The sequence below is a fragment of the Typha latifolia genome, chromosome 3 (assembly GCF_019914945.1).
Source record: "Typha latifolia isolate L0001 chromosome 3, TyphaL0001v2, whole genome shotgun sequence".
In the NCBI taxonomy this organism is placed as follows: domain Eukaryota; kingdom Viridiplantae; phylum Streptophyta; class Magnoliopsida; order Poales; family Typhaceae; genus Typha; species Typha latifolia.
The window spans coordinates 9325091-9397179 of NC_133088.1; the positions used below are offsets into that span (position 1 = coordinate 9325091).

Sequence of the window (72089 nt, forward strand, 5' to 3'; positions counted from 1 at the left end):
TATAATGTCATACTTAGAAACTATCTTTTTTATCTGAAAAGGAGCAACCTTTTATTCTTATTTCAAATGTGACCTTTTATAATAATAGTATATTCTTAACATTAAAAGTTGATTTAAAATGTAAATCTAACTAATTATAAAGATAAGTAGAAATTCTAAAACCTAATAAATCATCATATTTTACATAAACGAATTTTAACTTAATAAACGGCTAATTTTATTTTACCTAAAATTTTCAAATCCCGAACCCCTTATATGAGATCCCGTAGACCTTATTAGTGATGAGTGACGGTTGATTGGGTCTTCTAAACTGAGGTGAATAGTCTTATCCCTTATATGCCTTTCTCAAATTATGATATATAATATAATTATGTATATACATATTTTAGCCTCCAACATGATTATATAACTTTATCTAAAGATGATTCCAATTGAACATATTTTATCATTTATTTGACTAGACTGATCTGGGATATGAGTATGCTGGTGATATGTAGAGATGATTAGAGATGACTATACTGTTATGATTTTATATCTAGATGATCTCTAGCATGAGTATGCATGTGATAGACTAGTATGGGGATGCATGTGTTAGATATAGGGTTAGAGACTACATTGCATTATTTTTTTCTCTTAGCCTCTTTACTATCTAAATTTTTGAGTTATATGATCTGTTACAGTACTGGATAAAATGGATATGATTTGTCATTTAGAAGGAAAGTATGAAACCTAATTGATAGGATAGTTGATAGAAAGCGTGAGGATACCTGAGTGGGCGCGAGGGTTAGGACGCGCTTGGTGGATGATTGATCGTTTGATGTAGTCGCGATCCTGTAGCCTTACATTTGAGGCAGTTAGTCTATGTGCGCAACAAACATTTGAACACATGTCGTTCACTAAGGTATATGTGGCGAGTTATTCTCACATATTTCTATCAGCTAGAAAGCTACTCAGTCTATAAGGATGTTGATACCCTTAGCGGATGGCAGGGTATGGTTATATTTGAAATACTCTTTGTAGTATATTCTGAGCCTTCGGGCATGATGTTGAAATCAGGTATCGAGTGTTGACTATTCACAATAGTTTAGTATGATAATGATATTCAGAGATGACATTGATGATTGAGATGAATGCATATAATTTTATTATCATCTAATATACCTAATTATCGAGTGGTTAATATGCATCATATGTAGTTGCATTTGATAGTGTGGTCATAGTCGGCATGCCTCATGTGTCATATTTGAGAGGGAGTTATGATGAGGTATGACATGGAGATTATTTATACATTGCCAAGAATTCTATACTTTGATCAGTTATGACATGATATCTACATTTCATTTATATATTTTTGAGGATACATTTATATACTCATTCATGACATGATACTCCTAAGTGATTCATATTATCCAATACATGATTTACTCACTTTTTGACATTACTGATTCGAGTTTTTAGAACCCCTCCCCATATTACTATAGTACGTGATAACGACTTGAGATATCCTGAAAAGATATTTTAGAATAAAGATAAGGTGAGCTATAGACGTAAGATGGCATAGAAGATAGTTTATCTAGTTATTGAGTTATACCATTATTTAATATTTGTAATCCATCGTATAAACACTAAATTGTATAATACGGGTCGGATTGTAGTGTACTATTGTATTAGTGATTTTAAGTTGTATCTTAATGGTTTGTCATGGCCTATGTGAGCTTTCCAGATTATATAGCGGCATAGTATGATTATTGTGGATTTAGATATGGATATGTTACAGGTTTATCTTGATGATGTCATGATTTATTTTGTGATGGATTATGTGAGCAAAGGTGTAACTGTGCGTGACGGCCCCCGCCCGTTTTGTAGCATGCGTCGCGTGTGGGTGTGCATGTGTCCGTGCTAGGCGGGGGCATTACAATTCATGTGGTATCAGAGTTAGGTTTAAGGAGAATCTGACAAACTATCAAGTGCAGTAGTTGTTGATTTTGTTTAGGGTTACGCTAGTAGTCGATCTCTACGAGTTTGATATTAATTGATTGACATAGATGCCTAATTTATAATGTTGAGGTTATTAAATTTTGATGCTTGACGATATTGATAGAAATAATTTGAGATATTAGTATATTGAGAATTTATCTAAGCTACTAATGTATAGAAAGAAATATTACTCAATCATGCATTGATGTTATTGATGTTAAGGTGTTATAGTTTATGGAGCATAATATTAGAGACGTATACATCTCTAAACATGTGGATGTGGTAAAGTGTAGAAATTCGTAAACATGTGAAGATATTTATTTTATGCAGAAAGATTATTATTAATAATTTTTGAGATTATTCTGATCAAATATAACATATTTTTGGAATTTTGATCTTTTTATGAATACACTTGAGATTAGGAGATTGATGTAAAAATATATATGTGCAGATATTTTGTGTCTCTATGAGGGTTATAATTATTGATTGTGGATAGATAAGTAAGACATATTGTAACAGTCAAACCCTAAACACGTGCATAGCACCAGCCCACATGGCACTTACGTGGTACCTAACCATTTGGTTAGTTACTAATAATTAAATAAACCTGTATCAACATCATAATTTTATCAACAACATCTAAACTAAAAATAACTCAAGTCTAATTATCAACAACATATAGATAACCCTACTTGGGCCCCACATAGGCCACAAAACATCATCAAGAGCTTTTCACAACTACATATACATAGCGGTGGTATACATAATTATACAAGTACAAAATCACCTGCTAGAATATAAGACAAGGATAAAGACACACTTTGAAAGATGTCAACTGATACATTAGATAATATAACTCATCTAGCGTATAAAATTAACCACACTTTACTCTTCACCCACTAGCAAAACTTCTAAGTATCCTGCTCCACTTGCTGACCTGGATTTTTGGAAAGGTGAAAATAAAGAAAGTCATGAGCAACGAGGAGAAAGACCCTCTTTAACCTCAATTCTGATTGATTGGATATCTCTCATAAGAAAGCGAAGGAAGATGCGATGATTTATTCCAGGAAATCCCCAACGGAAAATGCACACTATTCCTTCTTTTTTATTGAATCGGTCATAACCACTATCTACATTCCACAAAATTGTGGACCACAAATAGGAGCTAATGAATAGAGACCCGCAATCCCGTAAAAAGACATCACGATCCCTTGTGGAAAAGAAAACAATTTTCTGAGATTGAAATACGGATATCAGATTCCTTTTAGGCTTAGTGAATAGATCTTACCCCAAATTATTAAAGTCAAATAAAAAGTAAATCAAATATTGGATAATATGAATTAGAAAGAAGTATCATGCTATTAATGAACATATAAATGATCGGTTACGGTACCAAAAGATCGGCTACGGAACGATTCCTTCAAAATCTGGATTTATTACAGGAATGAGTCCGCGCAACCGAACAAAAATATTCACCAAATATTCTCCGGTAGTCAAAAAATTATGAAGCCAAGTGGATTAGATTCGTAACTCTCTGGTCTACAATTTTTGTATTTACGCCCTTTGAAGATGCTAACTTCAATTAGGACGAAAACACGAAATAACGCGAGTGATGGTGGTGGTGATGAGTGGAGTGGATGCTAGGGTTATGGATGGGTATGGAGATGAAAGTGGATGGTGGATGTGCTTAAGAGATATAGATGAAGGAGACGAAGTGGTCGAGATCTCAAAGAAGTGGGAGGACTCGACAGACGAGGGAGATTAGAAGTTAGGAGAGACCTTGCCAACGGTAGAAGTGGAAGGATGGTGAAGAGGGAGGAGGGAGAGAGAATAGAGAGAAGATAGGAGGCATGAAATTTTGAGTGTACGGTAAGATGGATAATTTAATAGGGATATATTTGTCCAATAATATTCTAGAAGATTAATGTTTCTTTTAAATCTTTAAGTTGATGATTATCAAATAGAGTAATGAGCATACGAAATATGACATGGATACAATTATTAGATTATGAATGATTTCAGTAGCTGAGACTTATTGTATGTATTTTTGGATGACATGATAGTATGTTTAGTTTAGAAGTTGCTAATTATGTGAATATGATTAGAAAGAAAAAATGATAACGAAAGGAATTATATAGAGTGATGATAGTTTCTAAGTTGATAGCCTCATGACATATCTTGTATGACAGTGAAAATATATATTTGATTATTGATTTAGTTTTGAGTATTTTAGAGAATAAAAATATTATAGCATGACGACCGTGTATTTTGGGTGATGAATTTTAGTTACAAAATATACGGACTTAATTTTATTATGATATGATTCTTAGGTGATATTAATGATGTTATAGAAGGACTTTGATTAAATTGTTTGGTATATATGGTGGACTTTGTTCGGAGGATGTAATAGAATATTAAATTAAAACTTTTGAGGGGTTATCAAGTTTAGGTGATTTATTTATTAGAAATGAGATATGATGATTTTTTTTACATAGATATTAAATTGGATATTATGATATTGTCTTGATGATACAACAAGATAAGTATTTAGATAGAAGATGGAATTATATATGGAGTATATGACAGATATGACTGTGGATTATGGTCGATGGATGATTTGGAAGTTGAAATAATTGCTTCATAGAACGGTAATGAAAGGAATATGAAGGACTATGATCTTTCATTTACAATGTACCGATGGATGTTTACTATATTGCTAGATGATAAACAGATCATGATATATAGAAAATGATTATATTAGCATTTATATAACTGTTGGCTTGGATGTATTATATTTTTACTAAAATTTACTGAGCAAGCCTTTTGGAATGATGAGATTGATCTTAATAATTCTAATGACTTACAAGTTTGCATTTGAATCTTAAGGTAAAGATATCTGATTAGGTGATAATGATTATAGGATTGATAATTCCATTATAGTTTGTGAATTTTTTATTTTTAATGAATTACAAATTGAGGATATGAGTTAATTTAGAGTGGATATGTTACTAAGGTTGATAATTATTATTCTTGGGCGTCCGGTTATCAATATGAATATATTGGTTTCAACAATTTTATTGGTAGATCAGATCATAAAAGCATAAATAGCAAGAGATTGATTATTGTAACGCCCCTGCCCAACATGGGCACGTGCTCGCCCATGCGCCCACATGGCACGTGCAGCGGTGCATGGAACAAGAAGGGTGAGGCTGCCACACACGGATATATCCTATGCTCACATAATCCAACATCAAATAAATCATACTATTAACCAAATAAATCCGTTAACATATCCATATTTAAATCCACAACAACCATAGTAGACATTGCTAATCCATGTTAGGTCAACATCGAGACACATAATCTGGCAGGTCATAATCTGGCAAGGCGCCCATATAGGCCATAACAAACCATCAAGATATAACTAAAATAACTAATACATGTGTACACTATAATTCAACATGTATTATACAAATCATCTAATACAATAGAGTACAAATATCAAATAATGGTACAACTCAATATTTAGATAAACTATCTTCTATACCATCTCACATCTATAGCTCTCCTCATCATTCTAAAATATCTTCTTAGGATATCTCAAGTTGTTGTCACATACCATATATATAAGGGGGTTAGAAAAAAAATAAAGAGAGTCATGAGAAAAAGACTCAGTGAATGGATCTTACCTCGAATTAGTGATGCTAAACAAAAAGTAAATCATGTATTAGATAATAAGAATCACATATGAGCATTATGTTATAAATGAGTATATAAATGTATCATCAATAATATAGAAATAACATATAGATGACATGTAATAAAGTGATCAATTCTCGACAATGTATAAACAAATCTTTATATCATACCATTATCATAACTCTCTCTCAAATATAACACATATGATGCATGCCGACCATGACCATGCTATGATATCAAATGCAACCACATATGATGCATATTGACCTCTCGATAATAGGTATATCAGATGATAATGAAATCATATGCATTTCTCAACATCACTATCATCATACTAGACCACTGTGCACAGTCAACATCCAGTATACAGTCTTAACATCATGCTCGAAGGCCATACTCTACCATCTGCAAAGAGTATCTTAATCATAACCATACCTTATCATCCGCTAAGGGTATCGATATCTATCCAGACCATACACTGTTCTAGCTGATAGAAACACATGAGGATAACTCACCACATGCCTTAACGAACGGTATGTGTCTGAATGTCTGCTGTGCACACAGACTAACCACCTCGAACGTGAGGCCATAGGATCGTGACTATGTCGAGCGATCAATCATCCACCAAGCGCGTCCTAACTCTCGCACCTACTCGAGTATCCTCACGCTTTTTATCAACTATCATATCAATTAAATTTTATATTTTTTTTCTGTAAATGACATATTATATGCATTTTATCTAGTACTATAACAAGTCATACGCATTAGAATTTAGGTGGAAGAGGAGTCAAAATAAATAAATGATGCGATGGAATCTCTAATCATATATCTAACACATGCATACCCCTGCTAGTCTATTACATGCACACTCATATTAGAGATCATCTCGACATAAAGTCATAATAGTATAATCATCTCTATATGTCATTAGCATACTCATATCCCAGATTAGTCTAATCAAATGAATGATAAAATATGCTCGACTGAAATTATCTCTAGATAAGGTCATATAATTATGATGGAGGCCAAAACATACATATACATAATTATATAATATATCCTAATTTATGAAATGCGTCTAAGGGATGATGCGAATTAGATCAGACCGGATCACATCAAAGGGAGATTGGGCTTAACGGATCAAGTCTAGTTATTTTATATGCTTATTTGCATTAGTTAGAGTCTTTTTAGGTTAGAATTTGTTAGTTAACTTCAGCTCTTTGCAGTTTTGGAAATATTCAAATGATATTCCACAAATGACGAAATATTATGAAACTACTTGGAGAAGATTGAAGATGTCTTGATCTACAACTTTTGTTTTTAAGGTTTCTCTAGATTCGGACTCTATCTAGGCAAAACAAAGAATCATTCCGAGAAGGATAAGGAAGGCTGATTTAGATAAGTTATTTTTCTCTTATTTAAGCACTTAAGACAAGTCTACTTAAATCATGTAAATCACTAAGGCAAGTTAAATTAAGTCATGTAAGCCTCTAAGGCAAGTCCTAGTTCGAGTCATATAATCCTTTAGGGTTAGTCTAAGGCAAGTCCTAGTTTGAGTCATACAAGCCTTTAGGGCTAGTTCGAGTATGACTCATTGTACCCGACCTCTATATATAAAGGGGTTCGGCTTCTTTGTCTAGGCATGGAATTGAATGGAAAGAATATTGAGTTAAGTTAAGTTAAGTTTATTTACCTTGCATTACTTATCGTCTTTATCTTTTACTGTAGCCGTAAGATCGTTGTTAACTTTCGAGGAGTAGATCTAAGTTAGAAACCCTAATTCTACCTCCAACCCATAGCCACCATCACCTCCAATAGTATCCCTATCTTACGGCTGTCCACCACCACCCTTGGCTATCCACCACCCTCCGATGACCGCCGCAACGTCATATATTTAATATTCTACCCCGTTCTGACCTTGCTCCACTATTTTAGTTATATCTTTCCATCTCGACATCCGATTGACGTAAAACCAAAGCTATCCCTATCTCGTGAGGCTACTACCACCTAAATTTTCATAATCATTATACGGATGAATCATTCCAAATCTGGTTCGTAACAGATAAGACTACTCAATTCTAATCAGAAGACATGAACCATGTATCCCTTACATCCGACAACCAAATGTCAACTCATCGCTAGCAAGGTCCATAGAGTATCACATAAGGGATTCGAGATCTAAAAATGATTATGTAACATGAAATTAGATGTTTATCTAATTGAAATATGTTCATGTAAAATATGATGATTTATTAGGTTTTACAATTTCTACTTATCTTTATAACTAGTTAGATTTATAAATATAAATATAGATAAAAACCTAATTATAATTAAGTTGTGGTTCTCACTCTATCTTAAGTAATTAGGATTTTTATAGTCTTTACTTTATAAAATAATAAACAAATAAATAAGCCTAGTATTTCATATGTTACAAAATATGTAGTGGCCCAATTTCTAGAAAAGCAGATCTGGATTTGAATGAGTTGTAGATGCTTCTAAGTGTGGTGATATGACTCAGTCGGATTAGATCCACTCGCAACATTGTGTTCATTGGGATGAACCTATTTATCTAGTCTATGTTTGCTTGCGAGAATAAGGCCTTTTGCCAAGGGGGCATTCGAACGCTAGGGACCCGCGTTCGAATGTGATCGTTAAAATGCCTACATGCATTTGCAATGATAAAGAACGGTATTTACGCGTTCGAACGCGATCGGGTGCGTTCGAACGCACTGCGGCAAAAATTGTTAGTTTGTTAGGGTTGTTTAACTTAGTTGATGAGTCCCTAGGGTGAGCCTCTATAAATATATGGAGGAAACCCTAATTGGAGATGAATCTAATAATTGATATCGGCATTGTGCCTTTATCTTCTTCTCATCTGTCTCTAACCATTAGCGCCCTCTCCTACCCCTTTCCTTCCACCGCCCAAGTCATTGGTCTCTTAACCTCTTCTACAACAACTTCTCCCCGTTCACACTAAGGAGTTAACCTAGCACTTATGTAGCCATTGGAGGGCTAACAAGCTAGGGTTATTTAACCTTTGGCCACTGTTTGGTCGATATCTCAAGATCTAACCATCCAAATCCTACAATCTTCGATTCATTGGAAAGCTATTTCCAAGAGCGACAACATATCTAAAATTCAGAAAGATCCATTGGTTAAATTGTTCGCAGATTCCTTCGAAAGTCACTAGCTTAATCGAGTCCAGAACTATTTCGGATCAGACCAAGCTGGTTCGTAATAACTAGTATTAGAGCCAGGTTCCTTGGACTGTAATGGTCACCACTAAATAGAAGGCAGCAAAGCAAACAAGCGATCAAGGCTTGGAGACGGACCACATGGCTCTATCAAGATCTCCATCCCCGTAGAGCTCACGAGGACGGACAAAGGGCCCTCCCAATCTCGCACAAATCATCGCACTCATGGCGTAAACGTTGTTGGAGATCAGGGCAACCCTTACTAATAGGAACCATAATCCTCCAAGGTGTACCCCTGAGCATCATTCAAGACAAGAAGACCGTCCCTCACCAAGAGATGGGAACCGACGACAACCAATCCTAGAGGCACCATGGCAACAACGCGACGAATCGCATGGGCGCCGCACCGATTTACCACCTTGCACCCGAGAGCACCTATGGCTCCACATCCAAAGGAGGAACCTTGGGAGGAGTGGGAGGAGGCCTCATATTAACCAAGGGTCCAGCAACAAGAGCCACTTCATCGAGGATGCGAGTACGAACGCGACCAAATGCTTACCCGCACCATTCTAGTCGACTTTCCTAAATTCAGCTATGGTGACCTGTTGGATTGGATTTATAGGGTGGAACAATTCTTCACAAATCAAGGGACACCTGCCCACCAAAAGGTGCTTCTAGCCTCATTTCACCTTGAAGACGTAGCGGTGAGATGGTTTCAAGCAGCACATCGCGCGCGCCTTTACCACTCGAGCTGAGTTGTCTGATGTGCTTTGTGTGCGATTCGAACCTCTGACTATGAAGACTTCTAAGAAACCTTAATGAAGCTAACCCAAAAGAAATCTATAAGAGCCTACCAAGAGGAGTTCGAAAGAATTAGCAATCGAGTCCACGGGTGGTCAAACTCTGCTCTCAAAAGCAACTTCATCTTTGGGCTTCGTCGTGATATCCAAGCGGAAGTCAAATTTACTCGTCCTAACACCATGTGAGAGGCCCTCTCAACGGCACAAATGATAGAGGAAAAGATACGAGAGTTGAAGGCAATACACCAACGAAAGTGGACCACATTGGAGTCGACAACCACGGATCAAACGCCATTGAGCAACCTGAGACTGCTAGCCTCGGCTGTGCCATATTTGGGATAGGCTTGGCCAAATCCAAGCGGGCTAGCCCCACCTCGAACCGGGCTAGACCCTAAGGACCAGCTGAGGTTGATAGATCGACGCCTCCTACCAGCAGACATTGAAGATTGGGGCTCCAAGGGCTTATGTTTCTATTGCAATGAGCACTTCATATATGCTGTGTAAATTAAGTATTATTTATTTAGTATAGAATAGAAAAATATGATAAGAGAGGAGAAAGAGTAGAGAGAAGTGATAAATTATGGTAAAATGCTAATAAGATGTTTAAGAGAGAAGGGAGAAGTAATGAATTATGATAAGATATTTGACAGAGATAAAGAGATAAATGATAAATTATAATAAGATATTTAAGAGAGGTTGTAGTCAAATTAAGGATAAATTAGTAATTGGGTTAGCGTATGATATAAGATGTAATTTTCATAAATAGTTTTTATATTATGGAATATGGCTCTTATAATGTTTAGCTCCATCTGGAATAAGAATTCTTATTGTTCCAAAGTAAACGGGGGGCCAAGTGAACACAGGCTTAACAAGTTGGAATTATATAAAATTTGAGAGATATTATATTGTAATCAGATAAACTAAAGAGGTACCGTGTTGCAATGGAACAACATAGAGAGATTTGGACTGGGATGTTCCAATTGGATAAGGTAGAGAGATATTGGATTTGGTCTATTTAGATCTAGATCAGAGAAAATACAAATCAAGAATCTTCTCGTTCTCATCGCGTAAAGCACACGTGTATATTAGTTTGTTGTAAGAGAAGAATATTTGATTTTCATGCAAGAGAGAGTGTTGGTTGGATAAGATCGATTGATTTTTAATTTGGTCCATTAATAGAAAACGGAAGGTAGTGCGAAAAGGTGGAAATCTATGCGTAAAAGCAGAAGTTTATGGAAAGGCATTTGGAGGTTGTTTTGTTGGGTGATTTTCTAGGTGCTGCATTCAGTAGGTGCTGGATCTAATTAAAAAATTACTATTTGTGGAGAGGCATTTATGGTTAAAATTTGTTTGTGATCGCAAATTTGTTGAGAGTAGGGGTGAAAACTGATCCGATAGTGTTCAACCCATATCTGGATTCATATTTTTAGTCAGGATACGGATTCGGATACGGATATTGGATGGATAGCAATATTTAAAACCATATCCTAACTAAACGGATATGGATAATTTTCAGATAGAGAATCGGATATTGGACGGATAGTAATATTTAAAACCATATCCTAACTAAACGGATACGGATAATTTTCAGATAGAGGATCGGATATTGGACGGATAGCATTATTCAAAACCATATCCTAACTAAACGGATATGGATAATTTTCGAATAGAGGATCGAATCTTAAACAGATATTGATTGAATTTAAAAGAACTATAATATTTTATTTAGATATAATTAACACAAAAATATTAAGAGTTTTACAACAAATAAATTTTTTGTATGTCAAATATGTAAAACTAGAGACATTAATCTCTATAAATAATATATAACGTATTATTAGTAACAATATTAATAATTATTATTTAAATAAGCAAACTAAAAACCATAAATCATTCAAAAAAATATGTGCGTAAATGGATATATGATATCCGTATCTGAATCTGAAAAATATATTCGAGCCGTATCCGAACTCGTATTTGAATTTTTTTCAAAAATTCTATCAGTATCTGAATTTTTTTCAAAAATTCTATCCGTATCCGAATCGGATAGAAATTTTCTATCCGAATCCAATCTGAATCGGGTCGGATAGTGGGTCGGATCGGAGTTAATCCGACCCGTTTTCACCCCTATAGTTGAGAGGCATTTAAGGGTTGTTTGGTTGGGTGATTTATCTAGATGCTGCATTAATTGATGTAGTGTCTAACCCAAAAAAGTATTATTTAGTTTGGTACACTAAATCTAAAATATTAGTAGTAGTATTTTAATAGCCATTTTGATGGAGTGGATATCCACTTATAAGATCATCGCACACTTCAAGCGCCAAAGCCTCGATCGCCTCCAAATAATGCCCGATTTGTGATTATTGCCTTCCTTCTTACTAGATCTGATTGGAGTGGTAGGCTACCTCTTTAGTAGCTTGGGTTCAAGTAGACATGATAACCGGGCGGGCCGGGCCGGGTTCGGGCCGGGCTTTTCGGGCCAAGCGGGCTTAAGTCTTTGTTCACGACACGACCCATTAATCATTTGGGCCGGGCCGAGTTGGGGCCGGGTTGGGGCCGGGCTAGAATAGTTTAGCCCGTTACCGCCCGTTGGCCCGTGAGAGATCAGGCCGGGCCAGCCCAACCCACCAATCAGTCGGCCCAACCCATATTTCAGCTATTTTTAGAATTTTTTTAACTATTAGTTTTTTTTTAAAATATTTATATTCCTCTATTTAAAAAAAATTAAAAAAAATTAAAATTTTTTAAAAGTCTGCTTAAAATAATGCAAAATGGTATAATACTAAAATTTTTTTACTGTAGCAATGGTAAATTACTGTAGCAAAACGGGCAAAGCACTTAGCAGACGGGCGGGCTTAATTGCGGGCTAAACGGGTGGGCTTTCGGGTCGGGTCGGGCGGGCAAAGGGCTGGCCCATGCCGCCCATGGGTAGTTCGGGCTCGGGCCGGGCCGGGCCTAAACCGGGTCCGGGCCGGGCTTAGCCCGGTCCAAACCGGGCCGGGTCGGGCCGAGCATGGGCGGGCTGGGCCATTTGATCATGTCTAGGTTCAAGATTGTAGAGCTGAACCTAAATATTTCGTTACGATGTTGCTGTAAAATTTTGTGGATTCCCTGATTCAAAGCAAATAAAGTAAAGTTTCAAATTCTGTTCTCAGTGAATTTGAATGTGGTTTGCCATTATTTATCACTTGTTCTCTGGATGGAGAACACTGATATTAATCTCAGTCTTGGATGTTCTTTGTTAGAGTAGCAGTAAATAATTCGTCTGGCTTGTGCTTTTGGAGAAGTGTGGAAGAATTGTTAGTGTAACGCCCCTACCCGACACGGGCACGTGCTCGCTCACGTGCCCAAACGACACGCACAGCACACCAGACAGGACAGGTAGAGTCCATCACGCATGGATATACACCCCTATGCTCACATAATCCATCACAAAATAAATCATGATATCAACAAAATAAATCATGATATCAACAAGATAAACCTATTAATGTAACGCCCCGCCTGGCACGGGCACGCCCACGCGCCCATATGACATGCACGTTACAAGTGACAGGACGAACGGGGCCCGTCATGCATAGATACACCTATAGTCAATATAATCCATCTCAAAGGTCAATCATACTATCAACAAAATAAACCTGTTAACATATGAATATCCAAGCCCACAACAACTGTAACAACCCAAACCAAATTTTTTTTTTTAATTGGGCACGACCAGCTTGCGTGGTGGGGGCGCCACACGCCCGCTGCTGTTGTCGCAGTGGGCTCCGGCGCCGCTGCAACCCCCTTCACTGCCTCCTCTCTCTCTCTCTATCTATCTCTCTCTCTCACTCCACTCTCTCTCGACTTTCTTTCGCACTCCTCGTTGCCAACGTCGACCCGCCGCCACCTTCCCGAAGCCGCCGCTGCCGGTGAGAAACTCTTCCTCCTTCTCTTTGCCTCTCTCTCTCTCTTGCCTGAGCTCGGGCTTGTCGGAGCAGAGCTGCCGGCGAGAGGCCGGCCGCTGGCTGGCCAGTAGCGGCCGGTGCCCTCCCTGCCGGCCTGGGTCCACAAGCTCCTCCCTGACCTCCTCTCTTTCTTCTCTTCTTCTTCTTCTTCTTCTTCTTCTTCTTCTTCTTTTTCTTTCTTCTTTCTTCTTATTTCTTATTTCTTCTTCCATTCTCCTTTCTTTCACTAAGCTCCCCTTCTCTCTTCTTCTTCTTCTTCTTCTCCTCCCTTCTTCTTCTTCTTCTTCTTCTTCTTCTTCTTCTTCTTCTTCTTCTTCTTCTTCTTCTTCTCGTTCTTCTGCTTTCTTTCTTTTTCTTCTTCCTTTATTTCTACTCTTTTCTTTTCTGCATAGTGCTGGGCTCGGCCCAGCACCGTAGCAGGCAGTGCTGGGCTCAGCCCAGCAATAGTGACATTGTTTTATTATCTACTTTATTTTATATTTATTTATTTATTTAATTAGGTATTACTTCCTTAATTAATGTAGATAAATTATTTAGACATTAATTATTGTAATAATAATATATATTCTTCAACATGATGATTATTAATTATAAATAGTATAATTAATGATTAACTAGGTTATAAAATATTATGCATAAATATAGATAATACTTATTTTGATGTAACTATGTATTTATATTTCTATTAGATTAATAGATAGTGTTGTAAATTATAATTATTAGATTTATGTACTGATATTCATAATATATGCAATTTAAGTAATCTTAACAATTTATTATATACTATTGTGTGTAGAATAAGATACTAGTCTTATTAATTAATTATTTTGCATAATTAAGTAAATACTATATAACTTCTAATTAATCAAAATAGACTAAGAAATATAAATTTATTATAAATAGATCTTATCTATACTTATATCCCATTTATAATTGTTTAGCTTTTACTTTATAATTATATATTTAGAATATTAAATAAAAAGAAACGAACCTTTCTCCGTATATTATAACTAGCATTTTATAATAATAGTATGTCATAATATTTGAATTGTACCTATAATGTGAATCTAGTTATGTGCAAAGTAAAAGAAGTGTTTTTAAACCACATAAACCTTTATATTCTATTTGAACTAATTTTAATTGGATAAACGACTAATTAATATTACTTGAATATTTTCAAATCCCGAACCCCCTTATTTGAGACCCCGTGGACCTTGCTAGCGATGAGTGTCACTCGGTTATCTGACAGACGTGAGAGATGCGTGGTTTGTGTCTTCTGATCAGACTGTGAGTAGTCTTATCCCCTATACGCCTTTCTCAAATTAGAATATATTATATCGTATGTACATGCATGTTTTGCCCTCCAGCATTATTATATAATTTTATTTAGAGATGATTTCAGTCGAGCATATTTTATCATGCATTTGATTAGGCTGATCTGAGATATGAGTACATTGGTGATATATAGAAATAATTATACTGTTATGGTTTTATGTCGGGATGATCTCTATCATGAGTATGCATGTGATAGACTAGCAAAAGTATACATGTATTAGATATATGGTTAGAGTCGGCATTACATCATTTTTCTCTTAGCTTATTTACCACCAAAATTTCTGAGTTGCATGATCTGTTGTCGTACTGGATATATGCATATGATTTATCATGTATAGGAAATCATAAAAGTACATGTGTATGTGATATGATGTGATGGCTGGTCCGGACTGATACTGGACATACTCTTAGCGTATGGCAGAGTCTGGTGATGGCTGATGGTTGTACTCTTAGCGTATGACAGGGTACAACTATCATTGAAATACTCTAAGCGTATGGCAGGGTATGATTACTTTCTTCTGAGATACCCTTAGCGTATGACAGGGTATGATTTATCCACAGAGATACCCTTAGCGTATAGCAAGATATGATTTATCTTTAGAGATACTCTTAGCATATGGTAGGGTATGCTCTGAGCTTGTGACATGATGTGTATCGAGTTTGGGACTGGGTACCGTAGTCCAGCATGGTGGATGATATTCAGAGTTGAGATGGATAATTGTGATAGTGAGAGATATGTGGATTATATCTGGCTTTGACATATACGATTATCTAGTAGTTGGCATACATCATGCATCATCATTGATGTGACTAATATCATTGGATCATAATTGTTATAAATGATATGTCGTTATATTCGGTGATGTTATATGGTAATTTCATCATGTGATATATTTTTGGTTGAGGATATAATATGCTCATTCATGAGAATTGATTTCATTCATATATATGTCATTGAGGATACATATATACATGTTCATACATGGCATCATGCTACTTTCTAATTTATATTATCCAGTATATGATTTACTCTCTGTTTGGCATCACTGATTCGGGGTAAGATCTATTCACTGAGCCTTTTGTTCATAACTCTCTTTATTTTTTTTCTAACCTTCTCAGATATGTGGACGTGATAGCAACTTGAGATATCTTGAGAACATATTTTAGAACGATGATGAGGTGAGCTATAGATGATAGTTTAACCAGATATTAAGTTGTACTAGTATTTTTTGATATTTGTACTCTTTTGTATTAGACAATGATTTGGATATTACAGGTCGAATCATAGTGTACTATTGTATTAGTTATTTTATTGTATCTTGATGGTTTGTTGTTGCTTGTGTGGGTCCTGCTAGATTATGTAGTGGTCTAATGTATATTATTGTGGACTGGTATATTCATATGTTAACCAGTTTATTTGGTTAATAGTATGATTTATTTGCTGATGGATTATGTGATCATGGATAGGTTAGCAGGTTTTATTTGATGATGTCATGATTATATGTGTACAGGAGAGTATCTGTGGGTGATGGGTCCCGCCCGACCTGTCGCGTGCGCCATGCATGCCGTGTGGGCGCGTGGCCGAGCACGTGCCCGTGCCGGGCGGGGGTATTAGACAGCTATACAATCTAGTAGGGCCCACATAGGCAACGACAAACTATTAAGATACAACTAAAATCACAAATACATGAGTACACTATAATCCGACCTGTATTATACAAATCATCGTCTATACAATGGAGTACAAATATTAAATAATGGTATACGTCAATATTTAGATAAACTATCTTCTATACTATCTCACATTTATAGCTCACCTCATCTTTACTCTAAAATATCTCTTCAGAATATCTTAAGTCACTATCACGTACCATAATATCTAGGGGATTAAAAAAATAAAGAGAATCATAAGCAAAAGGCTCACTGAATAGACCTAGCCCCGAATTAGTAATGTCAAACAAAGAGTAAATCATGTACTAAATAATATGAATTAGAAAGAGCATCATGTCATGAATAAGTATATGCATGTGTCATCAATAATACATAAATGAAACGTAAATATCATGTCATAACTAATAAAAGTAAATAATTCTCGATAATAAATAAACATATCTTTATGTCATACCATCATAATAACTCTCCTAATATAACACATATAATACATGACGACCATGACCATGTTATGATACATAATGACCACTTAAAAATTAGGTATATTAAATGATAATGAAATCATATACATTTCTGACATCACTATGCATAATCAACACCCGGTACCTCACTAGTTTATAAAATCACATGAGGGTAACTCGCCACACGCATGCCCTAGCGAACGGCAGGTGTTTAATTGTCTATGCGCACAGACTCAACTAACCTCGGACATGAGGCCATGAGATATCGCATATCAGCGACCATAATCATCACTCCAAGCACCCTTAACATTGGCGCCTACTCGGGTACCCTCATTCTTTTTCTATTAACTATTTTATTAATGAGATTTATACATTTCCTTTTATATGGTAGATTATGTGCATATATCCAGTATAATATCAAGTCGTGCATATTAGGAACTTCGGTGGTAATATGGTCAAGAGGAAAATAATACAATATATTCTCTAATCATATATCTAACACATGCATATCCTTGCTAGTTTATTACATGCATACTCATGCTAGAGATCATATCGACATAAAATCATAACAGTATAATCATCTCCTATCATCTCTACATATCACTAGTATTCTCATAACTCAGATCAGTCTAATCAAATACATGATAAAATATACTCAACTGAAATCATCTCTAGATAAGGTCATATAATCATGTTGGAGGCAAAAACATACATATACATAATTATATAATAAATCCTAATTTGAGAAAGGCGTTTAGGGGATAAGACTACTCACATTCGATCAGAAGACTCAACACACATATCCCTCATGTCTATCGATCAACCGCTACTCGTCGTTGGTAAGGTTCATGAGGGGTCTCAAATAAGGGGTTCGGGATCTGAAAATATTTAAGTAGTATGATGTTAGCTGTTTATCCAATTAGAATCTGTTCGTGTAAAATATAATAATTTATTTTATTAAATAACTGGGTTTATAATATATATGTAATTATGATAACCTTATTCATATTATATATTAGGTATATAATAATTAATCTCTTTTGATATAAAATCATAAAAGAATCAGATATAAAATAATATAATTAAAAATATGTTTATATAAAAATAATTTTCATAGCTTAGTATTTCATTTCATATAGAACAATATATAATAATAAAATGCTAAAATAGTTATATACAATATAAACATGAATATTAGATTTTTATCAATATATCTATATATAGTAATCTAATAATAATGTATAGCTATAGCTATATTTATGTACAGATACTAATAATTATAATTAATCAGTAATTATACTAATTATACTAATTATACTTAGCTAAAATTATATTAGTGAGTGTAAATTATCAAAATAATTAATTGTCTAAATAAACTAATTTACCTAATATTAGAAAATAATTATATAATTAACAAAAAATAAAGAAAAAAAATAAACACCCACTCTGCTAACGCAAGAAAGGAAGAAGAAAAGAAGGGAGAAGAAGAAAGGAAGAAGAAAAGAAAGGAAGAAAAAAAAGAAGAAAGAAATGAGGAAGAAGAGAAGAGAAAGAGGATGGGAGTGCAGACCCGAGCCGACGGGGAGGGTACCGGCCGCTACTGGCTAGCCAGCCACCGGCCTCTTGCCGGCGGCTCAGCTTCGGCGAGCCCGAGCCCAAGGAAAAAGAAAAGAGAGAGAGAGAGAGAGAGAGGTGGTGGAGGGAGGGCTTGGCAATGGCGGCGGGGCCACCATGCCAATTGGCCCGGCCAGGTTGGTTGGGCTGATAACTGGGGGCCCACCATGCTAGTTAACCTAATCATATATAAATCAACAATAATCATACTAAACAGCTACATAATTTGGAAGGGCCAACACTGGCCATGACAAACCATTAAGATATAACTAAAATAATTAAAAATTGATTACACTATAATTTGACATGTATTATACAAATTATTGTCTAATACAGAGGAGTACAAATATCATATAATTGTAAAACTTAATATCTAAATAAACTATCTTTTATACCATCTCACGCCTATAGCTTACCTCATTTTTGCTGTAAAATATCTTTTGAGAATATCTCATGCTGCTATCACATACCATATATCTGAGGGGATTTAAAAAGAAAGAAAGAGAGCCATAAGCTAAAGACTTAGTAAATAGACCTTACCTCGAATCAGTGATGCCAAATAGAGAGTAAATTATGTACTGAATAATATGAATTAGAAAAAACCATGATGTCATTTATGAGTATGAAAATGTGTCCTCAATAATATATAAATGTATAGTGGATATCATGTCATAACTGATCACATATATAATTCTTGACATTGTATAAACAAATCTCCAAATCATACCATCATCATAACTCTCAATATGACACATATGATGTATGCTGACCATGATCATCTATATCAAATACAACCATATATGATGCATAATGACCACTCAATAATCATGTATATCAGATGATAATAAAATCATAAGTATTTTTCAATATCTCAATCATCAATATCGACCCTGAATAACATCATCATACTAGATCATTGTGCATAGTCAACACTCGGTACTCGATCTCATCATCCAGCCTGTATGCTCAAAACATACCCTACCATTCACTAAGGGTATCTTGGTTAAAGTCATACCCTGCCAAACACTAAAGGTATCTCAGTCATAATCATACTCTGCTATGCTAAAGGTATATCAAAATTCATCCAGATCAGGTACCCCACAAGTTAATAGAAATCACATGAGGGCAACTCGCCACACGCATGCCCTAATGAATGGCAAGTGTCCAATTGTCTGTGCACACAAGACTCATCGACCTAGGACATGAGCGACGAGATATCGCATATCAACGACCATAATCATTAAATCAGACACTCCTAACCCTAGCGCCTACTCGAGTACCCTCATGTTTTTTCTATCAACTTTTCAATCAATGAGATTTATGTATTTATTTCTATATGATAGATCACGTGCATATATCTAGTACTATAACAAGTCATGCATATCAAGAATTTAGGTGGTAAGGAAGTCAAGAGGAAAATAATGCAATGCAGTCTCTAACCATATATCTAATACATGCATATCCTCTATGTATCACCAGCATACTCATATCCTAAATCAATATAATCAAATGTATGATAAAATATGCTCAACTAAAATCATCTATAAATAAGGTCATATAATCATGTCGGAGGTCAAAACATAGATATACATAATTATATAATATATCCTAATTAAGAAAGGTATCTAAGGGAAAAGACTACTCACACATGATCAGGAAGATATGAAGAACATATCCCTCACATTCGTCAACCAAGGGTCAACTTATTGCTAACCGGATCCACGGGGTCTCACATAAGGGGTTTAGAATCTGAAAAATATTTTAGTATGAAGTTAGTCATTTATCCAATTAGAATCTGTTCGTATAAAATATAATAATTTATTAAAATTTATTAAATAACTGATGTGCCTCATGTTGGGACATTAGCTCCTAGTTTTGGGCCAATTACTCGTTCTAAGTCCAAGGCTTTCCTATCTACTCTTGAGCAACTATTTGTAGAGAAAATGGGCGGTATAGAAGATTCTGCAAAGAACGAAGAGGAGACCAAGCCTAAAGGGACCACTTTGCTCATTTGTGAGAGTAACTAACTTGGGGTTACATTAGTGCATGATCAGCCCATTTCAGGACCAGAAGAATATGGATTGTAACGCCCCCGCCCGGCATAGGCACGTGCACGCCCACGCACCCAAACGGCACGTGCGACGCACGCGACAGGACGGGCGGGGCTCGTCACGCACAGATACTCTCCTGTGCACATATAATCATGACATCATCAAATAAAACTTGCTAACCTATCCATGATCACATAATCTATCACTAAATAAATCATACTATTAACCAAATAAACCTGTTAACATATGAATATCCAAGTCCATAATAATATACACTAGACCACTACATAATCTGGAAGGACCTACACAGACCACAACAAACCATCAAGATACAACTAAAACAACTAATATAAGAGTACGCTATGATTCGACTTGTATTATACAAATCATCATCTAATACAAAAAGTACAATTATCAAATACTGGTACAACTCAATTTCTATATAAACTATCATCTATACTGTCTCACATCTATAGCTCATCTTATCATCGCTCTAAAATATTTTCTCAAGATATCTCAAGTCGCTATCACGTACCATATATCTGAGGGGGTTAGAAAAGACATAAAGACAGTCGTGAGCAAAAGGCTCAGTGAATAGACTTTACCCCGAATCAGTGATGCTAAACAGAGAGTAAATCATGCACAGGATAATATGAATTAGAAAGAGCATCATATTATGAATGAATATATATGAATGTATCCTTAATAATATATAAATAAAAAGTAGATAACATGTCATAACTGATAAAAGTATATTATCCTCGACAAGAAGTAAACAAATCTCCATGTCATACTATCATCATAAGTTTCTCTCAAATATGACACATGATACATGCCGACCATGATCATGCTATGATATCAAATATAACCATATATGATGTATATTGACCACTCGATAATTAGGTAATCATATGATAATGAAATCATATGCATTTTTCAACATCAATGTCATCTATATATGTCATCATCATACTAGACACTGCGCACAGTCAACCTAGTACCCAGTCTCAACATCATGTCCGAAGGCTCAGAGCATACTCCGCCACCCGCAAGAGTATCTCAAATATAACCATACCCCACCACCTGCAAGGGTATCAACATCTAGATCGGGCACCCTCCTAGCTGATAGAAATCTCATGAGGATAACTCGCCACATATGCCCTAGTGAAACGGTATGTGTCCGAATGTCTGCTGCGCACATATACTAACGACCTCGGATGTAAAGCCAACAAGATCGCGACTATGTCGAGCGATCAATCATCTCCAGTCACGTCCTAACTCTCGCGCCCACTCGGTTATCCTCACGCTTCCTATTAACTATCCTATCAATCTCATTTCAGGCTTTTTTTCTAAATGCTAGATCATATGCATATATCCAATATGATAGCAAATCAATACAAAATAGGAATTTAGGTGGAATAGAAATCAATAGAAAAATGATGCAATGTAGTCTTCAACCATGTATCTAACATATGCATACTCCCGCTAGTCTATAACATGCACACTCATGCTAGAGATCATCTCGGTATACAATCATAATAGTAGAATCATCTCCAATCATCTCTATATATTATCAATGTACTCATATCCCAGATCAGCCTAATCAAATGCATGATAAAATATGCTTGACTAAAATTATCTCTAGATAAAGTCATATAATTATGCTGGAGGCCAAAACATGCATGTACATAATATATAATATATCCTAATTCGAGAAAGACGTCTAGGGGATAAGACTATTCACATCTGGATCGAAGACACCACTCACGTATCCTCACATCCGGTAACCGAGCGACAACTCGTCTTAACAGGGTCCATGGGGCCTCACATAAGGGGTTTAGGATCTAGGCTGCGGTAGTGGCGGCGATGGCGACGATGATAGTGACAGGCTGGCGTCAGTAAGAGAAGGAAAAGAGAGCTCGAGAGAGAGAGAGGTGATTGAGAGAGAGAGAGAGAGTGGAGAGTAAGAGAGAGAGAATGAGAGAGTTAGAGTGAGAGCACAAAAGAGGGAGAAGGCGGTGAGGGGTGCGGCGGCGATGATGGCGATAGTGAGAAGCTGTCGGTGAGAAGGAGAGAAAGAGAGAGGTGCTAGAGAGAGAGAGAAAGAGAGGAGGGTAAGAGGGAGAGTGAGAGGGAACGAGTGAGTTAGAGAGAGAGCTATAGAGAGACGGTGAGAGGGGGTTACGGTGGCGACGGTAGCGACGGTGGCGACGGTAGCGACGGCGGCGGTAGGCCGACGTTGGCAAGGGAAGGAGAGAAAGAGAGAGCTCGAGAGAGAGAGGAGGGTAAGAGGGAGTGTGAGAGAGACCTATAAAGAGGGGGAGAGAGAGAGGCGGTGAGGGGGGGGGGGGGGTGCAGTGGTGGTGGCAGCAGGGTGGGGCCCATCGCAGCTAGTCGGCCCAGCCTAGCTAGCAGGGCAAGTGACGCATGTCGCATCAAGCTGCATGGGCACAAGGCCGGCTACACTATGGCCAACCACATCTTTTCAGTTCCTTGACTTAGTAAATGTGCTGGCCATTTATTGTTGTTTAGTGGCCATTTATTATCTTTTGGGAAGTAGAATCTGTTTGGCCTTGAAAAGGCTTGTTTTGGAAGTGGAATGGGCATGAGATGAGTTCAGAATTTCTCTTGCTTAAAGAGTTACAAAATTCTTATCTAAACTACGTTTTATGGCGAATCTATCAATTCTTATCACTCACCTTCTTCTCCTTCTTGAGTGTGGCGAATTACCCTAACAGAATTTATTTGTGGCGTTCCAAACCAATCAAACAAAGGCTGTTAGTTCTTCTCTTTTTATTTCATCCTTTTGGAGCTTGTGAATGCCCATCAATAACTGAGTTTATAATATATATATATAATTATGATAACCTTATTCTAATTATATATTAGGCATTAGGCATATAATAATTAATCTCTTTTGATATAAAACCATAAAAGAATCAGATATAAAATAATATAATTAAAAATATATGTACATAAAATAACTAAGTATAATTCAATTATTTGGCAATGACTACTTTTACTTAACTAGTCACTAGTTATACATAAAATAATTATTATCTGTTTATATAAAAATAATTATCATAGCTTAGCATTTTGTTTTATGGAAAATAATATATATAACAGTAAGTCTAGAAATGCATTATTTATATATATATATATAACATGAACATTAATGGAAACTTATATAATTTGATTATTTTTAATAAACTAAATACATTAATCTAAAAATGATAATTAAGCTATAAATACCAAAATACTTATAATTACATTAATTATATTTGGCCCACCACTGTAGATAGCAGCAGAGAGAGAGAGGAGAACAAAGAGGGGAGAAAGGAGAGAAGACGAAGAAGAAAGGAGAAAAGAATAAAAAAGAAAGGAGAAAAAGAAGAGAAGAGAAGAGAAGAAAGAGAAGGGGGGAGGAGGAGTTGGGCCGGCGAGGAGGGGATCAGCTGGCTGCTGGTCGTCAGCAGCCGGTCTCTCGCCGGTGGCTCGGTTCCGGCAAACCTGAGAGAGAGAGAGAGAGAGAGAAGGAGATGGAGGAGGGAGGATAGCAGCCCCACGGCTTGCCATAGCAGGTGAGAATTTCTGAGCTCGGCTTGGGCATGAGGACGGCCACAATGTGGCCAATTACGTCATGCCCAAATTAATTTTTAAATTTATTATTTTTTTAAGGGGCTAGATTGTTACAATTAGGGTTTTAGGGGAGAAAGTAGCTAGTAATTCAGGGAAAAGAGAAATCTATTAGGGATTGGGTTTCACACTTCTGCCCTCAAACTAGGATTTCAAACCCAAATTGATACGGTTCAAGTCTAAATTGTGTTTGAGTTTGAATTAGTCTTGTCCCTGAATTGCAGACATTAACAGTCTATGCAGTTTCGAGAAAATAAGCAGCAAATATTCATATGACATTTGAAAAATATGAAACTTGAAAGATTAGATTGGTGACATCATGATATATGTTTTTAATATTTAGACTTTCTTCATAGTGGAATTCTAAATGGGGCAGAATGATGATCTAATTTGAGGAAGATACAGACTGGTTTAGGTAAGCTTACTAATTGTTTCTTAGTCGGTTTTGGTTATCTTAAGATTCTTTATTGTATTTCCTATAAATAGGGTCTTATGACATCTATCCTAGAAATGCATTGAACTATGATTAGATTATTTATTTCTTCTACCTCTCTCTATCTCTATTTCTTTTCGTTCTAGTCTTTTCTTTTGACTCTAACTTCTCCCATTTTGTCTCTCTTTTCCTTAGTCATCTCTATCTCCCGTACGGGTCCTCGCTCTTATCATAGTCACAAACCAATCATAGTCCTCAATCATCTACCGCATCCGCAAGCTATCACCACTACTATCTCTTGCTGAGCCACCTCCATTAATTACTCGGCCTTCAATACATCACCACAATCCCCCAATAACTAGCCTCCATATCTGGTAGAATCACATCTTTAGCCTAGCCATCATCCACCATCATCTGCATTAGGTAGAGTTATCTGAGTCATACCAATTTGGTTGCAAAAGTTTAGTATCCCACCTCCACTGCCATACAAACATGAAGACATGACCATCACACCCTAGGAGCATCAGCTTCACCTACAGCCCAGCTCAAGTCACATGCATGCCCACCAGTCAACCAGGATATCCTCTCACGTTTAAGCATTGCTCAACTTGAGGTTAGAGTTGAGACTTGGTTTGATCCTTCCTAAAGTCTTTCCCATCCAATATAGCCACTTTTATCACCTCGGATGCTCAGCCCGCTTGCGGCATTCGTCCATCGGATCATTCCTTGTGTTCGGGTCCAATCCTTCCAAAGGCCTTTCCTATCCCATTCTCTTGCAAACCGGGGGTGAATAGGTGGGCAAGCAAGGAAACGAAAGGAAAGGGAGGAGATCTAATGGTGGTGGGGCTCTAGCCAGGGTTGACCTAATCAGTCAATGACCGATGGTGGCTATGATAGGCAACAATGAGTAGGGAAAGGAAGAAAGCCATACAAGTTGTAGAGACGATTAGGATTGTGAGGGATGAAGGGGGAGAAGCAACAAACGAGAAAATAAAATAAAGATTCCTAATTCCTAAGGTAAAAACAATTAATCCTATCCATCCAACTTTTGTATCTCCGGACATCATATGAGTATGAATATCTTGCAATCCTCATTCGCACGTATTGAGATGAAAATACTAAGACAGGCAGATAATATGCCTAGTGGGAGGGTGCACCAAAATCCTTACATGCTAATTTCTCCCCCCCCCCCCGGGCAAAAAAGTGTAAGAAATGAACGAGGCCCTCGTGTCAAACAAAACCTTGGCAGGCCGAGAAAATAAGTCATAGTACTTGTAGCCACCTCATTAGAAGCCAAAGCATCCATCTCTGTCATAGCAAAATACCCAACCGGTGCGAGGGCCTTTAACTCAGTGTGATGGGCCGACTCTAGCAGATCTACAACCCTAACCGCCAAGGGAAGAGGCACAAAAGGCTCCAAGCACCGAAACTGCAGCAGATGGGTAAGAGGGGGCAAATTGCGTTGGGTAGTGATCGCAAAGATGGCCTTGCTGCCACACAGGAAGCACTAAGCAGGATGACGAGGATGAAGCCAATTTCTGGACATGTGACCCTCCTGGCCACAATTGTAACACCCCTCATGCCAAAAGGTCTGGGTGCGAGCTTGGTCCTACTAGCTCGGCCGATGCCCAAGCTTGCACTAGGAAGAGCTTACTTAGAGATAGAACTACCTGCCTGGTATGGATGATAAGCAAGTCTCGACTAAGAGGAGCCACCCGACCCCGAGTTCAAACTATGACGGCGGCCATCCCATCCCCAGCCCTGACAATGACCTGATCATTCCCGGTCCTGGTTCAAGGCCTTCGCTCCAAAATATAGCTTCAGCAACTATGGCCTGCTCAATAGTCATGGCATATGAAAGAGGCCCCAAAACATATAATCGCTTCATAATGCCAAGACCCAAGCTCTCGCGAAAGCGCTAAGCCCTGACCCATCATCAGGAACCAGGTAAGTGGCAAAATGAGATAGGGCATTGAAGGTCGCCTCATATTCAACCACTATCATGGTTCCTTGCTCCAAGTGGTTGAAATCCCTTTACAGCTTGTTTCTCACTGCCATGAGGAAATATTTCTAGTTGAATTGCCTAAGAAAACATGGTCCAAGTGATAACCTCTGACCCTGGTGTCAACCGGATCAGACTCTGTATTGCCTGCCGCCACCATTCAGCATCACCACAAAGAAGGAAGGTACCGAAGGAGTCACACTGCTGATAGGGTATCCAGAATTTTCTTGACATCCATTAACCTTTTGTAAGCCTCCAATGGCTTGGTGGCACCACTAAAAATCGAGGGATTCAACTGGATGAAGCTGTTCAGGGATGTCCCTCCTTCGCTACTTTCGGGGTGGCTCGGAGCCTCATCAATTCGTGAGGAGGTTGTACGGACATGTAGAACCACCTCGATCAATCCCTCCTTGTAATAACCCAAGGTTAAAAAAAAAAAAAAAAAAAAAAAAAAAAAAAAAAAAAAAAATATATATTATTATTAAGATTTCTGCACTGCATGGCACGAGCTGTCGTGCCATGCAGTGGCAACGGAGATGGGCGCCACGCGCCCCAAGCGCTGGCCCGGCCAACCTGGCCGAGCCAGCTGGCGCGGTGGGCCCCCGCCGCCGCCGCCGCAGCCTTCCTCTCCACCGCCTCTCTCTCCCTTTTCTTCCTCTCTCTCTCTCTTTTTCTCTTTCGAGCTCTCTTTGACCTTTCTCTACTTCTCTCTCTCTCAAACACTCTCTCTCTCTACCCGCTGCCGCCGCCACCTCCCCTAGCTCCGGTGAGCCTCCCTCCCTCCCTCTCTCTTTCTCTCTCTCTCTCTCTCTCTCCACCTCTCTCTCTCTATTTCTCTTTTCCTCCTTGTCGGCTTCCTCTCGGAACCGCCGGAGGATTGAGCCGTCGGCGAGAGGCTGGCCGCTGAGTGGCCACCAGCGGCCGCACCCCTCCCCCATGGCCCAACCCTCTTCTTCCTTTTTCTTTCTTCTTCTTCTTCTTCTTCTTCTTCTCTTTCTCCTTCCTCTCCTCCTCCTCCTTCTTCCCTTCTCTCCTCGGGCTGCACCCTGCAAGTGGTGCTGGGCTCGGCCCAGCGCCCTTGCAGCGCCAGGCGCTGGGCTCGGCCCAGCGCCTTGCTGTGCATGGTGCTGGGCTGAGCCCAGCACTATAAAAAAAAATATATATATATATATATGCACAATTAGTTTAGCTTAGTTAATTTAATGTGTTTAAGTTGTACAAATTAAATACAATCATATCATAGTTAGTATATCATTCTAATTATATCATGTTTAGTAAAATACCTGCAATATAAATTATTATTTTAATCCTAAGTAGGTAATAGTAATTATTAGGGTTATATACGTATATTCTTACGTAATTATTTGCAGTAACTTAATTTTTATTTTCTTAATTATCAAAGAGAATAATAGACAGAAAAAATATATTTTAAATACACTATTAAATAATATAATTATGGTTAATAAATAACGAACCAAATATAGAAATGAAGAGTACATACTTACAACAAGAAACTGTCTTTTTGTCGGGTTAATTTTAATTAATAAAAAGACTGACATAATTGTTACAAATAATTTCAGATCCCGACCCCCCTGTTCAAGACCCTGTGGACTTAGCTATCGAGGCTTGATCGTTATCGTAACAGCGTGAACGAGTGGTGGTTTGGTATTTGCCGTGGGGTGAGTAGTCTTATCCCTTAGATCCCTTTCTCAAATTAGAATATATTATATATTATGTACATGCATGTTTTGGCCTCCAGCATGATTATATGACTTTATCTAGAGATGAATACAGTCGAGCATATTGTTATCATGCATATAATTAGGTTGATCTTGGATATCAGTATGATGATAATAAATAGAGATGATGAGATATGATTATACTGTTCTGATTTTATACCGAGATGATCTCTAGCATGAGTGTGCTTGTGATAGACTAGCATGAGTATGCATGTGTTGACTATATAGTTGGAGACTACATTGCATCATTTTTCTCTTGATTCCTATTCCACCTAAATTCCTGTTATGCATTGACTTGTTATCGTACTGGATATATGCATATGATTTATCATTTAAAAAGGAAAGCATGAAATGTGATTGATAGGATAGTTGATAGAAAGCGTGAGGATACCCGAGTGGGCGCGAGGGTTAGGACGCGCTTGGTGGATGATTGATCGCTCGACATGGTCGCGATCCTGTTGGCCTTACGTCCGAGGTCGTTAGTCTGTGTGCGCAGCAGACATTCGGACACATGCCGTTCGCCAGGGCATATGTGGCGAGTTATCCTCACGAGATTTCTATCAGCTAGAGGGGGTGCCCGGTCTGGATGGATGTTGATACCCTAGCGGATGGCAGGGTATGATTATATTTGAGATACTCCTTGCGGATGGCAGAGTATGCTCTGAGCCTTCGGGCATGATGTTGAGACCGGGTACCGGGTGTTGACTGTGCACAGTGGTCTAGTATGATGCTATTATACCGAGATGTCGGTGATGATCGTGATGTTGAGAAATGCATATGATTTCATTTTTATCCGACATACCTGATTATTGAGTGGTCAATATACATCATATATGATTGTATCTGATATCATAGCATTGTCATAGTCGGCATGCATCATGTGTCATATTTGATAGAGAGTTATGATGATCATATGACGTGGTGACCTATTTATTCATTGTCGAGGATTATGTATTTTTATCAATTATGACATGACATGTTATCTATGTTTCATTTATGTAGTATTGATGACACATTCATTTACTCATTCATAACATGATACTCTTTCTGATTCATATTATCCAGTACTTGATTTACTCTCTGTTTGGCTTCACTGATTCGGGGTAAGGTCTATTCACTGAGCCTTTTGCTCATGACTCTCTTGTTTTCTCCCTTCCAAAAACCCAGGTGAACGAGAGGAGCAGGATACTCCCTTAGAGGTTTTGCCGGTGAGTGAGGAGTAGAGGGTGGTTAGTGTCTTCTGCTAGATGAGTTATCTTATCCAATGTACTAGTGGACATCCTCCAAAGTGTATCTGTATCCTTGTCTTATATTTTAGCAGGTGACATTGTACTTGTATAATTTTGTATAATCTACTGTTGTGGATATATAGTTGTGAAAAGCTCTTGATGATGTGTTGTGGCCTGTGTAGGGCCCATGTAGAGTTACTTGTATGCTGTTGACAGTTAGACTTGAGTTATTCTTAATTTAGAGGTTGTGGATAAAATTATGATGTTGCTACAGGTTTATTTTGATTGTTGGTATCTAACCAAATGGTCAGGTGCTATGCACGTGCCGTGTGGGCTCGTGTCATGCACGTGTTTAGAGTTGGGTGTCACACTCCTGCTGTTGGACCAGGCGTGCAAATGTCTCTCTGCCGACCGTTGTCGCGTCTATATTGGGGTTCCCAACTGGGGCTGTTGCGCCCTTAGAGATGGCGGTACAACGATGGCGGGGTGGCATCATGGATTCGCGAATTGAGAACCCATATTAAGACCAAGAAGGTAAACATATAGGTATTGACAAGAAGGGAGGGTGGTAGCTTATGCCTCCTATCAACTTAAGGACTACGAGAACTACCCCACTCATGAATTGGAGTTAGCTGCAATTGTTTTTGCTCTCAAAATTTGGCTACCTTTATAGGGAGAAGTGCAAAAAAATTTTGATCATAAGAGCCTCAAGTATTTATTCACTCAAAAAGATTTAAACCTTAATCAGCTGGAATGGCTAGAGTTGGTCAACGATTATGACTGCACCATCAACTACCACCCAATAAAGGCTAACATTGTGGTGGATGTGTTGAGTAGGAAATCCTCGGGCAACTCGCCTTTGTGATTACTGAGCAATCGCTCCCTTTGATCGACTGGCATTGTCTGGATACTCCATTAGTAGCTCGGAGGGGAGGGAAGAGACTCCAAACCCACCCTTCCTAACAGGATTAAGGCAGCCCAGCCTAGGGAGATGATTCCACCTTTCTTCAGATTATACAGCAAGTGCTGACCAGCAAGAGGAGCAAACTTCGTTTGGACCCAGCTGAAGATTTGTGGTTTGGATAAAAGATTATTTGTACTCAAGTCAAGGGTATTGCGGGAGGAAATTTTGGCGAAAGTCCATCTGTCCGCTTACGCCTTACATCGTGGGGAAACCAAGATGTACGATAGTTGGCGACAAACATTTTTGGTGGCCCGGTCTAAAGAGGAGCATTGCAGAGTTCGTCGCTCAGTGTCTGACATGTCAGTAGGTAAAGATCGAGCATCAAATGCCCGCAGGTACACTTCAACCATTGGCTATTCCTGATGGAAGTGGGAGCACATTATAATGGATTTTATTACCGAGCTACCAAGGATCTGGAGAAAGAAGGATGCCATCCGGGTTATTGTAGACAGGTTAACTAAATCGGTACACTTCTTGCCGGTCAGCGTCTCCGAATTGATGGAACAGCTTGCCATTCAGTTCAAAGATGAGATCTTGTGCCGACATGGGGTTCCTTCTCCATCACCTCCGATCAGGACCCCAGATTCATGTCTCGGTTTTGGTGCCACCTACATAAGTCCTTCGGTACCAAGTTGCAGCACATCACAGCTTAGAGGACATGCTTTGGGCCAACATAGTGGATTTTGGGCTAGGGTGGGTCTGGCATTTGTCATCAATTAAGTTTGCATATAATAATAGCTATCAATCCAGTATTGGAATGCCTCCTTACGAGGCCCTCTATGGATGCAAATGTCGTATGCCAATAAGTTGGGATGAGGTGGGGGAGAGAAAAGTGGAGAATGCTGTACTAGTACAAAGCAACTATCGATAAGGTCCGTTTAATTTAGGAGCTCCTGCGCATTGCTCAGAGTTGACAGAAGAGCTATGCAAATTGTCGGCATCGTGACTTCAAGTTTTAGATTGGCGATAAAGTTTTTCTCCGAGTATCGCCTTGGAAGGGAGTCTTCCGTTTTGGGAGAAAGGGCAAATTATGCCCTCATTATGTGGGCCCATTTGAGATACTTGAGAGCATTGGACCTGTGGTGTATTGGGTCGCCCTACCCCTGACTTAGCCCAGATCCATGACATCTTTCATGTTTCCGTGCTGAGGGGTTATATGCACAACCCTTCCCATATCCTCTAGTATGAGCCTGTCCGCTTCTAGAAGGATTTGAGTTATGAAGAGTAGCTGATATAGATTGTTGACATGGGGATGAAAACGCGGAGAGAGAAGATCATACCTTTAGTCAAGGTGCTTTGGAGGAACCATTCAGTGGAGGAGGACTCATGGGAACGTGAGGATGAGATGAGGACGACCTACCATTTCCTATTTGAATCACTATGCGAGTAATTAAATTTTGAGTCAAAATTATTTTATAAGGGTAGTGATGTAACACCCAAAAATTAAAAAAATGATAAAAAAGAAGCAAGAGAGGCACGTGCCCCTCACCCCCCTCCTCACCATGGCTGGCCTTGGCTTGACACGGATGCTTTGTCAGGCCAAGGTAAGGGGAGGGCAGGCTAGCCCCGCTCCTCCCCCTCTCTAATTCTCTCTCTCTCTCTCTCTCTCTCTCTCTCTCTTCCTCCCTATTTATTTTCCCCTCGAGGAGAACTTAGGTGTCCTTTGCTTCCCTTCAACCTTTCTCTCCCCCACTCCGACCATCACCGTGATCGTCGCTGACGTGGTTGGGCAGGCATAGTCGTTCTTGTAATGTAACGCTCCCACCCAACATAGGCACGTGCAAGTCGGCACGTGCGGTGCATGCGACAAGTCAAGTGGGACTTAATCACAAAATAAATTATGACATCATCAAATAAAAACTTGCTAACATATCCATGCTCACATAATCAATTACCAAATAAATTATACTATTAACAAAATAAATCTGTTAATATATGAATATGCAAGTCCACAATAATATACACTAGACCACTACATAATCTAGCAAGGCCTACACAGGCCACGACAAACAAACTAGAAAATACAACTTATAACCACAAACACACGAGTACAATATAATACGATATGTATTATACAAATCATCGTCTATACAATGGAGTATAAATATCAAATAATGGTATGACATAATATCTAGATAAACTATCTTCTATACCATCTCACGTCTATAGCTCACCACATCTTTTCTCTAAAATATCTTCTCATGATATCTCAAGTCGTTATCACGTACCATAATATCTAGAGTGGTTAGACAAAAAATAAATAGTATAATAAGCTTAAAGCTCGGTGAATAGACTTTACCCCGAATCAATGATCCCAAACAGAGAGTAAATCAAGTATTGGATAATATGAATCACATAGGAGCACCATACCATTAATGCGAATATGAATTCAATCTCTTTAATATATAAATGAAATATAGATTTCATGTCATAACTGATCAAAGTATATAATTCTCGACAATGTATAAACAATCTCAATATCATACCATCATCAGAACTCTCTCTCAAATATGACACATATGATGCTGGGACCATGCTATGATATCAAATGCAACCGCATATGATACATATTGACCACTCAATAATCATATGCATTTCTCCACATCTCATTCATCAATGTCATTTGAATGACATTTTCATACTTGACCACTGTGCATAGCCAACACCCGAAACCCGGTCTCAAATCTAGATTAAGGCTTCAGAGAATACCCCTGCCAACTTTAAGGGTATCTCAATCATATAATCAAACGCTGTCAACAGTTAAGGGTATCATCATTATCTAGACCCAAGTACCCCACTAGCTAATAGAAACCATATGAGGATAGCTCACAACATATGTCCTAGCGAACAATGTGTCCGAATGTCTGCTGCGCACACTGACTACTGACCTCGGCTGTAAAGCCACAATGTTACAGACCACTAGAGATGATCCGCAACAAGGGACAACCTACCCTTTCCTGTTCAAATCACTAAGTGGAGGAGGCCTCATGGTAATGTGAGGATGAGATGAGGACAACCTACCCTTTTCTGTTCAAATCACTAAGTGAGTAATTAAATTTTCAGTCAAAATTTTTTTAAAAGGGTAGTAGAGATGTAACACTCAAAAAATAAAAAAAAATGTGAAAAAGAAGCAAACGGGGCATGTGCCGTCTCTTCTCCCCTCTCCTCACCATGGCTGGTCTTGGCTTGAATCAGGGATGCTTTCTGAGGCCAAGGTAAGGGGACGGTAGGCTAGCCCTTTCCCCACCTGCACATGCCACCGCCGGCATGCGTGTTGGGGGGCGGCCTCCGCTCCACCCCCTCTCTAATTCTCTCTCTCTCTCTCTCTCTCTCTCTCTCTCTCTTCCTCTGAAGCTCTCTATAAATTTACCCCACGAGGAAAGCTTGGGTGTCCTTTGCTTTCCATCCATCTTTCTCCCTCCTAGTCTAACCATCGCCGCGATCGTCGATGACGTGGTCAGGCTGGCGTAGTCGTTGTTGTAATGTAATGCTCCCACCCAGCATAGGCATGTGCACGCCCTCTAGCCTACACAGCACGTGCGGCGCACGCGACAGGTCAAGCGGGACTTAATCACAAAATAAATTATGACATCATCAAATAAAACTTGCTAACATATCCATGCTCACATAATCCATCACCTAATAACTTATACTATTAACCAAACAAATCTGTTAATATATGAATATGCAAATCCACAATAATACACTACACCACTACATAATCTGGCAGGGCCCACATAGGCCACGACAAACTAGAAAATACAACTTTTAACTACAAACACACGAGTACAACATAATACGATATGTATTATACAAATCATCGTCTATACAATGGAGTATAAATATCATAATGGTATGACATAATATCTAGATAAACTATCTTCTATACCATCTCACGTCTATAGCTCACCACATCTTTTATCTAAAATATCTTCTCATGATATCTCAAGTCGTTATCACGTACCATAATATCTAGAGTGGTTAGACAAGAAATAAACAGAGTAATGAGCTTAAAGCTTAGTGAATAGTCCTTACTCTAAATCAGTGATGCCAAACAGAGAGTAAATCAAGTACTAGATAATATGAATCACATAGGAGCACCATGTCATGAATGTGTATATGAATGTAATCTTAATAATATATAAATAAAATATGAAGGGTGATTAATTTTCTTCTATTCCTAGGTTATCTTAGTCTTATACCTAAGATAAATTCAGGGCAAGAATAGTTTCTCAATGCTTCAATGCTTAACAAAGGAGCCTAACCCCTCTATATATAGAGGTCGGTTATAACGAGTCCACTAGGACTAACCGTAAAGGCCGACACGACTCGAATTAGGATTGCCTTAAAGGCTTATATGATTTAATTGGATTTGTCTTAGAAGGCTTATTTGACTTAACTAGACTTACCCTAAGAGCGGTCATGACTTATTTGGACTTGCCTTAATGGCTCACATGACTAAACTATACTTGCCTAAAAGCCTTACATTATGAAATAATTAAAAGATAAATAGACTCGATCAATCGAGGCCAAAGAACCTATGTGCCAAATTTTGGTTCGTGATGGGTCGAGCTCAAATGGCGTGGTATCTATAGCTGAGTGGTGGGCAGTGGCTATAGGCCCACTCTGCCTATGTAAGCAGAGTCACCACCTTGGCTGCTCTCCGGCATAGCATCGTAGGTATTGCTCCAAACATTGGTTCAGGACATCTGTCTGCCCGTGTGTCTATAAATGGTATGCTGACCTCATCTAGAACGTCGTGCCTGTAGACAAACGAATTTTTGCCAGAGCTGACTAGTGAACACTGAATCATGGTCGGACACAATAGATCGTGCTATCCCGCTGCAGAAAGACCAGGGCATGAGAGACCCAAGACCAAAGATTGGCCCGTGCATCCTATAGCTAGGGCAGGCAGTGGCCCGAACCAATGGATTAGACCAAGCTTTAGGTGCTGTCGAGTTAGACCAAGCCCAAGCTATTGGATGTGGTGGAGTTTTAGTGCGTCAACCTCCAACTCGTGCGCCTAACCCTGGTGGATTTGTCCATTGGTTTGCATGCCCAAGAGTTGGATCTACCCCAAACCCTATGACATCCTCCTGTTCAACTTGTGCGCCTAACCCTACTTCAGGAGCCGTAGCATTCCTCTCCATTTGTGCTCATGGAGTCCGTTCATCACAGAGTTCACAAATAGCGGACACCATCTCAGCCATGAAAGTTTCTACTGAATGGAAGGATTGAAGCACCTCTAGCTGAGCTGTCAAGGGTGGTGGGGTTGGTAGTTCCAGCGGTGGATTTGTGCTCTCAGGTAGTCGTCGCCGGTGGTGGATCCCTGACCGTAGAAGTCTCACCGGTTACTCTTTCCACCATCCCTCGTGTGATTATCATCTGATCCGAGGATAACGACGGCTCCGATACAAAAATTTTACGGGCCACTAGAGACGATCTGCAACAAGGAGTGTAGGCCTTGATAAGAGTTAATTATGGTAGATGGAGGGGGCGGAAGGAGGGGTGACGGCGGTGGTGGTGGTGAGGAAGAAGATGGTCAGCGATGGCGGTGGTGATGGTGAGCAAACTTCTCGTCGCAGTAGAAACGCAAACCCTTGGCCCTCCTTTCCTCGATTTGTGCCGGGATTAGCTGTCGAGAAAAGCTCTTCTATCACCACCCTCTGAAGTCGATGAGAGGAGCACTAGGTGGTAGGGACTTCCCCTCTTGATGCCAAATGGGAGGACAAATCCAGCATTGCTCGATGGAGTCGGCCGGGATCCTCTCCAAGCCGTAGGGCTCCGTGGCACCTTGGAGCTTCATCGTAGCTCCTTGACCTTCTCCTCCATTATAGCCGCTGTAGAAAAATGCCTCCAAAATTGCCTTAGGTCTCATGTCCTTGACCTCCGCTTCTATGTCAGACCTGAGTCCATTGGCGTTGGTGCTGCAAAGAGCTAAGTCTGACCAACTTGGTACGCAGTTGTAAATTCTGTCAAACTCTTCTTGATAAGCTCGGACCGTGGTTGCTAAGTTAAGAACTGATCCGTCATAGACGCAGGTGGTTTGGGCCAAGTGCTAGGCGCTCTCCAGTCAGACCAAGCCCAAGCCGTTGGATGGCGTGAAGTTTCAGTGCGCCGATCTCCATCTCGTGTGCCGATCTCAATCTCGTGCGCCTAACCCTGCTTGGTTCATCCATTGGTATGCATGCCCATGGGATGGGTCCACCCCAAACCCTCCGATATCCTCTATTGCAACTGGTTTGGCACACAAAGGTTCGAGAGCTGCAGCACTCCTCTTTATTTGTGTTCGTGGAGTCCGTTCATCATGGAATTCGCGAATAGCAGATAGCATCTCAGCCATGGGTGCTTCTACTGATGGCAAGGATTGAAGCACCTCCTGCTAAGCTGTCGAGCATGGTGGGGTTGGCAGTTCCGACGGTGGACCTATGCTGTCGGGTGGTCGTCGTCGATGGCGGATCCCTGACCATAGATGTCTCACTGGTTACTCTTGCTGCCATCCCTCGTGTGATTATCATCTGGTCTGAGGATAACGATGGTGAATGATGGTAGATGAAGAGGGTGGAAGGAGGGATGATGGCGATGGTGATGGTGAGGAAGAAGTTGGGCAGCGATGGCGGTGGTGATGGTGATGGTGAGCAAACTTCTCGTTGTAGCCATCGCGAGCTTGGACTCCCATTGGTTTTAACATTGCCTCCCTTAGCCATACGTGGCTTGCGCCAATCGTTGGGCGAAGGTCGCTCAAGCCTCGGTTTTGGTGTAGGCGGTTCATGCCAAGATCTACCTTGCTCTGTTTTGGGGCAAGCCCTAGTTGGAGGAGGCTCGGTCCAAGCCTAAGCCACAGGCGCCGTCGGGTCAGACCAAGCCCTAGCCATTGGATGGGGTCGGATTTTGGTGCGCCAATCTCTATCTTGTGTGCCTAACCCTGGTGGGTTCGTCCATTGCTGTGCACACCCAAGGGATGGGCCCACCCCAACCCATACGACATCCTCCTCTTCAACCGGTTCGGCGCGAATAGGTTCAGGAGCTGCAACACTCCTCTCTATATGCACTCGTGGAGTCCCTTCACACAAAGTTCGCGAATAGCAGACAACATCTCGGCCATGAGTACTTCTATTGATTGCAAGGATTGAAGCACCTCCGGTTGAGCTGTCAAGGGTGAGGGTGGTGGGGTTGACGGTTCCGGCAATGGACTTGTGCTCTCGGGTAGTTATTGCCAGTGGTGGATCCATGACAGTAGAAGTCTCACTGGTTACTCTTACTTCCATCCCTCATGTGATTATCATCTGGTCTGAGGATAACGACGATCTCTGATACCAAATTGTTACGGACCACTAGAGACAATCATTAAGGTGAATGATGGTAGATGAAGAGGGTGGAAGGAGGGATGATGGCGATGGTGATGGTGAGGAAGAAGTTGGGCAGCGATGGCGGTGGTGATGGTGATGGTGAGCAAACTTCTCATTGTAGCCATCGCGAGCTTGGACTTCCTTTCCTCGATTTGTGCCAGGTTAGCCATCGCAAGCTCTTCCGTTGTCCTCCGAAGTCGGTGAGAGGAACACTAGGTGGTGGAGACTTCCCCTCTAGACGCCAAGTGGGAGGACTAAATCCAACATGGCTTGGTGAAGCCGGCCGGGATCCTCTCCAGTCCATAGGGCTCCATGGCACCTTGCAGCTTCTTCGTATCTCTTTGACCTTCTCCTCTATCATGGCCGTAGTAGAAAATGCCCCCAATAATGTCCTAAGCCTCAAGGTCTTGATCTCCGCTTGTATGTCGAACATGAGTCCACTAACGAAGGTGCTGCAGAGGGCTGAGTCTAACCAACCCGGTACGTAGTTGCAAATTCTCTGAAACTCTTCTTGATAAGCTCGGACTATGGTCCGTTGAGTTAGCTTAGCTAAGATTTCTTAGAAGTCTTTATACTCAGTCGGATCGAACCGAGTACACAAGGCGGATGCAAGCTCATCCCAAAGACGGGAACGGTTGAGTTCATTGTGCCGGATGGAACCATCTAATCACGACATCCTCCAAGTGGAATTATACTATTAGGATCTTTCGGTGAGTCCCTTGGTAGGTGAAGAACTGATCCAGTTGATAGAGCCAGTCTATTGGATAGCCTCCCGTGAGCTTAGGGAAATGGAGTCGTATGGTCCGAGCTTGAGCCCCTACAGATGGCTCGTGTTCATGTGTTGCATTTCCTTGTTCCCCTCGCCGGTCCCTTTTGCCCCACGGAGGGGAGCCCCATTATGCCATCGGCTCGATAACCTATTAGTTCGGGCCATTGCTTGCCCTAGCCGTTGGTGGCTCAGGGCAATCTCTGGCCTCAGGTCGCTCAAGCGTGGTCTTGGTGCAGGCGGTTAATGCCAAGGTCCACGCTCCTCTATTTCGGGGCAAAACCTAGTCGCGGAAGGATCTGTAACACCCCCGCCCGGCCCGACATATGCACGCCCACGCGCCCACACGGTACGCACGGCGCACGCGACAAGTCGGGGGGGGGGGGGCCATCACGCACAGATACTCTCCTGTGCACATATAATTATGACATCATCAAAAAATATCCTGCTAACCTATCCATGATCATATAATCCATCGCCAAATAAATCATACTCTTAACCAAATAAACCTGTTAACATATGAATATCAAAGTCCACAATAATATACACTAGGCGCTACACAACCGGCGGGGCCCACACAGCCACAACAAACCATCAAGATACCATTAAACAACTGATACAAAAGTACACTATGATTCGACCTGTATTATACAAATCATCGTCTAATACAAAAGAGTACAAATATCAAATACTGGTACAACTCAATTTCTATATAAACCATCATCTATACCATCTCGCATCTATAGCTCACCTCATCATCACTCTAAAATATCTTCTCAAGATATCTCAGGTCGCTATCACGTACCACAAATCTGAGGGGTTAGAAAAGAAATAAAAAGAGTCATGAGCAAAAGGCTCAGTGAATAGACTGGATAATATGAATTAGAAAGCAACATCATGTCATGAATGAGTATATGAATGCATCCTCAATAATACATAATTGAAAAGTAGATAATATGTCATACTGATAAAAGTATACAATCCTCGACAATAAATAAACAAATCTCCATGTCATATGATCATCATAACTCTCTATCAAATATGATATATGATGCATGCCGACTATGACCATGCGATGATATCAAATGCAACCATATATGATATATATTGACCACTTAATAATCAGGTATGTCAGATAAAAATGAAATCATATGCATTTCTCAACATCACGATCATCACCGACATTTCGGTATAATATCATCGTACTAGACCACTATGCACAGTCAATACTCGGTACCTGGTCTCAACATCATGTCCAAAGGCTCAGAGCATACTCCGCCACCCGCAAGAGTATCTCTAATATAACCATACCCCGCCACCCGCTAGGGTATCAACATCCATCTGGACCGGGCACCCACATAGTTGATAGAAACCTCGTGAGGATAACTCGCCACATATGCCCTGGCGAACGGCATGTGTTCGAATGTCTGCTGCGCAAACAGACTAACGACCTCAGACGTAAGGCCAACAGGATCGTGACCATGTCGAGCGATCAATCATCCACCAAGCGCGTCCTAACCCTCGCGCCCACTCGGGTATCCTCACGCTTTCTATCAACTATCCTATCAATCACATTTCATGCTTTCCTTCTAAATGACAAATCATATGCATATATCCAGTACGATAACAAGTCAATGCATAACAGGAATTTAGGTGGAATAGGAATCAAGAGAAAATGATGCAATGTAGTCTCCAACTGTATCGTCAACACATGCATACTCATGCTAATCTATTACATGCATACTCATGCTACAGATCAACTCGGTAAATAATCATAACGTAGAATCATCTCTTGATTATCTCTATATATATCACCAATGTACTCTTATTCCAAATCAGCGTAATCGAATGCATGATAAAATATGCTCGACTATAATCATCTCTAGATAAAATCATATAATCATGCTGGAGGCCAAAACATGCATATACACAAATATATAATGTAACCTAATCTGAGAAAGGCGTCTAAGGGATAAGACTACTCACAGTCCGATAAGAAGACACGAACAACGCATCTCTCACATCCGTCAGTCAAATATCAACTCATCGTCAGTATCCACGGGGTCTCACATAAGGGATTCGGGGTCTGAAAATATTTAAATGATATGATGTTAGCCGTTTATCCCATTTAGAATTCATTGGTGTAAAATATAATAAATTATTTGATTTTATTAAATAACTTGATATACATTATATATATATATAATTATGATAACCTTATTCAATTATTTGGCAATTATTACTTTTACTTAACTAGTTACTAATCATACATATATTAATCATTATTCATAAATACAAAAGTAATTATCTGAGCTCAGCATTTTATTGCATAGAAACACATTGTATACTCAAATGTATTAAATATATGCATGTATAAGCATACATAAACATTAATAGAAACTTATAAAATTTAATTATTTTTAATAGAACTAACTATATAAAATATAAGATTATTATCAATATGATTATATGTATTTATCTAATAAACAGTGGCAAAACTATATATAATCATATGCAAGTACTTATAACTATAATTAATAAATTATTATACTAATAATACTTAGCTAATACTTATGTTAGTGAGTATAAATTATCAAAATAATCTATCATCTAGATAACTGATTTACCTATATTTTAGAAACTAAATCATATGATTAATATAAACAAATTAAAAAGGGAGTAATCCCTTGTCATAGTGCTGGGCTCGGCACTACCTGCTACAGTGCTGGGCCGAGCCCAGCACTATTGTAGAAGGAAAGAAAAACTGAGGAAGATGAAGAAGAAGAAAGAAGGAGGAGAAAGAAAGGAAGAAGAAGAAGAAGAGAAGAGAAGAGAAGAAAAGAGAAGAAGGGAAGGAGGAGGGAGGTGCGGACCCAGGCCGGCGGGGAGGGCACCGGCAGCTGGTGGCCAGCCAGCTGCCGGCCTCTCGCCGGCGGCTCGGCTCCGACGGGCCCGAGCCCAAGGTAAGAAAAGAGAGAGAGAGAGAGAGAGAGAGAAAGAGATAGTGAGAGAGAGAGAAGAAGAGAGAAGAAGAAAGAGAAGGAGAAAGAGCTCACCGGCGCTCGTGGAGGTGGCGGCGGCGGCGATAGTCCGGCCTCGGCGAGAGAGAGGGAGAGAGAGAGAGAGAGAGAGAGAGAGAGAAATTTAAAGAGAGAGAGGGAAGGCGGTGGCTGCGGCGGCGCTGGGCCCGCCGCTGCCGGTTGGCTGCGGCGACGCGAGGGGGGGTGCGTGGCACCTCCCCCACCCAGCCCCACTGCATGGGCACGAGGCCGGTCACACTGTGGCCGGCCACGTCGTGCCCATGCAAATTTTTTTTTTTTTTTTTTGGGATTGGGTTGTTACAAGATCGGTCCAAGCCCTAGACGCAGGTGGTCTAGGCCAAGCCCTAGATGCGTCGGGTCAAAGCAAGCCCTAGCTGTCGGATTGGGTGGAATTTCATTGCGTCGATCTCCATCTCGTGCGCCTAACCCTGGTGGGTTCTTCCATTGGTTTGCACACCCAAGGGAGGGGTCCACCCCAAACCCTACAACATCCTCCTCTTCTATAGGTTCGGCGTGTATAGGTTTGGCAGCTGCAGCACTCCTCTCTATTCGTGCTCGTGGAGTCTGTTCATCATGGAGTTTGCGAATAGCAGACAGCATCTCCATTTGTGCTTCCACTAATTTAAAGGATTGAAGCACCTCTAGCTGAGCTGTCGATGGTGGTGGGGTTGGCTGTTCCGGAGGTGGACTTGTGCTCCCAGGTAGTTGTCGCCGATGGTGGATCCCTAACCATAGCAGTCTCACTAGTTACTCTTTTTTGCCATCCCTCGTGTGAGTATCATCTGGTCCGAGCATAACGATGGCTCCGATACCAAATTGTTACGGGCCACTAGAGATGATCCGAAAATATGGTGGGTAGGCCTTGATTAGGGTGAATGATGGTAGATTGAGAGGGTGGAAGGAGGGGTGATGGCGGTGGCGATGCTGAGGAAGATGGCGGCAGTGGTGGTGATAGTGCAAACTTCTAATCGCAGAAGAAGCACAAACCCTTAGCCCTCCTTTCCTCGATTTGTGCTAGGGTTAGCCGTCGACACACATAGGTTCGGCGCGCGTAGGTTCGGGAACCGCAGCACTCTCTATTCGTGCTCGCTGTTCTTCACAGAGTTTGCGAATAGCAAACAACATCTCATCCATGAGTGCTTCTACTGATTGCATGGATTAAAGCACCTCCAGCTGAGTTGTCGAGGTTGGTGGGGTTGTTCAGGTGGTGGACCTGTGCTCTAAAGTAGTCGTCGCCAGTGGTGGATCCCTGACCATAGAAGTCTCACCTATTATTCTTTCCTCCACCCCTCGTGTGATTATCATCCAGTCCGAGGATAACGACGACTCCTATACCAGATTATTACGGGCCACAAGAGACGATCCGCAACAATGGAGTGTAGGCCTTGATTAGGGTGAATGATGTTAGATGGAGAGGGTGGAAGGATGGGTGATGGTGGTGGTAGTGGTGAGGAAGAAGATGGGTAGCGATGGCATTGGTCATGGTGAAGCAAACTTCTCATTGTAGTAGAAGCACAAACCCTTGGCTCTCCTTTCCTTGATTTATTGCCAGGGTTAGCCATCGGGAGAAGCTCTTCCGTTGCCCTCCGAAGTCGATGAGACGAGCTCTAGGTGGTAGGGACTTCCCCTCTTGATGCCAAGTGGGAGGACCAAATCCAGCATTGCTCAATGGAGCCGACTTGGATTCTCTCCGGTCCCTAGGGCTCCATGGCACCTTGGAGCTTCATCGTAGCTCCTTGACTTTCTCCTCCATCATGGCCATTGTAGAAAATGTCACCAACAATGTCCTTGGCCTCATGGCCTTAACCTCGCTTGTATGTTCAGATTTGAGTCCACTAACGAAGGTGCAACAGAGAGTTGTGTCTAACCAACCCGGTACGTAGTTGCAAATTCTCTCAAACTCTTCTTGATAAGTTTGGACCGTGGGCTGTTGAGTGAGCTTAGTCAAGATTGCTTAGAACTCTTTATGCTCATTCGGACCGAACTAAGTACATAGGACAAACGCAAGCTCATCCCAAGATGGAAACGGTTGAGTTCGTTGTGCCGCTTGGCACCATCCGATTGCGACATCCTTCAAATGGAGTTAAAATACTATTATGATGTTTCGGTGGGTCTGGGGTCCCTTGGTAGGTGAAGAGCTGATCCGGTCGATAGAGCCAGTCTAGTGGATAGCCTCCCGCGAGCTTGGGGAAATCAAGTCGTATGGTTCGAACTTGAGACCCTACAAATGGCCCGTCTTCTTGTATGGCATGTCCTCGTTCGCCATGCTAGTCCCCTCTGCCACGTGGTGGGGGCCCCTCTATGCCACCGACTCAATGACCCTTTTGTTCGGACCATTGCCGCCCTTGGCAGAATATTGCTTAGGCCAATCTCTGGCCGCGGGTCGCTTAAGCCTTGGTCTTGGTGTAGGTGCGGTAATAACCAAAAAAAAGAAATAATAATAATAATAAATAATATAATATATAATAATAATAATAATAATGTATAAATTTAAAAAAAAAGAGACAAAAAGAAAGAAATAAAAAATATATAAAAATATATTGGTGTTGCATGGCACGAGCTCGTGCCATGCAACGTGGGCGCGTGATGGGGGCGCCACGTGCACCCACAACTGCCGGCCTGGCCAACCGAGCCGGACCAGCTAGCTGCGGTGGGCCCCGCTGCCGCCTCCCTTCCCCCTCCTCCACCGCCTTCCCTCTCTCTCTTTTATATCTCTCTCTCTCACATATTTTCTTGCCAACGTCGACCTACCGCCGCCGTCGCCGTCGCCGCCACAACACCACCCTCATCGCCTCTCTCTTTCTCCCTCTAAATCTCTCTCTCTCTCTCCTTCCCTTGCCGACGCCGACCTACTGCCGCCGTCGCCGTCGTCGCCGCCGCACCACCTTCTCTCTCTCTAACTCCCACGTTCTCTCTCTCTTACCCTCCTCTCTCTCTCTATCACCTCTCATTTTCTCACCACCTTCTCTCTCTCTCTAATGCCCTCATTCTCTCTCTTACCCCCTCTCTTTCTCTCTCTCTAATGCCCTCGTTCTCTCTCTTACCCCCTCTCTTTCTCTCTCTCTAATGCCCTCGTTCTCTCTCTTACCCCCTCTCTTTCTCTCTCTCTAATGCCCTCGTTCTCTCTCTTACCCCCTCTCTTTCTCTCTCTCTAGCACCTCTCTCTTTCTCTCCTCGCCGACGACTTCTCGCTGTCGCCGTCGTCACCGCTGCACCCCTAACCACCGTCTCTCTATTTAGTGCTCTATCTCTCTCTCTCGTTCTCTCTCTCTTACCCTCCTCTCTCTCTCCCAATCACATCTCTCTCTTGAGCTCTCTCCCTTCTCTTATCAACACCAGCCGCTGCTGTCGCTGTCGCCATTGCCGCCGCCACCGCCGCAGCCTAGGTGAGCCTCCCTTCCTTCTCCTTTTCTTCTTCTTCTTCTTCTTCTTCTTCTTCTTCTTTCTTTCTTTCTCTTCTTCTTCCTCTCTTCTTCTTCTCCATTCTGGGCCCTCCTCCTCTTGCTGTGTAGCAGACAGTGTTGGAAGAGCACTATTATTATTTTTTATATATAATTACTTCCTAATGATAAGTAACATAGTCTATTTAGGTAATTAATTATTTTGATAATTTATACTCACTAATATAATTTTACTAAGCATTTTAGTATAATAATTTATTAATTACAATTATAAATATTGCCTATAAATTTATTTAGAGGTTTAGTTATTATTTATTAGTGAATATATGTAGTCTTATATTTATATTTAACTTATATTATATATGTCTATTTTTAGTATATTAGTATTGTCTAAGAGTTTGTATAAAATGGAATACTAGAATTGTAGATTATTTTTGTATAATAGGATAATGATTATTTTACGTATAATCTAGGATTAGTTAAATATGAGTAAGTATTACAAAATAACTAGTAATAATATTATTTTATAATTATATTTTTATTAAATCATATATATAGTCGTCTTGGTTATTTATAAAAAGGAGATAAATTACTATATACTTATTTTCTATAATTATCAAATTAGGATTTTATTAAATAAATATAAATAGCATATTAATATTGCCACAATTAAATTTATCCTATAAATCTAATCAATATTAAACCTAATAAAATATCATATTTTACTCGAACGAATTATAATCAGATAAACAACTAACTTTATGTTAATTAAACATTTTCAGACTCTGAACCCCCTTATTTGAGACCCCGAGGATCTCACCAGCATCAAGTGGCGGTTGATTGATGGACCCGAGGGATATGTGTGTTGAGCCTTCTGATAAGATGTGAGTAGTCTTATCTCTTAGACGCCTTTCTCAAATTAGGTTATATTATATATTATGTACATGCGTGTTTTGGCCTCCAGCATGATTATATGACTTTATCTAGAGATGATTACAGTCGAGCATATTTTATCATGCATCTGATTAGGTTGATCTGGGATATGAGCACATTAGTGATACATAGAGATCATGAGAGAAGATTCTACTGTTATGATTGTTTACCGAGTTGATCTATAGCATGAGTATGCATGTGTTGACGATACAATTGGAGACTACATTATATCATTTTCTCTTGATTCCTATTCCACTGAAATTCTTGTTATACATTTGACTTGTTATCGTATTGGTCTGTCATTTAGACGGAAAGCATGAAATGTGATTGATAGGATAGTTGATAGAAAGTGTGAGGATACTCGAGTGGGAACAAGGGTTAAGACGCGCTTGGTGGATGATTGATCGCTCGACATAATCGCGATCCTGTTGGCCTTACGTCCGAGGTCGTTAGTCTGTGTGCGCAGCAAACATTTGGACACATGCCGTTCGCTAGGGCATATGTGGCGAGTTATCCTCACAATGTTTTTATCAACTATGTGGGTTCCCGGTCTGGATAGATGTTGATACCCTAGCAGGTGGCCGGATATGATTATATTTGAAATACTCTTGTGGGTGGCGGAGTATGCTCGAGCCTTTCAGACATGATGTTGAGATCGGGTACCGAGAGTTGACTGTGCATATTAGTCTAGTATTTGGGTGAATGATTGTGTATGGAGAGGGTGGAAGGAAGGGTGATGGCAGTGGTGGTGGTGAGGAACAAGATGCGCAGCAATAGCGGTGGTGATGGTGATGGTGATGGTGAGAAAACTTCTCGTCGTAGTAGAAGCACAAACCCTCGGCCCTCCTTTCCTCTATTTTTGTCGGGGTTCGTCGTCAGGAGAAGCAATTCCGTCGCCCTCTAAAGTTAGTGAGAGGAGCACTAGGTGGTAGGGACTTCCCCTCTTGATGCCAAGTTGGAGGACCATATCTATCATTGCTCGATGGAGCCGGCCAAGATCATCTCTAGTCCATAGGGCTCCGTGGCACCTTGGAGATTCATCATAGCTCCTTGACCTTCTCCTCGATTATGGCCGCTGTAGAAAATGCCTCCAACAATGTCCTAGGCCTCATGGCCTTGACCTCCACTGGTATGTCGGAGCTCATTCCACTGACGAAGGTGCTGTAGAGGGCTGAGTCTTGCCAACTCGGTACACTTCTTGATAAGCTCGGACCATGGTCTGTTGAGTTAGCTTAGTCAAGATTGCTTAGAAGTCTTTATACTCAGTCGGATCGAACATAGTACAGAGGGCGGACAAAAGTTCATCCCAAGACGGAAATGGTTGAGTTCATTATTCTGCTTGATAATGATAGAGCCAGTCTAGTATCTAGCCTAGGTAGGTGAAGAACTGATCCGATCGATAGAGCCAGTCTAGTATCTAGCCTCCCGCGAGCTTCAGGAAATCAAGTCGTATGGTCTGAACTTGAGCCCCTATAGATGGCCCATCTTCATGTATGGCATGTCATCATTCCCCACGCCGGTCCTCTCTGCCACGTGGAGGGGGGCCCCACTATGCCACTGTCTCCATGACCTCAAGCCAATCTCTGGCTGCGTGTCGCTCAAGCCTTGGTCTTGTTGTAGGCGGTTCATGCCAAGGTCCACCCTACTTTGTTTCGGGGCAAACCCTAGCTGCGGGAGGCTTGGTCCAAGCCCTAGATTAAGGTGGTATGGGCCAAGCTCTAGCCGCCATCGGTTCAGACCAAGCCCAAGCTGTTGGATGGGGTGGAGCTCCATTGCGCCGATCTGCATCTCGTGCGCCTAATCCTAGGCTAGGGTTTTCAACTTTCATTTCAGCCATATACTAATCTTAGGCGTAGCTACGCAAACCATGGATGAGATGCTGGTGTAGGTAGCCCAGCTCAAGTCATATGCACGCCCACCAGTCAACCAGGATTTCCTCTCACGTTTAAGCATTGCTCAACTTGAGGTTAGAGTTGAGATTTGGTTTGACCCTTCGTAGAGTCTTTCCCATCCAATTTAGCCACTTTTATCCCCTCGAATGTGCCCTGGTCCAGTTAGTCTAGCTCAGCCCGCTTGCGGCATTGGTCCATCAAATTCCTTGTGTACGGATCCAACCCTTCCCAAGGCCGTTCCTATCCCATTCTCTTGCAAACCGGGGGTGAATAGGTGGGCAAGCAAAGAAAGGAGGAGATCTAATGGTGGTGGGGCTCTATCCAGGGCTGACCTAATCAGTCAACGACCGACGGCGGCTATAATAGGCCAGCAATGACTAGGGAAAGGAAGAAAGCCATACAAGTTGTAGAGACGATTATGATTGAGAGGGGATGAAGGGGGAGAAGCAACAAACCAGAAAGATAGGAAGAATATTAATTTAACTAAATTCATCGTTTAATTCATGCATATGGTTACAAGTCATTGAACCTTATTTATAGAAAATAAAATAAAGATTCCTAAGGTAAAAAAAAATAAGGATTAATCCTATCCATCCAACTTTTGTATCTCCCATAGATTTGATCGTAGCTCAACCTTCGATAGAATCCTAATAGAAAGTCATGAAAAACATAGATAATAATGCCACTAATAGAATCCATTTAATTCCATATTTTTCGGAAATCACATGAGTATGAATATCTTGCAATCCTCATTCTCACGTATTGAGATGAAAATACTAAGACAGGCAGATAATATGCCAAGTGGAGGGTGCACCAAAATCCTTACATCCAATGCTAATTTTGTAGCAGACACTATATAGATGAGAGAAGTCCTAAATCTAATTGTCTTTGCCATTTCAGGATGGTGAGTCCCGTTTGTCAAGCTTTGGACTAATAAGGAATAGTCGTGAGGGAAAATGTAACACCCCCCTCCCCCCCAAAAAAAGCAAGCAGGGCATGTACCATCGGCGTGGTGCACAGAGGGGGCCCGGCCTCGGGCAGAGGGCACTCGTCCCCCCCCCCCCCTCTCTCTCTCTCTCTCTCTCTTTCTCTCTCTCTCTCTTCCTCCCTATTTATTTTCCCCTCGAGGAGAGCTCGGGCATCCTTTGCTTCCCTTCCACCTTTCTCCCTCCCACTCTGACCTTCACCATGATCGTTGTTGAAATGGCCGGGCCGGCATATTCCTCATCCTTGGTGGTAAGTCCTCTCCTCCTCGTCATTTCCTTTTCGATGCGGTGACTACGCGATGCTTTGGGCTGCGCATCATCATAGCCTCTCCTTCCCCAGCAAGGCGGCAGTGGTTGGTCGCTGGCCTGGGTCCTCTCCCTTTCGCTCCCATTACTCGTGGGAGTGGTTGCGTGGTGGGGGAAAGGGAGGTTATATACCCAGCCCGAGGGTTGCAGGATGTGTGCCTTGGGCTGGCTTGGCTCCCACTAGCCCGAGCTTGAGTGTGGCAAGCGTGCTCGAGCGTGCGTTGCCTCGAGCTGGGCTCGACCAGTCTCGGGCAATCCCTAGTAAATTTTTAAGATTTTTATGCTGACTTTGTGATCCTGTCACAGACCATCCTATAACTAGTCATGATTAGGTGGGGTGACTACTCTTTGCTAGGGATTTTTTTTATCCAAATCTAGGCAAGTGGTCTATCCACTCTTGATTTATTATTTCTTGTGATAAATAATAGCATGAGCATATATGACAAGCTAATCCTTATATTTTAGCAAAACCTGTCTAGTTAATATGTTGATTGACATGATTTGTTATAAATTTAATGTGATGTCTGCATGCTTAGGTAGCCTCGTTTATCATCCCAGACAATTAAGCAACCGTTTCGCTGGACGATGGGCGATTTACTATCGATCAATGAGAATCAACCCCTTAAGGGTGTCTAATTTGCCGTATTGACCTCGGTACCCGATGACGTAAGGTAAAGGCGTCTATGAGTGATGGCTCACAAGATTTCTGCGCTATGGTGCAATGGTGTGAAGCCAAGAGCTCGGAAGGTCATATCAATTTGCGGTATTGACCTCGGTGTTGGGCATATGATTGGGGTTCTTAGTATCTAGGGACGGCTGACAGATCATGCTGTTCGCTAGGTTCTATGTAGACGATTTTAACCACTATGGTCTACCTTCCGTTGAGAGGGCCTGTGTTAGGAGGCGTACCATGCATAAAGAATAGATAAATTAACTGTAATCTTGTTGGACCATGCTTGCTAGTTATTAACATGCATATTCCATATTATAATGCATGTTGCCTTATATAGTGCACTTTCCTGTACCACTTGCTGAACGTTTGGCTCATTTCATGTTGACAATGGATGCAGATTGACTTACATCATAGCGGGAGGCCTGGCAGTAGCTAACAAGTAGGCCGATAGGCCTTTTATTTTTGTGTTTTATTCTGAACTTATAATCAGAGATCTATGTCCCCGTTTTATAGCTACTTGATCGTGTACCTTTCTTGGGGATGTTTACCCCTTTCTATTGTATTATGGATAGATTTGTTGTGGTTTGTAGACCCTTCTTTGTTTTTCGCTTAATTTATTTGTATTACATATTTTGATGGCGTGTTGTCAAGCTTTTAAATCCCCATGTGACCCTCATGTGAGGGGTAAGCCCCATGAGAGCCATGTGGCGGTATTGGGGTGTTACAACGTTGTATCAATGCCTGATTTTCAAAAAAGATTTCAGCAAATCCATCTGAAATGCACGCATCCCAAGCAGCAAATGGATGCATCAAAATACACATGGAATACGACCCCACTCCGAGGTACCATGAGGATAGGGGCCGTAAACCGATGAATCAACTCTAGGAAGATCTCTTCACAATCTGGGTCCCACACAAACTGTTGGTTCTTGCAGGTCAACCTAGAAAAAGAGGAGGAAACTTAGAACTTTAGGCACACTACTCAGTTGCTTCCATTCCAACACCGCTGGCATCTTTGATTGGACAACTCGGATTCCTTTTCCTAACACAATGTGGCCTAGAAACACCACTTCCTCTATCAAAACTCACATTTGGAGAATTTGGCAAACAGGCATTGCTCCTTCAAGGTCTCCAGCACCAACCGAAGATGCTGCTCGTGCTTGTACTCAATGGATGAATAAACCAGAATGTCATCAATAAACACCACCACAAACATATCCAAGAATGGGCGGAAAACCTGGTTCATTAGATCCATGAAGACGACCGATGCGTTCATCAACCCAAATGGGATAACCAAAAACTCATGGTGACCATGTTGAGAGCGAAATGCTGTCTTCAGAATATCCTCCTCCCTAATTCTGAGCTGGTGAAAACTCATCCGTAGGTCAATCTTTGAGAACACTCAGCGCCATGAAGTTGATCAAAAAGGTCCTCACAGCGAGGGAAGGGATATTTATTGTTCACTGTTACCCAGTTCAACTCTTGATAGTCGACGCATAAGTGTAGGTTCCGTCCTTAACAAATAAGACTGGAGCACCCCAAGGAGATACTCTAGGGCAAATGAATCCCTTGTGAAGGAGATCATCAATCTGTCTTCGAAGTTCTGCCATCTCCAGAGGTGCCATCCAGTAGGGCGCCTTTGACACGGGCCTAGAGTCGGGAACTAAAGTAATGGAAAACTCGACTCCGCGATCAGGGTACAGCCCTTCAATATCTTCAGGGAAGACGTCTAGGAACTCATGGACCACAGCCACATCCATAAGAGAGAAGGGCCCACTAGATGGAGCTTCTCCAAGGAAAAAGGGACGGAGTAATAGCTCGGCACCAACTGTTGGGTCTGGAGTGCGGAAGATATGAGCCAAGAGACCCGGGCGCAACTTGAGAATCCAACAAACCGATCCCCCGCGTAACTATAGCACCACTTCCTTTCGGAAGTAATCAATGCTAGCATGGTTTGACGCTAGCCAATCCATCTCTAGAATAATGTCAAAATCTTGCATTTCCAAGGGCAGCAGATCCACCAGAAAGTCTGACTCGCCAAAGCTAATGAAGCAAGCATGGAGGACATGACTAATCTCATATGCGTCACCCAAGGGAGTGGATATCAAGAGGGATTCATCAAGAAATTCGGCAGGATGGTCAGCATTTGGCAGAAAAGTGTAAGAAATGAATGAATGTGTGGCCCCCATGTCAAACAAAACCTTGGCAGGCCGAGAAAATAACTCATAGTACTTGTAGCCACCTCATTAGAAGCCAAAGCGTCCATCTCTGTCATAGCAAATACCCGACCAGTGTGAGGGCCTCTAACTCGGTGTGATGGGCCGACTCTAGCAGATCCATGACCCTGACCGCCAAGGAAAGAGGCGCGAAGGGCTCCAGGCACCGAAACTGCAGCAGATGGGTAAGAGGGGCAAATTGCGCCGGCAGTGATCACGAAGATGGCCTTGCTACCACAAAGTAAGCACTGGGCTGGATGACGAGGATAAAGGCAATCTCTGGACATGTGATCCTCCTGGCCACAATTGTAACACCCCCCCGCATCCTGAAAGGTCTGGGTGTGAGCTTGGTCCTACTGGCCGTTGAGGAGCCTCGCACGGGACCACCAACGCTAGCTTGAGGGAGAGCTTGGCTGATGCCCCCAAACTATGGGAGCTTGCACTAGGAGGAGCTTACTCAAAGATAGAACTACCTGCCATTCAGCGTCTCCAACTCGATGGAACAGCTTGCCATTCAGTTTAAAGATGAGATATTATACCCACATGGGGTTCCTTCTCCATCACCTCCAATCGGGAACCCAGATTCGTGTCCCGGTTTTTGGCGCCACCTACATAAGTCCTTCGGGACCAAGTTGCAGCACAACACAGCTCACCACCCTCAAACGGATGGGCATACTGAGGTGTCATTCAGACCTTAGAGGACATGCTTTGGGTCAACATAGTAGATTTTTGGCTGGGCTGCGTCTGGCATTTGTCGTCAATTGAGTTTGCATATAATAATAGCTATCATTCCAGTATTGGAATGCCTCCTTACGTGGGCCCTCTATGGACACAAATGTCGTTTGCTAATCAGTTGGGACGAGGTGGGGGAGAGAAAAGTGGAGAATGCACTACTAGTTCAAAGCAACTATCGATAAGGTCCGTTTAATTCGGGAGCGCATGCACATTGTTCGAGTCGGCAGAAGAGCTATGCAAATTATCAGCATCGTGACTTTGAGTTTTAGGTTGGGGATAAAGTTTTTCATTGTCACCTTGGAAAGGGGTCTTCCATTTTGGGAGAAAGCGCAAATTAAGCCCTTGTTTTGTGGGCCCATTTCAGATTACCGGGTCGCCCTACCCCTGACTTAGCCCAGATCCACGACATCTTTCATGTTTCCATGCTGAGGGGTTATATGCATAACCCTTCCCATATCCTCTAGTATGAGCCTGTCCAGTTCCAGAAGGATATAGATTGTTGACAGGGGGATGAAGACGATGAGAGCCAAGATCATACCTTTAGTCAAGGAGCTCCGGACGAACCATTTAGTGGAGCAGGCCTCATGGGAACGTGAGGATGAGATGAGGACAACCTACCCTTTCCTGTTCGAATCACTGAGTAATTAAATTTTGAGTCGAAATTTTTTTATAAGGGTAGTAGAGGTAACACCAAAAAATATAAAAAATGTGAAAAAGACAAGCGGGGCACGTGCCCCCTATTCTGCCCCCTCACCATGGCTGGCCTTGGCTTGAAACAGGGATGCTTTGTGAGGCAAAGGTAAGGGGAGGGCAGGCTAGCCCTTCCCCAACCTACACACGCCACCATCGGCATGCGTGGAGGGGAGTGGCCTCCGCTCCTCCTAAGATAAGCTCAGGGCAAGAATAGTTTCTCAATGCTTCGATGCTTAACAAAGGAGCCTAACCCCTCTATATATAGAGGTCGGTTACAACGAGTCCACTAGGACTAGCCCTAACGGCTGACACTACTCGAATTAGGATTGCCTTAAATGCTTATATGATTTAATTGGACTTGTCTTGGAAGGGTTACTTAACTAAACTTACCCTAAGAGCTGTCATGACTTATTTGGACTTGCCTTAATGGCTCACATGACTAAACTATACTTGCCTAAAAGCCTTACATTATGAAATAATGAAAAGATAAATAGACTCGATCAATCGAGGCCAAAGTACCTATGTGCCAAATTTTGGTTCGTGATGGTGTCTGTAGGTGGTGGGCAGTGGCTGTAGGCCCACTTTGCCCATGTAAGCAGAGTCACCAACTTGGCAGCTCTCTGGCGTAGCACCGTAGGTATTGCTCCAAACATTGGTTCAGGACATCTGTTTGCCCGTGTGTCTATAAATGATATGCTGACCTCATCTAGAGCGTCGTGCCCTGTAGACGAACGAATTTTTGCCAGAGCTGACTAGTGAACATCGAATCATGGTCGGACACAATAGAACGTGGTATCCCGTGAAGTTTAGCCAACACCTTGATAAATGATCACCCTTGGATGGCCGGTAGGCCTTCAATGAATCCATTGAAATATCTTCCCAAATCTGGTTGGGCACGGGAAGGGGTTGGAGAAGGCCAGCTAGTCAAGTCGAATTTGCTTTGGCTCCTTGGAAGAAATTACATGTGCGGATGTAGTTGCGCACGTCTTTCTTCATGCTGATCCACCAACAATTGAGGCATAGTCGCTTGTGGGTCCGAAAGATGCCCTCGTGGTCCCCGAGGGGTGACTCTTGGAAGTGGCTAATCATGGTGGTATGCAAGTCTGCATTATTAATTGAGATTATTAGAATCCGGTCCCCCTTGAGCTGTAGTTGATTTGACTTGATGTGTCTTGAGTCACCTGAGCCGCAAGTTGCACTAGGCTCGGAATCAATAGGGTGGCATCCTTGATCCGGTCAAACAAGGGGAGGGTTGGAATCAATACGGTGGCGAGCTCGGCAGCATCAGGTTGGCGCGAGAGTGTATAAGTTGCATCGTTCTCCAAACCATTTTTGTAAACCAAGTCATAGTCATACTCGAGCAACTTGGAGAGCTACGCTTGTTGCGCTCGATTGTGGATCCTTTGCCCGAGTAAGTAAGGCAGACTTCTTTGAATGGTGCGCACTATGAACCACCTTCGATTCAGATATGGGCACCACTTCTTGATAATGTGGGACCACGGCTAACATCTCTCGCTCGTATGTCAACAGTTGGCGTGGCCATTAGGAGCCTTACTCATGTAGGCTATGGGTCGCCCTTCATGGAAGGGGTTGGAGAAGGCCAGCTACGGGTGCCGCATGCAAGGCTTGCTTGAATTCTTCAAATGCGCGTTCCACCTTGTCGTCCCACTCGAAACCGCCTTTGCGAAGTAAGGTTGTTAGTGGGGCTGGAATCTTCCCGTAGCCCTAGATGAATTGACGGTAGTGGTTGGTGAGGCTGAGGAAGCCTCGAAGCTCCTTGGGCGTCTTCGGTCATGGCTAGAGGAGCATGCTAGTCACTTTCGCTTGATCCGCCCCAACACTTGTGGAAGAGATGAAGTGCCCTACGTGCTCAACTCGTGGCTGCCCCCAAAGGCACTTGCTTTTCTTCACCTTCAGCACCTGCGCTTGTAATATCTCCATGACTGTCCATAGGTAGTGTAGGTACTCCTCTCTGAATAGACTGTAAACGTGGATGTTGTCAAGAAACACCAAAAATATATCGTTAAAAGAATGGGCAAAATACATCGTTCATCATCCCTTGAAAAGTTGCCGGGGCATTGGTCAGGCCAAAGGGCATTACAAGGAACTCGTAATGCTCGTCATGGGTTCAAAAGGCTGCCTTGTGAACGTCAGCTGCCCGGACTCTGATTTGGTGATAGTCGTCCTTCCTGCAAAATATAGCTTGGTGAAGATGGTGGCACGAGCTAACTCATCCAATAATTCCTCGATACCCGGTATCGGATACCGGTTCTTGATGGTTATGGCATTTAGTGCTCAGTAATCCACACAAAATCGCCATGAGTTGTCTTTCTTCTGCAATGGTAGCACCGAGGAAGAGTAGGTGCTATGGCTTGGTTGGATGACGCCTTGGTCCAACATCTCTCGTACCAGCCACGTGATCTCATTCTTTTCGGCATGTGGATATCGGTAAGGCCTCACGTTCGCTGGCAAGGCTCCCGGAGTGATCTCAATCCAATGATCGTGGTCTCGGATCGGCGATAGTCCATGCGGCTCTTCGAAGAATTGATCAGAACCTGAGAGAAGTGAGTCAAGATCATTGGCTATTGTGTTACATGGGTTCGGTTCCTCCGTTGTTGAGACCAACCATATAAACAAGCCAAGGCAACTGGCTTGTGGTAACCTGGTTAGGGCTTGAAGGCTAGGGTTTGGCCGCAACCCTTCGAGTCAACTTGGTCTCCTCTCATACTTGAAGTCCATCCACATCATGCTAAAATCCACTAGGATTGGGCCTAAGCCCTGAAGCCGTTAAACTCCTAGGACCAAGTCAGTTCTCTTGAGCACCAACAGGTGCAGGTCTAACCAAAACATCTCACCTTGGATCTGCACCGCAAGATTGTGCTATCTCCAATGGCTACATTGAATCTGATGGTTGGAGTCACCCCAAACCCAATTTGTCGCACCAACTTCTCATCCATAATATTATGTGTGCTGCCCGAGTCAACTAGTATCTCAACATGGTGCTTCTTCATCGAACCCTCTACTCGTAGGGTTCGAGGTGCTCGCAAGCCCGAATAGGCTTGTAAGCTCAACTCGACATGCACCACATCCTCGGGTCCGTGGCCTCCACATCCGCTACCTCCACTTGTTCGCCCCACGGCTCAATTTCGCCCTCCTCATCTCCTCCAAGGAACATGATCGTCGAAAGTTGTTTTCCATACTTATGGCCTGGAGCAAACTTCTTTGTCGTAGTAGAACGCACAACCTTGGCCCTCCTTTCCTTGATTTGTGCCGGGTTTAGCCGTCAGGAGAAGCTCTTCCGTTGCCCTCCAAAGTCAGTGAGAGGAGCACTAGGTGGTAGGAACTCTACTCTTGAGGCCGAGTGGGAGGACCAAATCCAGCATTGCTAGATGGAGTTGGCCGGGATCCTCTCCAGTCCAGAGGGCTCCACGGCACCTTGGAGCTTCTCGTAGCTCCTTCACCTTCTCCTCCATCATGGCCGCTGTAGAAAATACCTCCAACAATGTCGTAGGCCTCATGGCCTTGACCTCCATTTGTATGTCGGACCTGAGTCCACTGATGAAGGTGCTGCAAAGGACTGAGTCTGACCAACCGGTACACAGTGCAGATCTCTCAAACTCTTCTTAATAAGCTCGGATTGTGGTCCGTTGAGTTAGCTTAGTCAAGAGTTCTTCAAAGTCTTTCTACTTAGTTGGACCAAACCGAATACATGGCGCAAATGCAAACTCATCCCAAGACGGAAACGGTTCAGTTCATTGTGCTGCTTGGAACTATCTGATGATGACATCGTCCAAGTGGAATGAGACTATTATGAATGGATTATGAATACATGTTGATATGGTAGTCTTATATGGATAGGTGTGATCTCTTATATTGATTTATCTAGTAATTGGTAAAATGGTTTAAGTATATGAGCAGTGCATTTTAAATAAGACACTTTGTACTATTGCCTAAATTTTATGAGGATATGGGATGATGCTGAATATGTTTAGATTAGTGACATTATTTATTAGAAAGAGAAGTATGAGTTAAGTCTTTAAGATATTCTTGAAATAACTTGTATTTATCGTTCTACTTGGTATTAGTGATAGTATTGAGGGATAATACTTTGAGTATGTTTGAGATCAGAGTATATATTTAGTAGATTGGAGATAATTTACTTAAATAGGTTGTATCATATTATCATAAGTGATTATGGCATTACGATGTGTATTGTTATTAGGAAAAGTGATAAATTGGTATAGCTTGAGGTATTTTGGAGTAGAATATGATTCAATTAATATATTGAATGTACTCTTTCTTGTAGACCAGTGGTATTATGGATGTGTATAGACATGGTATGATTATCTGACTGACCTAGATCTAGAAAATTTAATTTTGTAAGGGAGTTACTTGTGATGGTATAAGTTATAGATTTGAAAAATTGAGATTGTGCAGTTGTCGGTTTGATTAGAAGGTACTAGAACTAGATTTGTAGATTTTCTTACAACGCCAGTGTGATTTAAATTTTGGGGTCAAAATTTTCGTAAGGGGGAAGGAAAATGTAATAACAAAATAATAATAATAATAATAATAATAATAATAATAATAATAATAATAAAATAATAATAATAATAAATTAAAATACTAAGATTTGTAGATTTTCTATCTCTCTCTCTCTCTCTCTCTCTCTCTCTCTTTCTCACGTATTTTCTTGCCGACGCCGGCCTACCGCTGCCGTTGTTGCCGCAACACCACCCTCACCGACTCTCTCTTTCTCTCCTCGCCGACGACTTCTCGCTTATCACCGTCGTCACCGCCGCACCCCTCAGCACCGTCTCTCTATTTAGTGCTCTCTCTCTCTCTAACTCTCTCGTTCTCTCTCTTACCCTTCTCTCTCTCCCAATCACCTCTCTCTCTCTTGATCTCTCTCCCTTCTCTTATCAACGCCAGCCGCCGCTGTCACTGTCGCCATCGCCGCCGCCACCGCCGCAGCCTAGGTGAGCCTCCCTTCCTTCTCCTCCTCTTCGTCTTCTTCTTCTTTCTTCTTTCTTACTTTCTCTTCTTCCTCTCTCCTTCTCCTTCTCCATTCTTGGCCCTCCTCCTCCTCTTGCTATGTAGCAGATAGTGTTGGAAGAGGACTATTATTATTTTTTATATATAATTACTTCCTAATGATAAGTAACATAGTCTATTTAGGTAATTAATTATTTTGATAATTTATACTCACTAATATAATTTTATTAAGCATTTTAGTATAATGATTTATTAATTACATTTATTTAGAGTTTTAGTAATTATTTATTAGTGAATATATGTAGTCTTATATTTATATTTAACTTATATTATATATGTCTATTTTTAGTATATTAGTATTGTCTAATAGTTTGTATAAAATGGAATACTAGAATTGTAGATTATTTTTATATAATAGGATAATGATTATTTTACGTAAAATCTAGGATTAGTTAAATAAGAGTAAGTATTACAAAATAACTAGTAATAATATTATTTTATAATTATATTTTTATTAAATCATATATATAGTCGTCTTGGTTATTTATTAAAAGGAGATAAATTATTATATACTTATTTTCTATAATGATAAAATTAGGATTTTATTAAATAAATATAAATAGCATATTAATATTGCCATAATTAAATTTATCCTATAAATCTAATCAATATTAAACCTAATAAAATATCATATTTTACTTGAACGAATTATAATCATATAAACAACTAACTTTATGTTACTTAAACATTTTCAAACTCTGAACTCTCTTATTCGAGATCCCGAGGATCTCACTAGCGTCGAGTGGCGGTTGATTGATGGACCCGAGGAATACGTGTGTTGAGTGTTCTGATAAGATGTGACTAGTCTTATCCCTTAGATGCCTTTCTCAAATTATGTTATATTATATATTATTTACATGCATGTTTTGGCTTCCAGCATGATTATATGATTTTATTTAAAGATGATTACAGTCGAGCATATTTTATCATACATTTGATTATGCAGATCTAGAATATGAGTATATTGGTGTTATATATTGAGATGATAGGAGATGATTCTACTGTTATGATTGTATACCGAGTTGATCTGTAACATGAGTGTCCATGTAATAGATTAGCATGAGTATGCATGTGTTGACGATACAGTTGGAGACTACATTGCATCATTCTCTCTTGATTCCTATTCCACCTAAATTCCTATTATGCATTGACTTATTATCGTACTGGATATATGCATATGATCTGTCATTTAGAAGGAAAACATGGAACGTGATTGATAGGATAGTTGATAGAAAGCGTGAGGATACCCGAGTGGGTGCAAAGGTTAGGGCGTGCCTGAATATGATTGATCGCTCGACATAGTCGCGATCCTGTTAGCCTTACGTCTGAGGTCATTAGTCTGTGTGCGCAGCAGACATTCGGACACATGCCGTTTGCCAGGGCATATGTGGCTAGTTATCCTCACGTGGTTTCTATCAACTGTGGGTGCCCGGTCTAGATGGATGTTGGTACCCTAGCAGGTGGCGGGGTATGATTATATTTAAGATACTCTCGTGGGTGGCGAAGTATGCTCTAAGCCTTCGGACATGATGTTGAGACCAAGTACCGGGTGTTGACTGTGCACAGTGGTCTAGTATGATGATATTATACATGGATGTCGGTGATGATTATGTTGTTGAGAAATGCATATGATTTCATTATCATTTGGTTACCTAATTATCGAGTGATCAATATGCATCATATATGGTTGCATTTGATATCATAGCATGGTCATGGTCGACATGCATCATATGTCATATTTGAGAGAGTTATGATGATGGTATGACATGGAGATTTATTTATACATTGTTAAGGATTATATATTTTACCAGTTATGACAAGACATATTATCTATATTTCATTTATGTATTATTGAGGAACATTCACATACTCATTCAAGACATGATGCTCTTTCTGATTCATATTATCCAGTAAATGATTTACTCTTTGTTTGGCATCACTGATTCGGGGTAAGGTCTATTCACTGAGAATGTGGCACGTGATAGCGACTTGAGATATCTTGAGAAGATATTTTAGAACGATGATGAGGTGAGCTATAGATGCGAGATGGTATAGATGATAGTTTAACCAGATATTGAGTTGTACTAGTATTTAATATTTGTACTCTTTTGTATTAGACGATGATTTGGATATTATAGGTCGAATCATAGTGTACTCTTGTATTAGTTATTTTAGTTGTATCTTGATGGTTTGTTGTGGCTTGTGTGGGTCCTACCTGATTATGTAATGGTCTAATGTATATTATTGTGGACTGGGATATTCATATGTTAACCGGTTTATTTGGTTAATAGTATGATTTATTTGGTGATGGATTATGTAATCATTGATAGGTTAGCAAGTTTTATTTGATGATGTCATGATTATATGTGTACAGGAGAGAATCTGTGCGTGACGGGCCCCGCCCATCCTGTCGCGTGCACCGTGCGTGCCGTGTGGGCGTGCACGTGCCCATGCCGGGCGGGGGCGTTACAAACGGCTTTGAATGTTGGTAGATGGAGAGAGTGGAAGAAGGGGTCATGGTAGCGGCGTTGACCTCTGCTTGTATGTCGGACCTAAGTCCACTGACGAAAGTGCTGCAAAGGGCTGAGTTTGACAAACTCGGTACGCAGTTGCAAATTCTCTCAAACTTTTCTTGATAAGCTTAGACCGTGGTCTGCTGAGTTAGCTTAGTCAAGATTGTTTGGAAGTCCTTATACTCAATCGGACCGAATCGAGTACATAGGGCGGACGCAAGCTCATCCAAGATAGAAATAGTTGAGTTTGTTGTGTCGCGTGGAACCATCTAATCGTGACATCTTCTGAGGGGAATGAGCCTATTAGGACATTTTGGTGGTCTGGGGTCCCTTGGTAGGGGAAGAACTGATCCACTTGATAGAGCCAGTCTAGTGGATACCCTTCCGCGAGCTTGGGGAAAACGTGTCGTGTGGTTCGAACTTCATGGATGGCATGTCCTTGTTCAGCCCGCCGATCCCTTTTCCCACTTAAAGGGGCCCTACTATGCCTTCGGCTACATGACCCATTGGTTTTAACCATTGCCTCCCCTAGCCATACGTGGCGTGTGCCAATCGTTGGGCGCAGGTCACTCAAGCCCAGCTTTTGGTGCAGGCAGTTCATGCCAAGATCTACCCTGCTCTGTTTTGGGGTAAGCCCTAGTTGCAGGAGGCTCGGTCCAAGCCTAAGCCACAAGCATCGTCGGGTCAGACCAAGCCCTAGCCATTGGATGGGGTGGGATTTTGGTGCGACGATCACCATCTCGTGTGCCTAACCCTGGTGGGTTCGTCCATTGCTGTGCACACCCAATGGATGGGCCCACCCCAAGCCATACGACATCCTCCTCTTCAACCGGTTCGGCGCGAATAGGTTCGAGAGCTGCAACACTCCTCTCTATTTGTGCTCGTGTAGTCCGTTCACACAGAGTTCGTGAATAGCGGACAGCATCTCAACCATGAGTACTTCTATTGATTGCAAGGATTGAAGCACCTCCGGTTGAGCTGTCAAGGGTGAGGGTGGTGGGATTGACGGTTCCGGCGATGGACTTGTGCTCTCGGGTAGTTATTGCCAGTGGTGGATCCTTGACAATAGAAGTCTCACTGGTTACTCTTTACTGCCATCCCTCATGTGATTATCATCTAGTCTGAGGATAACGACGGCTCTAATACCAAATTGTTACGGGCCACTAGAGACAATCCTCAACAAGGGAGTGTAGGCCTCGATTAAGGTGAATGATGGTAGATGAAGAGGGTGGAAGGAGGGATGATGGCGATGGTGATGGTGAGGAAGAAGTTGGGCAGCGATGGAGGTGGTGATGGTGATGGTGAGCAAACTTCTCGTTTGTGGTAGAAGCACAAATGCTTGGACTTCCTTTCCTCGATTTGTGCCAGGTTAGCCTTCGGGAGCTCTTCCGTTGCCCTCCGAAGTCGGTGAGAGGAGCACTAGGTGGTGGAGACTTCCCCTCTAGACGCCAAGTGGGAGGACCAAATCCAACATGGCTTGATGAAGCCGGTCGAGATCCTCTCCAGTCCATAGGGCTCCATGGCACCTTGCAGCTTTTTCGTATCTCTTTGACCTTCTCCTCTATCATGGTCGTAGTAGAAAATGCCTCCAATAATGTCCTAAGCCTCATGGCCTTGACCTCCGCTTGTATGTTGAACATAAGTCCACTGATGAAGGTGCTGCAGAGGGCTGAGTCTAACCAACCCGGTACGCAGTTGCAAATTCTCTGAAACTTTTCTTGATAAGCTCGACCGTGGTCTGTTTAGTTAGCTTAGCCAAGATTGCTTAGAAGTCTTTATACTCATTCGGACCGAACCGAGTAAACATGGCAGATGCAAGCTCATCCCAAAGACGGGAACGGTTGAGTTCATTGTGCCGCATGGAACCATCTGATCGCGACATCCTCAAAGTGGAATTATACTAGTAGGATCTTTCGGTGAGTCCCTTGGTAGGTGAAGAACTGTTCCAGTTGATAGAGCCAGTCTATTGGATAGCCTCCTGTGAGCTTGGGGAAATGGAGTCGTATGGTCCGAACTTGAGCCGCTACAGATGGCCCGTGTTCATTTGTTGCATTTCCTCGTTCCCCTAGCCGGTCCCTTCTGCCCCGCGGAGGGGGGCCCCATTATGCCATCAGCTCGATAACCTATTGGTTTGGGCCATTGCTTGCCCTAGCCGTTGGTGGCTCAGGGCAATCTCTGGCCTTAGGTCGCTCAAGCCTAGTCTTAGTGCAAGCGGTTCATGCGAAGGTCCACCCTCCTCTATTTCGGGGCAAACCCTAGTCGTGGGAGGATCAGTCCAAGCCCTAGACGCAGGTGGTCTAGGCCAAGCCCTAGATGCCGTCGGGTCAGAGCAAGTCCTAGCCGTCGAATGGGGTGGAATTTCGTGTCCTAACCCTGGTGGGTTCTTCCATTGGTGTGCACGCCCAAGGGAGGGGTCCACCCCAAACCCTAAAACATCCTCGTCTTCTATAGATTCGGCGTGCATAGGTTTGGCAGCTGCCGCACTCCTCTCTATTCGTGTTCATGGAGTCTGTTCATCTTGGAGTTTGCGAATAGCAGACAGCATCTCAGCCATTTGTGCTTCCCCTAATTGGAAGGATTGAAGCACCTCCGGCTGAGCTGTCAACGGTGGTGGGGTTGGCTGTTCCAGAGGTGGACTTGTGCTCTCGGGTAGTCGTCGCCGATAGTGGATCCCTAACCGTAGCAGTCTCACTAGTTACTCATTTTTGCCATCCCTCGTGTGTGTATCATCTGGTCTGAGCATAACAATGGCTCCGATACCAAATTGTTACGGGCCACTAGAGACGATCCGCAAATTTAGTGTGTAGGCCTTGATTAGGGTGAATGATTATAGATTGAGAGGGGTGATGGCGGTGGGGATGCTGTGGAAGATGGCGGCGGTGGTGGTGATGGTAGCAAACTTCTCATCGCACAAACCCTTAATCCTCCTTTCCTCGATTTGTGCTAGGGTTAGCCGTCGGCACACATAGGTTCAGCGCGCATAGGTTCGGGAGCCGCAGCACTCCTCTCTATTCGTGCTCGCTGTTCATCACAGTGTTTGCGAATAGCGAACAACATCTCAGCCATGAGTGCTTCTACTGATTGGTGGTGGGGTTGTGGTTCAGGTGGTGGACTTGCTCTAAAGTAGTCGTCGCCAGTGGTGGATCCCTGACCATAGAAGTCTCACCTATTACGTCGCCCTCTGAAGTTAGTGAGCGGAGCACTAGGTGGTAGGGGCTTCCCCTCTTGATGCCAAGTTGGAGGACCATATCTAACATTGCTCGATGGAGCTGGCCGAGATCTTCTCCAGTCCCTAGGGCTCCGTGGCACCTTGGAGATTCATCATAGCTCCTTGACCTTCTCCTCGATTATGGGCCGCTGTAGAAAATGCCTCCAACAATGTCCTAGGCCTCATGGCCTTAACCTCCACTGGTATGTCGGACCTCATTCCACTGACGAAGGTGCTGCAGAGGGCTGTCTCTTGCCAATCCGGTACGCTGTTGCAAATTCTCTCAAACACTTCTTGATAAGCTCGGACCGTGGTCCGTTGAGTTAGCTTAGTCAAGATTGCTTAGAAGTCTTTATAGTCAGTCGGATCAAACCAAGTACATAGGGCGGACAAAAGCTCATCCCAAGATGGAAACGGTTGAGTTCGTTGTTCCGCTTGAAACCATTAGTAATTATAATACTATTTGGACCTTTCAGTGGGTCTGGGGTCCCTTGGTAGGTGAAGAACTGATCCGATCGATAGAGCCAGTCTAGTATCTAGCCTCCCGCAAGCTTCAGGAAATCAAGTCGTATGGTCCGAACTTGAGCCCCTATAGATGGCCCATCTTCATGTATGGCATGTCATCAGTCCCCGCGCCAGTCCTTTCTGCCATGTGGAGGGGGGCCCCACTATGCCACCGTCTCCATGAACTATTTGTCTGGACCATTTCCTGCCCTAGTCTTAGGTAGCTCATGCCAATCTCTGGCCGCGGGTCGCTCATGCCTTGGTCTTGTTGTAGGCGGTGCATGCCAAGGTCCACCCTACTTTGTTTCGGGGCAAACCCTAGCCGCGGGAGGCTTGGTCCAAGCCCTAAATGAAGGTGGTCTGGGCCAAGCTCTAGGCGTCATCGGTCCCAGACCAAGCCTAGCTGTAGGATGGGGTGGAGCTCCATTGCGCGGATCTCCATCTCGTGCGCCTAATCATAGGCTAGGGTTTTCAACTTTTAGTTCAGCCATATACTCACCTCAGGCGTAGCCACACAAACCATGGATGGTCTTGATAGCCCAGCTCAAGTCACATGCACGCTCACCAGTCAACCAGGATCTCCTCTCACGTTTAAGCATAGCTCAACTTGAGGTTAGAGTTGAGACTTGGTTTGACCCTTCCTAGAGTCTTTCCCGTCCAATTTAGCCACTTTTATCACCTCGAATGTGCCCTTGTCCAGTTAGTCTAGCTCAGGCTGCTTGTGGCATTGGTCCATCGAATTATTCCTTGTGTTCGGATCCAAACCTTCCCAAGGCCTTTCCTATCCCATTCTCTTGCAAACCGGGCTTGAATAGTTGGGGAAGCAAGGAAAGGAGGAGATCTAATGGTAGTGGGGCTCTATCCAGGGTTGACCTAATCGGTCAACGACCGAAGACAGCTATGATAGGCCAAAATGACTAGGGAAAGGAAGAAAGCCATACAAGTTGTAGAGACAATTAGGATTGAGAGGGATGAAGGGGGAGAAGCAACAAACGAGAAAGATAGGAAGAATATTAATTTAACTAAATTCATCGTTTAATTCATGCAAACGGTTATAAGTCATCAAACCTTATTTATAGAAAATAAAATTAAGATTCCTATGGTAAAAACAAAATAAGGATTAATCCTATCCATCCAACTTTTGTATCTCCCATAGATTTGATCGTAGCTCAACCTTAGACAGAATGCTAATAGAAAGTCATGAAAAAATAGATAATAATGGCACTAATAGAATCCATTTAATTCCATATTTTCCGGACATCATATGAGTATGAATATCTTGCAATCCTCATTCTCACGTATTGAGATGAAAATACTAAGACAGGCAGATAGTATGCCTAGTGGGAGGGTGCACCAAAATCTTTACATCCAATGCTAATTTTGTAGCAGACACTATATAGATGAGAGAAGTCCTAAATCTATTTGTCTTTGTCATTTCAGGATGGTGAGTCCCGTTTGTCAAGCTTTGGACTAATAAGGAATAGTCGTGATGGAAAATGTACCACCCCCTCCCCCCGCAAAAAAAGCAAGCAGGGCATGTACCATCGGCGTGGTGCACAGGGGGGGCCCGGCCTCCGGCAGAGGGCGCTCCTCCCCCTCTCTATTTCTCTCTCTCTCTTCCTATTTATTTTCCCCACGAGGAGAGCTCGGGCATCCTTTGCTTCCCTTCCACTTTTCTATTCCTCATCCTTGGTGGTAAGTCCTCTCCTCGTCATTTCCTTTTCGATGCGGTGACTACGCGATGCTTTGGGCTGTGCATCATAATAGCCTCTCCTTCCCAGCAAGGCGGCGGTGGTTGGGCGCTGACCTGGGTCCTCTCCCTTTCGCCCCCGTTACTCGTGGGAGTGGTTGTGTGGTGGGGGAAAGGGAGGTTATCTACCTAGCCCGAGAGTTGCAGGCTGTGTGCCATGGGTTGGCTCCCACTAGCCCGACCTCGAGTGTGGCAAGCGTGCCTGAGCGTGTGTCGCCTCGAGCTAGGCTCGGCCAGTCTCGGGCTGTCCCTAGTAAATTTTTAAGATTTTTGTGCTGACTTAGTGATCTGGTTTGAGACCATCCTATAACCAGTCATGATTAGGTGGGGTGACTACTCTTCGCTAGGGATTTTTTTTTACCGAATCTAGGCAAGTGGTCTATCCACTCTTGATTTATTATTTCTTGTGATAAATGATAGCATGGGCATATTTGACATGCTAATCCTTGTATTTTAGTAAAAGCTGTCTAATTAATATGTTGCATGACATGATTTGTTATAAATTTAATGTGATGTGTCTGCATGCTTAGGTAGCCTTGTTTATTATCCTAGACAATCAAGCAGCCGTTTCACCGGACGATGGGCGATTTACTATCGATCAATGAGAATCAACCCCTTAAGGGTGTCTAAATTAGAGAGTAAGGGGAGGATGACGTAGACCTAGCGGTACCCGATGACGTAAGGTAAAGGCATCCGTGAGTGATGGCTCACAAGATTTCTGCACTATGGTGTGATGGTGTGGAGCCACGAGCTCGGAGGGTCATATCAATTTGCGGTACTGACCTTGGTGTTGGGCATTTGATTCTTAGTCTCTAGGGACGGCCGACAGATCTTGCTGTTCGCTTGCTAGTTATTAACATGTATATTCCATATTATAATGCATGTTGCCTTATATAGTGCACTTTCCTGTACCACTTGCTGAGCGTTTGGCTCATTTCGTGTTGACAATGGATGCAGATTGACTTAGATCAAGCGGGAGGCCTGGCAGCAGCTAACTAGTAGGCCGATAGGCCTTTTATTTTTGTGTTTTATTCTGAACTTATAATCAGAGATCTATGTCCCCGTTTTATAGCTACTTGATCGTGTACCTTTCTTGGGGATGTTTACCCCTTTCAATTGTATTATGGATAGATTTGTTGTGGTTTGTAGACCCTTTGTTTTTTTCGCTTAATTTATTTGTATTACTTATTTTGATGGCGTGTTGTCAAGCTTTTAAAACGATTTTAAAAAACATTGTATCAAAGCCTGATTTTCAAAAACGATTTCAGCAAATACATCTGAAATGCACGCATCCCAAGCCACGAATGGATGCATCGCAATACAGCTGGAATATGACCCCACTCTGAGGTACCATGAGGATACGGCTGTAGTCAACCGATGATTCAACTGTAGGAAGATCTCTTCACAATCTGGGTCCCACACAAACTGTTGGTTCTTGCAGGTCAACCTAGAAAAAGAGGAGGAAACTCCGAACTTTAGGCACACTAGTCAGTCGCTTCCATTCCAACACCGCTGACATCTTCAATTGGACAACTCGGATTCCTTCTCCTAACACAATGTGGCACAGAAAACACCGCTTCCTCTATCAAAACTCACATTTGGAGAATTTGGCAAAAAGGCATTCCTCCTTCAAGGTCTTCAGCACCAATCGGAGATGCTACTCGTGCTCGTACTCAATGGATGAATAAACCAGAATGTCATCAATAAACACCACCACAAACATATCCAAGAACGGGCGGAAAACCTGGTTCATTAGATCCATGAAGACGACCGACGCGCTGATCATGTAACGCCCCCACCCAGCACGGGCACGTGCACACCCACGCGCCCACACACACGCACGGCGCACGCGACAGGTTGGGCGGGACCCGTTACACACAGATACTCTCCTGTACACATATAATCATGACATCATCAAATAAAACCTACTAACCTATCTATGATCACATAATCCATTACCAAATAAATCATACTATTAACCAAATAAACCGGTTAACATATGAATATCCCAATCCGCAATAATATACATTAGACCATTACATAATCAGGTAGGACCCACACAAGCCACAACAAACCATCAAGATACAACTAAAATAACTAATACAAGAGTACACTATGATTCGACCTGTAATATCCAAATCATCGTCTAATACAAAAGAGTACAAATATTAAATACTAGTACAACTCAATATCTGGTTAAACTATCATCTATACCATCTCGCATCTATAGCTCACCTCATCATCGTTCTAAAATATCTTCTCAAGATATCTCAAGTCGCTATCACGTGCCACATATCTGAGAGGATTAGAAAAAAAATAAAGAGAGTCATGAGCAAAATGCTTAGTGAATAGACCTTACCCCGAATCAGTGATGTCAAACAGAGAGTAAATCATATACTGGATAATATGAATTAGAAAGTAGCATGATGCCTTATATGAACATGTATATATGTATCCTCAATGACATATATATGAATGAAATCAATTGTCATGAATAGGCATATTATATCCTCAACTAAAAATATTTCACTTGATGAAATTACCATATAACATCACCGAATATAACAACATATGATGTATAACAATTATGATCCAATGATACTAGTCACATCAATGATGCATGCCAACCACTAGATAATCGTATATGTCAGAGCAAGATATAATCCACATATCTCTCACTGTCACAATCAACCGTTTCAACTCTGAATATCATCCACCATGCTGGACTACAGTACCCGGCTCCAAACTTGATACGCATCATGTCACAAGCTCAGAGCATACCCTGTCATATGCTAAGAGTATCTCTATAAATAAATCATACTCTGCCATACGTTAAGGGTATCTCAGGAGAAAGTACTCATACCATGCCATACGCTAAGAGTATATCAATGATAGTTGTACCCTATCATATGCTAAGAGTACAATCATCAGTCATCACCATACTCTGCCATACGCTAAGAGTATATCTAGTAATAGTCCGGACCAGATACCGTTCCAGCCATCGCATCATATCATATCACATCACATATACATGTACCTTTATGATTTCCTATACATGATAAATCATATGCATATATCCAGTACAACAACAGATCATGCAACTCAGGAATTTAGGTGGTAAAAAGCCAAGAGAAAAATGATGCAATGCCGACTCTAACCATTTATCTAACACATGTATACTTTTGCTAGTCTATCACATGCATACTCATGATAGAGATCATCCCGACATAAAAACCATAATAGTATAATCATATATATATATCACCAATGTACTCATATCTCAGATCAGCCTAATTAAATACATGATAAAATATGCTTGACTGAAATCATCTCTAGATAAAATAATATAATCATGTTGGAGGCCAAAACATGCGTGTACATAAGATGTAATATATTCTAATTTGAGAAAAGCGTCTAAAGGATAAGACTACTCACAGTTTGATCAGAAAACACAAACCACGCATTTCTCACGTCTGTCAGATAACCGAGTGACACTTATCGCTAACAAGGTCCATGGGGTCTCAAATAAGCGGGTTCGGGATCTGAAAATATTCAAGTAATATTAATTAGTCGTTTATCCAATTAAAATTAGTTCAAGTAGAATATAAAGGTTTATTTGGTTTAAAATCACTTCTTTTACTTTCCACATAACTAGATTCACATTATAGGTACGATTCAAATATTATGACATACTATTATTATAAAATGCTAGTTATAATATACGGAGAAAGGTTCATTTCTTCTTTTTTAATATTCTAAATATATAATTATAAAGTAAAAGCTAAACAATTATAAATGGAATATAAGTATAGATAAGATCTATTTATAATAAATTTATATTTCTAGTCTATTTTGATTAATTAGAAGTTATATAGTATTTGCCTAATTATGCAAAATAATTAATTAATTAATAAGACTACTATCTTATTCTACACACAATAGTATTTAATAAATATTTAAGATTACTTAAATTGTATGTATTATGAATATCAGTACATAAATTTAATAATTATAATTTACAACACTATCTATTAATCTAATAGAAATATAAATACATAGTTACATCAAAATAAGTATTATCTATATTTATGCATAATATTTTATAACCTAGTTAATCATTAATTATACTAATTATAATTAATAATCATCATGTTTAAGAATATATATTTATTATTAAAATAATTAATGTCTAAATAATTTATCGACATTAATTAAGGAAGTAATGCCTAATTAAATAAATAAATATAAAATAAAGTAGATAAAAAACAATGTCACTAGTGCTGGGCTCGTCTCAGCACTGCCTGCTATAGAAAAGAAAGGAGTAGAAGGAAGAAGAAATAAGAAGAAGAAGAAGAAGAAGGGAGGAGAAGAAGAAGAAGAGAGAAGGGGAGCTGAGGGAAAGAAAGGAGAAAGGAAGAAGAAATATGAAGAAGAAGAAGAAGAAGAGAAGAGGAAGAGAAGAAAGAGAGGAGGTCAGGGAGGAGCTTGCGGACCTGGGCCGGCGGGGAGGGCGTCGGCCACTGCTGGCCAGCCAGCAGCCGGCCTCTCGCGGGCGGCTCGGCTCCGACGAGCCTGAGCTTGGGAGAGAGTGAGAGAGAGAGAGACAGAGAGCCAGAGAGAGGGAGGAAGAGTTTCTTACCGGCGGCAGCGGCTTCGGGAAGGTGGCGGCGGGCTGACGTTGGCAACAAGGAGTGCAAAAGAAAGTCGAGAGAGAGTGGAGTGAGAGAGAGATCAAGAGAGATAGATAGATAGAGAGAGAGAGAGAGAGAGCGAGGAGGCAGTGGAGGGGGTTGCAGTGGTGCCGGGGACCGCCGCGGCCAGCTGCGGCAGCGGGCACGTGGCGCCCCCACCACGCAAGCTGCATGCGCAGCTTGCTTGGGCACGAGGCCGGCCATAGTGTGGCTAGTCGCGTCGTGCCCAAATTTTTTTTAAGATTGGGTTATTACAGATCAACCCAAATGGGATAACCAAAAACTCATGGTGACCATGTCAAGAGCGAAACGCGTCTTCAGAATATCCTCCTCCCTAATTCTGAGCTGGTGATAACTCATTCGTAGGTCAATCTTTGAGAACACTCGGGCACCACAAAGTTGATCAAAAAGGTCCTCAAAGCGAGGGAGGGGATATTTATTGTTCACTGTTACCCAGTTCAACTCTCGATAGTCGACACATAAGTGTAGGGTTTCATCCTTAACAAATAAGACTGGAGCACCCCAAGGAGATCCTCTAGGCCGAATGAATCCCTTGTGAAGGAGATCATCAATCTGTCTTCGAAGTTCTGCCATCTCTAGAGGTGCCATCCAGTAGGGCGCC

General features: G+C 41.6%; 1 long non-coding RNA gene across 1 annotated transcript; it reads left to right on the forward strand.

Moving 5' to 3' along the window:
- The first annotated feature begins 24120 nt into the window (after positions 1–24120).
- Positions 24121–29933, forward strand: LOC140784987 (uncharacterized). Its single transcript, XR_012108357.1, has 3 exons — positions 24121–24333; positions 28404–28502; positions 29730–29933. It is a non-coding gene; the product is annotated as an uncharacterized lncRNA (long non-coding RNA).
- The last annotated feature ends 42156 nt before the right edge of the window (positions 29934–72089 follow it).